General features: G+C 45.3%; 1 protein-coding gene across 1 annotated transcript; it reads left to right on the top strand.

Annotated features, from left to right (window-relative positions):
• Window positions 1-8,608: 8,608 nt before the first annotated feature.
• On the top strand, window positions 8,609-51,928 carry LOC308155400 (retinol dehydrogenase 12). Its single transcript, XM_080528718.1, has 6 exons — window positions 8,609-8,964; window positions 14,678-14,917; window positions 42,484-42,573; window positions 48,693-48,881; window positions 50,095-50,204; window positions 51,665-51,928. Exons 1-6 carry the CDS (start codon window positions 8,802-8,804, stop codon window positions 51,842-51,844), a joined length of 972 nt encoding a protein of 323 aa, XP_080384844.1. The 5' UTR covers window positions 8,609-8,801; the 3' UTR covers window positions 51,845-51,928.
• Window positions 51,929-62,015: the final 10,087 nt, after the last annotated feature.

Raw genomic sequence — 62,015 nt, forward strand, 5'->3', positions numbered from 1 at the left:
AGAATAAACCTACTCTAACGGGGCCTAAGTGGGGGGAATGTGTGGATGCCAGAGAACTGGATAATGTAAATGAGGTGTGAGTGGGACTGTACTCTATGTGTCTGGGTGTGAGTGTCTAGCGTGCAAAACTAGTGTGGTGTAGATATGTAGATGAGTGAAGTGTTGAAATATGTACGTGTACTAACCAGTCCAGAGCAGAGAGGGGGAATAGTCGGCAGGCAGGCAGACGGGGGGGTTAGGCAGGAGGAGTAGGCGGCAGGCAGGCAGGGGGTTAGGCAGGAGGAGTAGGCGGCAGGCAGGCAGGGGCATAGGCAGGAGGGGTGGTCGTTAGGCAGGCAGGGACATAGGCAGGAGACGTAGTCGATAGGCAGGCAGGGGGTCTAGGCAGGGGGAGGCAGGTTCCTTTGGGGAGCGAGGATCAACAAAGAAAACAACTAAGGTTAGCAAAATAACAAACAAACAAAACTCTGAAGTGAAACTACTTGAACGAGAATAGACAACAGGGAGAGCCAAACAACTAACCACATGGGTCAAAATAATCAAGCGTCGGAGGAAGGTTTCTGGGGCTTCTTATAGGGCTGCCTCCTCCTGAGTTGATAGCTGGACCCAGCTGTCTCCACTTGAGCCTGATGAGGCTCAACGAGCGCCAACGAGGCAGGAGGGGGCGGAGCCGATGAGGGATTCACAACAGTACCCCCCCCCTTAGGGGAGGCACCTGACGACCGTCCTGGAGCGTCCGGGTGGGCCTGATAGAAATCCTCCAGGAGTGTGGGGTCGGCGAGGTAGGACGGGGGCACCCAGCTCCGGTCTTCGGGGCCGTAACCCACCCAGTCCACCAGATACTGGAACCCCCGTCCCCTACGGCGGACAGCCAGTAGGCGGTCAACCGTCCACACCTGGTCGCCATCCTTCAGGACCCGGGGAGGTGGGGGGGCTGGAACGGGGGGGGACAGGGGGCTAGTGGAAACAGGCTTGAGGAGGGACACGTGAAATACTGGGTGGACCTTGAGAGCAGGGGGAAGGTTTAATCGAACCGCTGCAGGGTTAATAATCCGGTCAATAGTGTAGGGCCCAACATAATGGGGATTTAGCTTACGGGAGGAGGTCTGGGCGGTCTGGAGGGGCAGGTCCCGGGCCAACAGCCAGACCTTCTGGCCGGGACGATAGGCCGGGGCTGGCACCCTCCGCCGGTCGGCACAGCGACGGGACCGCTCAGTGGCCCGCAGCAGAGCGGTCCGGGTGGTCCTCCAGATGCGCCGACACCGGCGGAGGTGGACCCTGGTGGACGGGACTGCCACCTCCAGCTCCTGTTGGGGAAAGAGAGGAGGTTGATAGCCCAAGGAGCATTCAAAAGGGGACATACCCGTGGCGGAGCTCTCCATGGTGTTGATGGCATACTCCACCCATGGTAGGTACTTGGCCCAGGAGGCGGGGTTGCTGGTGGTGACACAACGCAGGGCTGCCTCCAGGGCCTGGTTGGTCCGCTCGGCCTGTCCGTTGGACTGCGGATGGTATCCAGAGGTGAGGCTGACCGAGGCCCCAATTCCCTTACAGAAGGCCTGCCACACCTTGGAGATGAACTGGGGGCCCCGGTCGGACACAATATTGTGGGGAATGCCGTGAAGCCTCACCACATGGAGCGTGAGGAGGTCAGCAGTCTCGGCCGCGGAGGGGAGCTTGGGAAGGGCGACAAAGTGGACAGCCTTGGAAAACCTGTCCACAATGGTTAGGATGGTGTCCTTACCCTTGGATAAGGGGAGTCCCGTAACGAAGTCTAAAGCGATGTGGGACCAAGGACGACCGGGGATAGGGAGGGGACATAGGAGGCCCGAAGGAGGACGATGGGAGGCCTTACTCCGGGAGCAGATGGTGCAGGCACCCACAAACTCCTTAACGTCCCCCCGGAGTGTGGGCCACCAAAAACGTCGGCTGATAAACTCCGCTGTCCGGTGGGAGCCAGGGTGGCAGGCAAAGTGACTAGAGTGCCCCCACTCTAGCACTTGCGGCCGGACAGTGGAGGGAACAAAAAGTCTGTGCCGGGGTCCGGTACCTGGGTCCGGCTCGGCACGCTGGGCCTGTCTGACCACCGACTCGATGGCCCAGGTGACGACACCTACCACCCGGGTAGGGGGGAGGATGGTGTCTTGGGTCACCGGCATATCCGGGGACTCCCCCGGGAACAGCCGGGAGAGGGCGTCCGCCCTGACGTTCTTTGACCCCGGGCGGTAGGTGAGGGTGAAGTCGAATCGGCTGAAGAACAGGGCCCAGCGTGCCTGTCTAGGGTTAAGCCTTTTTGCCGTCCTCATATAGGTCAAGTTCTTGTGGTCAGACCACACAAGGAACGGCAGCTTAGCCCCCTCCAGCCAGTGCCTCCACTCTCCGAGGGCAGCGTGGATGGCCAGCAACTCCTTGTTGCCCACATCGTAGTTCCTCTCGGCAGGGTCAAACCGGCGAGAGTAGTAGGCACACGGGTGGACCTTCTGGTCCTCCTCCGACCGCTGGGTGAGAACGGCCCCGACGCCCGTGTCTGAAGCGTCTACCTCCACGATGAACTGCCTGGCTGGATCCGGGTGGGCCAACACCGGCGCGGTCGTAAAGAGGCCCTTCAGGGTGGAGAAGGCCGCCTCAGCCTCAGGGGTCCAAGAGAACGGGCGAACAGTGGAGGTACAAGCAGTGAGAGGGGCCGCCACCTGGCTAAACCCCTTGATGAACCGCCGGGTAAACCCGGCGAACCCGAGGAAGCGCCGGAGTTGTGTTCGGTCGGTGGGTCGTGGCCACTCTGCCACCGCCTTAATCTTAGCCGGGTCGGCGCGCATTTGCCCTTCTTCCACGACGTTACCCAGGTACGTCACAGAGGAGGAGTGGAAGACGCATTTCTCCGCCTTGACGAAGAGACGATTCTCCAGGAGCCGTTGTAGGACCAGGCGCACGTGTTGGTGGTGTTCCTCCATGGTCGGGGAAAAGATCAGGATATCATCCAGGTAAACAACCACGAAAACATTTATCATGTCCCTCAGCACGTCATTGACCAGCTCCTGGAAGACTCCGGGGGCATTGGACAGGCCAAAGGGCATGACCAGGTACTCGAAGTGACCGAGGTGGGTGTTGAACCCGGTCTTCCACTCGTCCCCCTCCTTGACCCTAACCAGATGGTAGGCGTTGCGGAGGTCAAGTTTAGTGAACACCCGGGCGTGAGTGAGTGGCTCGAAAGTGGAACTCATAAGGGGGAGTGGGTATTTATTCTTAACAGTGATGGTGTTTAAACTACGAAAATCTATACAGGGCCTCAGGCCACCATCCTTCTTCGCCACAAAGAAGAAGCCCGCCGCGAGGGGGGAAGACGATGGTCGAATTACACCCGAGGCTAGGGACTCGGCTATATAATTGCGCATTGCCTCCTTCTCCGGGACCGAGAGGTTGTAGAGACGACCCTTGGGAAGGGCTGCCCCGGGAAGGAGGTTGATGGGACAATCATACGGCCGGTGAGGAGGAAGTGAAAGGGCGCGGTCCTTACTAAACACCATGGCCAGGTCAAGATACGTAGAGGGGACACCAGTGAGGTCCGGGGGAGAGACTAAGGGCCTGGGACCGCTGGACGGAGAGAGGGCGGAGCGTAGGCAGTTGGCATGACAGGGGATGCTCCAGCCCAAAATCCGTCCAGTGGTCCAGGAGATGTGGGGATCGTGTCTCTCCAACCACGGCCTACCTAATACTAGGGGTGCAGTGGGGGCGTGGAGGACAAGAAAACGTGCCGTCTCGACGTGATTACCGGACATGGTGAGGGTGAGGGATTCAGTGCTATGCGTGATCCTACCTAAGGGCCTCCCATCGATGGCTTGGGGGAACAAGGCATGGTCGAGGGGAACGAGCGGGATGCCGGCCTGACGAGCGAGGGTGATGTCCATCAAGCACTCGTCGGCCCCGGAGTCAATGAGGGCGCCGGCAGAAATGGACTCCTCACCCCAGGAGAGGGTGGCTGGGAACAGCCGGTTGTGGTTCTTGATGGGTTGGGGGATCGAGGCACGGCTCACCAAAAACCCCTCCTTTAGCGAGCCGGGTCTTTTGGCCGCGCCGGGCAGGTTCGGAGGACGTGTCCGGGTCTTCCGCAATACAGGCACAGCCCGCCCCGCATTCTCTGCTCTCTCTCTTCCTGAGAGAGGCGGGACCGGCCGACCTGCATGGGCTCCTCCGCTGACTCAGAGGTGGACGGGGCTGGGGAGAGCATGGGAACCCGAGGGGGCAGGGCCGAGTGGGCGGCCGCAAAACGGGGGAGAGAGGACGTGCGGCTGGGGACCGAGTGAGGGGGCCCCACGGCGCGTTGGCTGCGCTCCTGGCGGCGCTCCCGCAGGCGCTCATCCATTTGTAGGGACAAGGTGACCAGTTCTTGAAGGGAGCCTGGGCGGTCCCGGACGATAAGGTCCTTCACCGCCTCACTCAGACCCCGCCGGTAGGCGCAAAGGAGCGCTATGTCTCCCCACCCGCTGTCGGCGGCGAGGATCCGGAACTCTAGGGTGTAGTCCGCGACGGTCCTGGAGCCTTGCCGGAGTTCCAGCATCCTGGAGGCGGCGTCCGCGCCGTCAGAGGGGTGGTCAAACAAAAAGGAAAACTCCCGGCGGAACGCCTCGTAGTCCTGGGCAAGATGTGGGTCTCTGCCCACCACGGCTATGGCCCAGTCTAGAGCCTTGTCCACCAGGAGGGACATAACGAAGGCTACTTTAGCCTCTTCTGACCCATACTTGGACGGTTGGAAAGCAAAAAAAAGTTCACACTGGGTCAGGAACCCTCTGCCCAGATCAAAGTTCCCTCCAAAGGGTCGAGGGGTAACCAGGTTGGGCTCGGGTTGGGCGGGAGCTCGCCCTGGGGGGGCTGGAACCCCCGGTGACTCAGCAGGGGGAGCAGGGACTGCAGCTCCTCCAGGGAGCGTGTTCAGCCTCAGCTGGACGGAAGCCACCGCAGAGGCAAGAGTGCCCATCTGGACAGCAAGGGAGGCGAGAGCAGCTGAGGCGGAGGTGGACGACTTCTGGAGCTCAGCGATGTTACCCTGAACGGAGGGGAAAGCCTTACTCAACTCCGCCTGGAGGGACGCGAGCTCGGCCGCGTGGGCGGAAACAAGCTCGTCAACTGAATGGGCAACTGGGTTGGGCTTAACTGCGGGCGTCTGCCCCGAGGTGCTGCCTTGACTCATAATGGCTTGATTATTCTGTTATGGTAGCACTTGCAAAAGAGTCAAGTGTGGCAGAACCCCAGAACAGACGGACACAAGAGGCAAACTAACAATAAAAGGATTTATTAAAATGATGGACAAAAGAATAAACCTACTCTAACGGGGCCTAAGTGGGGGGAATGTGTGGATGCCAGAGAACTGGATAATGTAAATGAGGTGTGAGTGGGACTGTACTCTATGTGTCTGGGTGTGAGTGTCTAGCGTGCAAAACTAGTGTGGTGTAGATATGTAGATGAGTGAAGTGTTGAAATATGTACGTGTACTAACCAGTCCAGAGCAGAGAGGGGGAATAGTCGGCAGGCAGGCAGACGGGGGGGTTAGGCAGGAGGAGTAGGCGGCAGGCAGGCAGGGGGTTAGGCAGGAGGAGTAGGCGGCAGGCAGGCAGGGGCATAGGCAGGAGGGGTGGTCGTTAGGCAGGCAGGGACATAGGCAGGAGACGTAGTCGATAGGCAGGCAGGGGGTCTAGGCAGGGGGAGGCAGGTTCCTTTGGGGAGCGAGGATCAACAAAGAAAACAACTAAGGTTAGCAAAATAACAAACAAACAAAACTCTGAAGTGAAACTACTTGAACGAGAATAGACAACAGGGAGAGCCAAACAACTAACCACATGGGTCAAAATAATCAAGCGTCGGAGGAAGGTTTCTGGGGCTTCTTATAGGGCTGCCTCCTCCTGAGTTGATAGCTGGACCCAGCTGTCTCCACTTGAGCCTGATGAGGCTCAACGAGCGCCAACGAGGCAGGAGGGGGCGGAGCCGATGAGGGATTCACAACATACAGAGCTAACAGGTCCACGGAGGAAGCCATCGCCACAACTCTCCACTCTACCCTGTCCCACCTGGAGAGAGGGGGGGGGGGGGCTAAGCACGGCTGCTCTTCATGGACTTCAGTTCGGCATTTAACACCATCCTACCCGACAGATCGGTGCCCAAACTCCTAGACCTCGGACTAGACCACCTCCTCTGCCGGTGGTCCAAGGACTTCCTGTCTGACCGCCCCCAGAGGGTCAGGATAGGCCCCCACACCTCCACAGCCATCAGCCTCAGCACCGGATCCCCCCAGGGCTGCATGCTGAGTCCCCTATTCTATTCCATCTACACCCACGACTTCATCGCCGTCCACCCCAGCAACGCCATCATCAAGTTTGCTGACGACACCACTGTGGTGGGCTGCATCTCCGAAGGTGACGAGGCCGCGTACCACGACGAGGTGAAGCAGCTGTCAGTCCTGTGTAAAACCAACAACCTGCAGCTGAACAAGCTAAAGACCCAGGAGATGATTGTGGACTACAGGAGGAAGAATACCGTCATACAGCCCCTGTACATCGATGGTCTCAGTCTTCAGATTCCTGGGCGTCCACCTGGAGGATGACCTGACCTGGAGAACCAACACCACGGCGATCGTCAAGAAGGCACAGCAGAGACTCTACTTCCTGAGAATACTCAGAAACTACCACCTCAGACAAGACCTGCTTGTGTCCTTCTACCGCTGCTCCGTGGAAAGCATCCTCACGTACTGCATCTGCGTGTGGTTCCTCAGCTGCACAGCCACAGAGAGGAAAGCGCTCCAGAGGGTCTTCAACTCGGCCCAGAAGATCATCGGATGCCCTCTCCCCTCCCTGGAAGAACTGTACAACTCCCGATGTCTCAACAAGGCAGTCAAAATCCTCAAGGACCCACACCACCCTGGCTACAAACACTTCATACGGCTGCGCTCAGGCAGGCGCTTCAGTATCATGCCTCATGTCTATTTATGTCTCATTCTTGTTTTTTATTATCTTAGGACTGTGTTTGATTGTTAGAACCTAGGGCTTGCATTGTTACAATGACAATAAAGATCATTCATTCATTCATTCACTCTATAATCGCACCAACAGCCAACTCAACATCGATGAAGCCCGTCTTGAGTTATTCACCAAGAAAGGAAGGGGAAAAGAGTAGTGTACCAAGGACGACATGGTTGGGGACAAGCTCTTGTGGTTGCACCTAAGATGCCATCACCAACAGACTGGGGTTGGATGGATCCAAGTGACTGGAAACCTTTGTGGTCAACTCTTCCACAGGCAAGCCAGTCCATCCTTGAACTTTTGAGTTGTGGCTGCAAGAAAGGCTGCCGGGGGCATTGCAAGTGCAGAAAAGCCTCCTTAAAGTGCACTGCTCTGTGTCAGTGTGGAGGAGACTGTGGAGACAGTGAAGAATAGGTGTCAGGGTAGTGTGTGGTGGCACCTTTGTTTTTATTAAACTTCCTTAAACTTGTTCCCTTGTCCCAATGTATCTGCTTCGGTGATCCCTGGCACATTATGAGGTCTGAGGTCACCACTTAACTATTCACCAGAACACATTATGATGTTGTATATGGTATCATTGTAATCCTTGACCTTCAAAACATAGGGGTAGACAGCATCTGTTTGGTGTTATCATGTTTGGTTCAGGAGATATGAAGCAAAATACACAATTCGGCTATGGCGGAAAGGAAGATGGCCGCCACGGCCACTAGGAGGAGTTTTTCCGAGGGCTCCACGTCTGAAAATGTTCAGGACAACAAACTGTACAAGTGTACCAAGTTTCGTGCTTTTATGAAAAAGTGAACGATTACCCTAAAATGTTGCACATATTACCCCCACTAATAATAATAATAATAATAATAATAATAATAATGATGATAATAATACATACAACTTATATAGCGCTTTTCTAGACACTCAAAGACGCTGAAGGAGGTTGACCACCAGTACACCCAGATGCCACTCTGCCCCCACCATGGAATGTAGATTTCAATGGGCATGTCTGTGTTACTGACTCTAGTTCTCTGGTTAACACTACTGTATAATTTTGGTCAGTCCTTGCAGGCATATAGCTCTGTCTATAACATTGAGAGTGGTTACTTTTCTCCAGCCCTAACCCTAACCCAGTGTGTACCAAAAAAGTGGTGAGGTGCCCTGTTTGTTGTTGTTTTGACATACATATTGCACCTTTGAGTCCTTTTATTTCTGAATAGTAAAAAGGACACATCATTTACATCATTTGATGTAAACCACCAATTTGTGTTTTATATTTTGAGTATTAAAGCCAAAACAAATACTGTAGGCTAACTATTTAAACACATGGAGGTGACTGCATTGCGGGTATTTTTCCATGACAAGGTTTGGGACCATTTTGCCCTCTCTATTGATCCAATTTGATCTCTATTGATGACCAATTCAGCTTTTTTTATCTTATTGAATGATTAGAAAAGTAAACACTTTTGAATAGCAGCTGTGTGCGCTCTACCTGTCCCTATGAGCTTTCTGATAAAGCACAGGCATCCAGAGAATCCAGATCAATGCATCACTTGACACATCAACGCATCACCGACGTCATCGGTGTTGCATGACTGAACAGACTGACACCCAGAGCAGGTCATGGAGTATGAAAGTGTGTAATCTATATACTCTTCAGACGTTAAGACCCAGCGGAGAAGAGCAATATCAATATAGCCTTGAATTTTGAACGGATCGTAAAGTAGTCTTTTGTCAGTTAATTTAGGTACATTTCCCCTTTGCATTCAAACGGCTTGGGATTTGGGCTCGGTGGTCTTCGAAATGTCTTTTGTCTGGACTGATGTGTTTTCTCACCCGTTCTGGGCGGTGTCCACGCTGCTGCTGGGACTGGTCGCGCGGTCACAGCGGAGAGGGACGTGGGACCCGCGCGCCTGTCGTGTCCAGCTGAGGGGCAAGACCGCAGTAGTAACGGGAGCTAACACAGGTACACGTTACAGTGTCATTCAACTTGGATACTTGTTTAGAAACGGTTAGCTCAAGTGCATCCAACAAAAAACACCCATCACATGCTGGGTAAAACTATAAGTACACAACGGTTTAATATGTGGAGATCTTTGTGTTGAAACTCACTGAAATAGTAACAAAATATATCAAAGAAAGTCTTCACAGGCTTGACATGCCCACTAATCAATTGAAAACTGAACTGAACTCCCTCACAGTATCTTAGCAGTGTAAATACAGCTTTAGACCTCAACGTTTAGTTACTAATTAGACCTCAAAGTTTAGATAATAACCAGTTGTTGTTTCTAAACATTTTTTTTCTTTTATGTGAACACCACAGTTCTGGGAGGGAGGGAGAGAGAGAGAGAGAGAGAGAGAGAGAGAGAGAGAGAGAGAGAGAGAGAGAGAGAGAGAGAGAGAGAGAGAGAGAGAGAGAGAGAGAGAGAGAGAGAGAGAGAGAGAGAGAGAGAGAGAGAGAGAGAGAGAGAGAGAGAGAGGGTTTGTGTGTGAGGAGGCCACAGATGTGTGAGGAGGCCACAGATGTGTACTTCTCTCTCAATTTTCTCCGGAATAGATTATTCTTTCCTGGAAAAGGGCAAGGAATGCAACTAGAAGAATAAGCGAAAGAGTTCCTGAATAAACTTTGTGGGCTTGCTAAGTCTTATTTCAGTAGTTGATCAAATTAAAAGATGGTTTGGACTATAAATAATCAGATAGATTAATACATAGAGAGAGAGAGTGTAAATGTGCTTCATGTTTAAAAAGTGTAAATAGTAGAGTTGGTTGTTTTAGTGGTTGAGAGTGGTTTCAGTGGGGTAGAACTGGTAGCCAAGAGAGTGCATTCTAAAGGCTGTTGCACACCGAGTCTGTTTTATTCATCCACATTATGAAGGGAATTCAAACTCCTGCTTAAACATATACACCACTGTGAGAATTCATGCTGCGAAAAGTGTTTCTTGAATGTGCACATTTTAACATGTAGAGCTATGAAAACCAACAGATGCCAGTTTTGGACCGCCGCTGATAAAGGATGATAACTGATAAAGGCTCTATGATACATATTAAGCTTTTTGAACTAATGGTGGAATGGTGATTTGGAATGGTGGTTTGGAATGGTGATTTGGAATGGTGATTTTAGGCCAACTGTGAGCCAACTGAGCTCCTTTGTTGCTGCAACTGCCATGGGCCTTTCAGGACTCTACTGAAACTACTACTAGGCCTGGACTACACGTATATGCAGGGGTGCACATAACTGGTGCGCCAGTGCGCATGCGTCGCCAAAATGCATGCTGCGCGGCAGATCAGCCGCATGAGGGCGCTTTTGCTCACCAAAAAAAAAAAAAAAAAAAATTGATCACAAAAAAAACATCCTCTACCATGGTTGAAATTGAGGACAGTGATAATTTACAGCAGTCAAGAGAGCAGTGATGATGACGATTAAGCTTGTAGCATAAATAAATGCTAAGGCTGTAACTTTTTGTTGAAAAGTTGATTTCAGTGTTTACAGAACAGAGCAGTGCTTAAAGAGATCAGTTGATTTCATTGTGTTTAAAGGAGTCTGACAGACTTTCATGCTTAAAGAGCAGTCATTTGATTTTGCATTTGTTTCTTTTGTTTTGCACACAATCATTTGTTCGTTCATCTTTATTCATGAATAAATGTCGTTTTGCTAATATAAGTTATCCATGTATCCCTTTTTCATCCATCCTGTGGGACGGGTCGTGACTCGCGAGCTCGGGGAGCACCAAGCAGCATCCCTAGGTGCTCCTCTGAGCACTGGCCCCAAAAAGTTATGTGCACCCCTGCGTATATGGATATTTTTCTAAACGCAATTTTTTTTGTACAATTGGGCCTCTCAACCATACGAACACAGCGTTTTCACTCACATAAACAGAGATTTCTCTAAACGGATAAAAAAGTGAAGAAATAAAAAAATATCAGATTGAGTGGATCAGTGTGGTTATGTTAAACGTGGTTATGTTGATGCAATGACGTCAAGCGTCAAGCCGTTCACACATGCGCATTGAAGCAAAACGGTTGTCAACAGCAACAATGGCGGACATGTACCGGGTTTCATTGTCGGTCCACACAAAATAATAAGTTTTTGCTTTCTTCTTGGTCGCCATAACTTGCTTTTCTGTCTGTTTCAAAGAGTTTGGTCTGTTTACGCTTTGAGTCACTGCCGCCGTTTGATTACAACTGACTGCGCATGCCCATAACGTTCTTCTTTGCTGTAGGGGCGATCGTTTTCAGTTTTGGCTTTTGTATGGACAGAGACGAAAATATCTGCTTAAAAAAATATCCATAGTGTAGTCCAGGCCTTAAACAGCACAGTGTTTCCTCTATATGCATTTATTCTTGGCGGGCCGCCACGAATCAATTTCCTCCGCCACTAATGCTGCGCAACGATTATTAGTTATTATGACCGGAGAACAGAAAAAAAGCAGATTGAAGCTAGATTTAGACCGCTTTCAGACCTACATTTCGTTACGATTTAGGGTGTAGTAAATTACAATATGTTACAATGTTGCAATTAACCTCGTCGTTTGTGTTCGCACTGCAATCGAGACTGAATCGCTGTCAACAGGCTCGCGGCGCGAGGCGAAACAGTTTTGTGATTGGTCCGAATTTCGCGGGACATTTGGATTTCAGGAAATCACTCCTCTCTCTCTCTTCGCCCGGCGCGCGTCCCTTTAATCCCGTATCCTAATCGAAAATGTAACATCATCAGCGACGACTGTGGGTTATTGCATTTACTGCTGTTCTCTGGTTCATGTTCTTATACCAGTGCTCAGTATACGAGTATTTTAAATGAACATTCGTAATATAGTCGGATGTTCATGGTCAACTAAATCAGCCTATTTTGTGAAACAAATAATGTTGCCGCTAATGGGTTAACCGAGCAGCCTAGCACCTAACGCTAGCTTCGAACTATTCATAGCAATATGCGCGGGGCAAAAAGAATCTATTGCCTCTAAAATCATCACGAACAGAACGGCGGAGGTACGGGTAAGCAGGGCTCATGTTGGTGTCATGAAAGGTAAGAGTTGGTTTTCTTTAACTCAACTGATAGCATTACCTTGCTGTTGTTGTTTACCGAATGCTCCATCTGACTGTCACACTGTGATTTTACTTGTGTAAACAGTAATGTTAGCCGGTTTTGTGCGTGGTTTTGGTGAAATTATGTCTTTGTTTTGAGCGCCAGTGCGCGTTTTATGCGCGTGCACGCGGAACAAAATCTGCGCGCGCTACGCGCACGAAAAAGTAACACCCAGCCACTAATGTGGGAAATCCTGGAGGAAACACTGCAGCATGAGACCTGCCAAAGTCTTTTTTAGAATGTTTACACAACAATGCACACATGTGTCAACCAGGGCCCTATTCCACGAAGCTCGATAAAGTTCTAAGCCTCGATAAAGTTCTAAGCCTCGAAAATGTTAGCTTGCGTTTGGTGCCATCAATGTGGCTCAAATAATTCGCTGCTTGGTTGAGCTCCTTCTGAGTCAGATATAATTAGCCTGGTCCAGACCAGGCTAAAACACAGGCTATAGTCATCTGTGCGTCAAAAAAGGCTCACAGGCGGAAACTAAACCCCGAACGATAGTTCCTCATTGTGTCTTTTAGGAAATATTAGTTCCCACTTCACACGAGATAGATAGATTAGATAGTTTGACTGTGTGATAGATAGATAATTTGATATTTTGAAAGTGTGATCGATCGATAGATAGTTTGATTGTGTGATAGATAACTTGATATTTTGAAAGTGTGATAGATAGATCGATAGATCAATAAAGAAAAGAGTGTAAAAAAAAAGTAATTGTCTCAACTTGCATTGCTGTCATCACAGCGGTCTGGCTGGTGTAGTGGTTAAGGCAGCCGACTCGAGTTCCAAAGGTTGCGAGTTCGAGACTTGACTAAGTCATTCCTTTTTCTTTTTTTTTTACATTTAACCGAAGATTTCATGCAAAGGCTTCAAACACCATTGTAATCGTGTCAATTCTTGTAAATTAGCCTGCACCATAATTTTATAGCCTACATACTTTTTTAAATGAGATTTTAGATTAGATTCAGACAACGAAATGCAGTAAAAAGTGCGTCTGAAGCGGGATTCGAACCACGTCTAAAAATGACGAATAAATCCTGTGGCAGCGGTCGGTACCACTAGGCCATTGTGGCGATATGACAGATTGTAGCCTGCTGCTGATATCACCACAGTAGTAATATTCATTTATTAAAATATGAACATATAACAATAACTGGGGCTAGTATGACCTACGCATTTAATCGGTCAGCAATTTCTTGCCAAACCATTTCCCTCGCCTTGTTAATTGCGGCAGTATTGCACTATTTTACATCTTATTTCTCCGTCTTCATAAAAATCAATAATTCGGAATGCTGCGCAAATGTAGTACCCCTGCAGAGTGGAGTATCTTCATTTCGACAGATCGACTCTTCTGGGCTGCGTATGTCTGCGTGCACGCGCCCATATCGATGATTTGTAAGCCTGTCTTCTGTGAACACTGATGACACAAGGCTGATCCTCATTCGAGGAATCACCTGAGGCTTGAATTCCAATCTCGAGTTCCCTGAGCGCCGCATTTATTTATAGCGCAGCTAAACTGATCCACCTTTAGTGGAATGACCCCCAGCTCTACCCCAATACAATTGGAAGTATCACAACAACAGACACGGCAAGGAGGCTGCAGTTGGCCCTAAAGGACTATAACCCCGTCCTCACGTCTGCTGATCATGTCACATGTTCATGGGACAGGCTATAAGAGCCAGCTCATGTTGGTTCCACCATAGCTTGAGCAGTCGCTCACGCTGCACATTTAATGTCTTCCCTATTGTTTAATTCAAGTGGGTGAAAAGAAGTTCATGGGCTCCCCGATATGTACATTATTTATATTATAATGTTGTTTACTTCAAGCAGGAGCTATATCAGAGCGGAACTATATCTATTATAATTATATCTACTATGTATCTATGTATCTATCTTCCAACCTTCTCTCATCTATCTGCCTATATGTTACCCTCTGACCATCTTTTATCCATTGGTCCACCCTACTATCTCATTTTCTTTCAGCTACCCAGCTAATGTATCTATCGTCCATAATTAACCTTCTTTAAACTGTTCTGCTACCAAAATCAGACTTTACAAGCCCACAGAGTTTCTTCTGGAACTTTTGTAGTTACCTACATTCCTTGGAAACGGGGTTCCACTTCATAAACATCTGCTCCATCTGTTCCAGATGTCGGTTTCTCATGCAGCCAGAGCTAAACATTGCACAGTGAGCCTCAATGTGAGAGAAACTCTTGGATGCTTAGTTTAGAGCAGGCACAGCCAGCTTCTCAGAATCTAGTCCTCAAATAGGATAAGGGATGACCTTTGACCCTAATGAACGTGAACCATGTGGCAGCATTTGTGGTTAGATGTAGTGTTTATACTGTTGTCTCACACTACAATGGTCTTTTGGCCTCTCAGACACACTTAGACTCTAACCCAGCTCCTCCCCATCTGTTTCCAGTGCCACTGCTCCTGTTTTGTGTCAACACAAGCTAACCCCCTTCCCCCTACCTCTCTCTCCCTTTATCTCTCTTTCCCACTCTCCCTCGCTCCCTTCCCTCTTTCTCAATCTCCTCCTACCCCTGTCTTTTCCCTTTCGTTCTCTCCCGACCTTCCGTCCCACCCTCAGGGATAGGAAAGTTCATTGCCCTGGACTTCGCCCAGCGCGGGGCTCGCGTTATCCTGGCGTGCCGTAGCGAGGTGCGCGGCAACGCCGCCCTGCGGGAGATCCGGGAGCGGAGCGGAAACCCCGACATTCACCTACGCCTGGTGGACACCTCGTCACTGGACTCGGTGAGGGAGTTTGCAGAGGGGGTCCTGAGGGAGGAGAAGGAGCTCCACATCCTGGTGAACAACGCGGGGGCCTCAGGTCAGCTGACAGCTGACATCACACTGACACATGTTTGGGTCTCCTGCCATGGGTTAGGGTTACCCTAACCTAACCTACCCTAACCCTATGCCACAAAACTGTGTTAGCCCACTGAGCTTAAGACTAGGGGTGATCTCTTCAGGTCTATGTTCCTCCTCTAATTCCAACCCTAGAGTTGATATCCAGTGGTATACAGTCAGGTCCATATATATTTGGACACAGACAGAATTGTTGTTATTTTAGCTGTTTACCAAAACATCTTCAAGTTACTTACCGAAGACAATCACAGCTGTGCTGATATTCAGTATAACAGCACAACCTCGAGTGTGATATTGCTTTTATACAACGATTCTACAGCGCCATTTATTAGCTAACAGTAATAAGCGACAACAGATTATGATTTGTTTGTTTATTGAATCATTTATTTTGGCTCCGCCAACAAACAAAAAAATCTGCAACTGAACTTCAACTGTACTGTTGCCTAGTAACCTGAACACAAACATCCGCAGCCTAGCTACTTTGTATTGTGTACATTTATCTGTACGTTTCCATTTATTGTGCAACCAGTGAAATATGACTCGGTTGACAGTCGCTTTGGTGGTGAATGTGTGAATGCGATTCAGACGAGTTGACATCAGATGGTATATGGTAAATGGACTGCACTTATATTGCGCCTTTTTTGCTGCTCCAAAGCGCTTTGCAATGGCCTCTCATACACCCATTCACAAATTCACCCATTCACACACACCAATGGCGGTAAGCTGCCATGCGCTGGCCTGCTCACTGGGAGCAATTTTGAGTTCAGTGTCTTGCCCAAGGACACTTCAACATCGAACCGCCGATCTGCCAACCTTGTGATCATTAGGCGGCGACTCTTTTTTTAAATTATCTTTTATTCTAAAAATATTATTTTAAATACAATCATAGCTATACATATTCACACATGTTAATTTTATAGCCTTCATTGTATTATAATTCAAATTAAATAAATTAAAAAACCAATAAATAAAACAAAACACACCCATACCATTTTGGTATGAGATAAATCCATCTACTATTCAGTCAGTCCTTCATAACCAAAATAACCCTTTAATATAAATCAATAACAAAAGAATGCAACAATAAAAACAAAACAATCTTCAAAAATCTAAATCAAACTCCAACCCTCCATCCACCCCCACCCCTATAAACCCCCAATCCCTAATAAACAACTTCTCAAAATCTTTTTGCCCTGTCTTGTGCATCAGTCCCACATTCTTCCTGACCAATCCCTCAAAAACATTCCACACCGTTATCCACTTTCCCTCAAATCTTGCTACATTTCTCCTCAAATAAATTGCATACCTAGCCTGTGATAATACATAATTTAAACACCATATATTCACTCCCCTCCTCTTTTCCTCCACCCCAAAAACCACCAACCTCCTCCACTCCTGCATCCCCACCACCTCCACCCCCCAGTGCTTCTTCACTAGTCCTTTCAACCTTTCTTCAAATCCCTTCATTTCTCTACATTCAAAAAGCATATGCATTAAGTTCTCATCCTGTATCCCACACACATCACACTCCCTCGAAACTGTTCTGTCTACCTGATGCAACACCACCTTAGTATAAACCCTGTTATGCCTGAGCATGAAATCAAAATGTGTACATTCTAAACTATTACAGGTGCAACTCAAAAAAATTGAATATCGTGCAAAAGTTCATTTATTTCAGTAATTCAACTTAAAGGGTTACACTTAGATATTATATAGACTCATTACATGCAAAGCGAGATATTTAAAGCCTTTATTTGTTATAAATTTGATGATTATGGCTTACAGCTTATGAAAACCCCAAATTAAATATCTCAGAAATGTTTCATATTACATGAAATCAATAAGAAAAGGATTTTAAATACAGAAATGTCAGCCCTCTGAAAAGTATAATCATGCATATGTACAATGCAATGAGTCTATATAATATTTAAGTTTAACCCTTTAAGTTGAATTACTGAAATGAATGAACTTTTGCACGATATTCTAATTTTTTGAGTTGCACCTGTATATTTCAAAAATAAATTCCTCCATATATTCTTCACCTCCAATCCTGGGAACACCTGCCTCCACACCTTCTCTGCCGCAGGCTCCTTCACTCTGCTCTCCAGCAGTGCCCAGTAGCACTCCTTCACCTTAACAGCTGAGAAGTCCCGCACTGTTTCCCCTTTCCCTAGTCTTAACCTTGGTAACTCTGTTTTCTCCTTCCCTCTTAACTCCCTATCTAACCTCCTCACCCACTCCCCTGGTATACTCTGCTTTATTTTATTATACATGCTCACTATTTCTCCCCTTCTCATCTCCTCATCTGTTTCCCTAACAACTTCAATAATTGCCTGCTCTGATAGGAACCCTGGCACTACCTCATACCTAAAATCCCTTACTCTAATCAGTCCTGCCCTCCAAAAACTCTGGACTCTAAAATGTTTCCCTCTCTTCTTATTAACGGGTTCAATAAAACTGGAACATTTAGTATCTCCCCTCTCTTCTCACACTCATATTTTACCTAGGGATGCACCGAACATTCGGCCACTGAATGTATTCGTCCGAATATCGCAAAATAAAGCACATTCGGTATTCGGCCGAATGTGTGAAAACACCGAATGTTTACCACCGAATAGTGGGCGTGTTTTGATGATACTTGCCAGGTCATTCTTAGGGAAGAACTGACGATGAGCGAAGGGAAGTCCAGGGTAGATGTAGACAGAGGGTTGATTGGGAGTGGAGACAGAGGGTTGATTGGGAGTGGAGACAGGTGTGCAGGTTTGGCTGAAGATCTAATTAGTGGGGACAAGCCTCAGCTGCGGCGGAGAGCACGCTGTGCTCGAGCTGTGGGGGCGGGGGAGGGTGTGTGAAGGCCCAGCCGTAACACTATGTCATTGAACCATACGGACATCAATACTTAAGCCACAACATACAGAATTATCAAAATCCTGTAGCATCTCTTTAAAGAGAGTTCACCTAATTAGTTAACTTGCAATCTTCCAAAGTATTTTGTAATAATATTATCATGGCACATCATTCTTGTTAACACAAGTCATGAATAAAGCTTCGGCCTACATTGATGAAAGATTTTCTTTCAGCAGCTATTCAGGGAAAACAAAAACATTTAATTTGACTGATTTATTTTATTTATTGTGCTTTGTTGGTATAGACTGATGTCTGCTGGAATGTTCAATAAAAGTTTTTTTTTTTTCAATCTCAATTTCTTTCTTTGAGAAGCATGAATAAAAAGCAAAATGTATTTAGTTTATGCAATGATAAAAATTAAAAACTGCCGATACACATTCGGTATTCGGTATTCGGTATTCGGCCAAGTGTTTCCTTAAATTCGGCTTCGGCCTCGGCCAAGAATTTTCATTTCGGTGCATCCCTAATTTTACCCCAGGCAAAAAACTACCCCAGGCTTTAAACACCTCTTTATAGAATTCCGGCACCCTATCATACATCCGTGCTTTAAAGCACATCAACAAACCATAATCCCCACACCTCCCACATCTATGTACCCATTCCCTAAAGTATCCTTTCCATCCATGTCCTTCCTCCCCATACAAAAACCTTTTGACTGTTCTGACTCTCATTGCCCTCATCTTTACCTCCAGATCTACCAGCTTCAACCCTCCTTTATCATAATCTGATACTAGTACATCATACGCTATTTTAACCCCCTTTCCTCTCCACAAAAAATCTGACACTAACATCCTGGTTTCTTTTAGAACCCACTCTGGTACATTCAATACACCTAATACATAAACATATTTTGACATTAACAGTGCATTAACAATTACAACTTTTCCCTTCAGTTTCATGTTCCTTTGCTTCCAATAATTCAATGTTGTTCTTATTTTATTCAAAAACTCCTGTCCATGTGTAATCAACAGCCTCCCTGTCATCCTCTCCAAGATATATCCCCAACACTTTTATCATCCCCTTTACAATTTTCTAATCAAAAACACAATTGTCTGTATTCACTCCACCTATACACAACATTTCAGACTTGTCAACATTCACTTTTGCACCTGAAGCCTTTCCATATATGCAGGGACGCTTTAAGGGGGGGCTAGCTGGGGCGGTGGCACAGGGCCTCGCGCTTTGGAGGGCCTCGCGTGAGGCAGGGTAAAAAAACAAAAAACTCCTTACTCCTGCGCCACCTGCAGGAGTAAGCACTCCCTACTCTGCTTGCTTCCATTGCGTTCTCTCTCTGCTTTCCCTCGCGTACATTCGAATGCGTGAACATTTATTTTGTATTTTTTCCGATGCCTCAGCCCGCTGTTTAATGTGGCCAGGGTAAGCATGCTTACCAGCCAATCAGTAGTTCTTTCATTCCGATAAGAGCTACTGATTGGCTCTTATCACTTTCAAGTTCACTTAACATTTCACCTTACTTTCTCTCGCCCGGCAGAATAGCTTATGTTAGCTAGCTCAAACGATCTAAATAATAATAATCAATAAGGATAACTTGCTTGATTTTGTGAATATGGACATTACTGTCAGCGACATAAAGGGAGACTGGACTGGACTGGAAAAACAGAACTACTGGCTAAAGGCCGCCCGATGCCACCGCTCACCGATCTTCACACCCAGAAAGGGAGAGTCGCTAGGGGGTAAGCCTGGTATGAGCGGTTTATATGATTTATATGATTTGCGAGGCTGGTGGCGATCTGTGCTTGTTTATATCAAATCAAATCATCAAATCAAATTTTATTTGTATAGCGCATTTCTTACAAGATGCAACTCAATGCGCTTCACACAATGAAAATGTTCAGTCAATCAGTCAATCAATCAATTAATACTGACAGAGCCACGAGCAGGCAAAAGTAAAAACCTGTACACTATGTAGCCAGGAAAATTCCCTTGCAGCCCTCTACACATAGAGCGACTACTAGCCAGTTTGCCTACCAGCATCCAGCGGTGGGCCCCCACACCCCCCCCCGGGGAGCCCCCGCCGCCCCACACACCCGGCCCGCCCCACCACCAGCACACCCGGCCCAGCCAAGCAAGCACAGGCCAAAGAGGACGGCCAAAGAGCACAAGGACGGCCAAGTAGGTGTCCCGGCGGCGGAACAGACCAGGCACATGGGGCAGCCGGGGGGCCCCAAGGGGAGGGGTACTGCTGTGCTGCTGGTTATGGTTTGAGTACTGCTGTGCTGCTGGTTATGGCTTCTTATTTAAGACTTCCTCTGCTTTTACCTTTGAATGTAGGCCTGTGCCGTTGTGTTTGGAGAGAGAGCTGCTTAATCAATCGCTGAGATAGGCCTAATGTCGCTGTCCGTGCCAGTGGTTCTGGACCAAAAGTGTTTGAGAGAGATAGAGAGGGAGGGTTTGTGATGTGATGTCAAGTGCCTGTGTGACAAAGTGTGAAAAGAAAGTGTGTTGTGAGTTTACTATGGAGGATGGAAACGGTGTGTGTCTGTGTTGTGCGTGTGTGCGTTTGCGATGTTGAAACTGGACTTTTTTTTTTTTTTTTTTTTTCAGCAGGCTGGCTACTTGAAAAGATCTTGGTTCAAAAAAGATTGAACAATGAGCACCCCTGATATAGTCGAAACTGGCAACAGTTTTGTTTTGTTTTTGGTAATCTGATCACAAAGTGACATTACAGTTTATTAGCGGGTTCTAGGGCATCAAAATTGCATTTCCTTGAAACTGCGTTCACTGATAGCGTGTATTATTATTATATGTGTATTTCTATATCTTATGCTTACCCAATCTAAAAGCTCACGGCACGTGCCTGGTGTCGCGCGGTTATAATGGTAGCCTACATCATTATAAAAGGCCTCGCAGGTGTGCCCCGCGGTGGTGTAGCGGTCTAAGCACTAGCCACTAGTGCAAGCTGCCCACCGGGGACTGGGATCGAATCCCAGCTCGCCAGATCCGGATATGGCCGAGGCACACACAGGGAGCGGCATATTGAGCGGCCGCTCCCGAGGGCGGTATAGGAATATTTCCGGACAAGGATCCGTCGCGCAACACCGCCCCCTGGGTGCCGGAATAACGGTGCTGGGCTCGAGGAGCCAGTCAGCTAGTCTGCCTGGCGGCCTCCTCTGGGTCTGCCGGCCACGGGGTCGTGCGGCGGATCCTACGCAATAGGCAGGGGATAATTGGATGCTAGGTTGGGTTCAATTGGCTACCAAATTGGGTGAAAAAGGGATAAAATCGGAAAAACTAATTTAAAAATTAATTTAAAAAAGAGGCCTCGCAAATCTGACTTCGCACAGGGCCTCGCATATCTCCCATATATATCCCATATTTATTCCCTTAATTTCCTTCTCCTGCTTAATATAAGCTGCCAATGGCTCCACAGATATGCTATATAGCAATGCTGACAGTGGACACCCTTGTCTTATTGATCTACCCAAAGGGAAGGAGTCAGTCAATAATCCATCTATCTTTACTTTACTTCTAGCATTCTTATATAATAATTCAATGCAATCCCTCATAACAGTCCCAATCCCAAAATGTTCCATTGTTTTCAATAAAAATACATGTTCCACCCTGTCAAAAGCCTTATTTAAATCCAAAGATAACAATAAACCCCCTCCCTCCCTCATGTCCTTCACAACATCCCTTAATGTGCACATATTCTCTGCCACATCCCTCCCTGGGACTCCATAGGCCTGGGTAGGTGCAATCATGTTTTTCATTACTTCATTCAATCTATTAGCTAATACTTTTGCTATAATTTTATAATCACAATTAAGTAATGATAATGCTCTATAATTCTGTAATTTGTTCCTGTCCCCTTTACCCTTATACAATAAAGTGAGCACCCCCAAGCCCATAGAGTCCGGAACCACCCTTTTATTCCCCATACACATATATGCCGTATTTTCCGCACTATAAGGCGCACCGGATTATAAGGCGCACCTTCAATGAATGGCCTATTTTTGAACTGTTTTCATATACAGTACAGGGCGCATAGAATATTATAAGGCGCATAGAATAGAAGATACTGCAGTCAAACGTTTGACTGGGGTTGCGTTTCGCCCAAGCTCCACCTACTGCGTTGCGTCACCTCTCCATCGGTGTTGTGTCAACTTCCCGTTGTCCATGCTCCACCTGAGCGTTGTCACCGTCAACGTTCTACCTGCCCCACTGTCAAAAATATATATTTTTCCACCTCAAGTATCAGCCGTTCGTCATCCATTTTTGCAACAAGCGTCAAGGACCTGCGGTGATTCACAGCTGACTCACGTGATAATTCGCAATAGCTGCGACCACGAGATAAGGGGCCGGTTTCACAGACAAGGCTTAAGCCTAGTCCTGGACTAAATCACACTTTCAATGTAAAATCTCCATTGAAGATGTTTTTTAGTCTAGGATTAGGCTTAAGCCTTGTCTGTGAAACCGGCCCATAGAGTAGTTAGCAGTGGTGTGCCGTCAGGGCCAGCAAGGCCTTCTCTGCTGGCCTAAACATCATCAGAATATACATTTTATTTTAATATATTTTTTCCACAAATATGTATTAATGATTCCCCATAGTCTATTCTCTTCATTTCATAGCTTTCCTCTTGGTTGCGCTGCTTCCAGTCTCCGATTGAGATTTGGAGGGCTGGCCTTTATGTTAGAGCTTTTATCCAATCAAAATGTGTTGCTAGGGGGCTCCAAAATCTGCCTGCCTTCACAAAAAACGGTGCCGCGAATTCGACCTGTAACTTAACGTTGGAACGAGAAAACCTGTGGCGTTCCTAGTAAACCTACGTAGATGCGAGCAAAAGCAACAACGGCGCCTGCTGGAAGGCTCAATGATGTCAGCACCCAGCACGTCTTTTGATTGGATACGCACTATTGCTACGCACTATTGATACGCACTATTGATATTCACTATTGAGATGCGTAACTGCCGGTAGATGTGAAAGTGCGCAGGGAAACGGAGCATCACAACGAAAGCTTTCGTTGACTGATCGATAATACTGATCGATTGTGTCCTGTTTTTGGGTAAACAATAACTTTCATTTAGGGGACACGATGAAAGCACCGAGTCCACAAACAGAGGAAACTACGTTGAGCTTCTTTCTTTTCTGGCTGAAAACAACCCAGATTTACATTACCACCTGTCCACAAGAAAGTGTTTACTGGGACGTCAGGCAAAATACAAAACGACCAGATTTTTGCTATTGCTTAAGTGATGGGAGAAGAGATCAAAATGGAGATTAAAAAGGCACCCTTTGTCGCTATTATGGTGGACGAGACGACAGACGTGGGTAATGTAGCGATCTTAAAGATGTTAGTTTAACACTCTTCATTGTAAATGCGGATTTATTGATTAAAAATGCTTCGGAAATATTAATATAACTCTGTTGTACTTGTCTGACTATGTTAAGGTGATGCAACGCCCGGTTATACTGTGTTTCTGTCTAGTTTCTAGAGCCATGGCGTCATAATGATGGTATTAAGAGGTAGAATAATTCAGGTAGGAATGTGTCGGACATCACTGAAGGCCTAGGTGTGAAATGCACCGCCCGCCACTGGTAGTTAGCTACAAGCATTTTCAATCTGGTATTATCTCTATTAGTGGATTAACCGCTGTGGTGATTTAACAGCTGATAAAAATACATCAAGTAGACTACAAACAGAGCAAAACAATAAAACAACACCAGAAAACAACCAATAGGCTATACAATTATAACCAGGGGTGCACATAACTGGTGCGCCAGTGCGCATGCGTCGCCAAAATGCATTCTGCGCGGCAGATCAGACGCATGAACGCGCTCTTACGCACCAACAGCTGGAAGCGCTGGGAGAGGAATTTACTTCCTCAAAATCCAACTGCTGACTGCTGACTGCTGCATCACTGAAGCCCCACTAAGTAACTATTTGCCGTCCCCTCAGCCGAAGGCCCGACGAGTAATCCATCACAACAGTCGACCGACGACGACCACGGTGACTCCCCTCACGAAAACATTCGGAAAGTATCGTAACTCGTACTTTCATTCCGCGTATCGCGTATCGCACGGTTATCACGGTTATCACGCCGACACGTGAAAATTCTGTCCCGAACGACTCGTCGCTAAAAGGAAAAACAACACCAAGGGACTTCACATTTCTTTTATCTGAAGCTTTCAAACGTTCAGACGTTTGTTTTACAGCTTCATTATCGCACCTAGACCCCTGACCCAGGGAATATGGTTGGGAATTCTATTAGAAGAAAAAAAATAAGACTTTGTTGCACAATCAAAATAATGAGCTATTTAAAGTGATAGCCTACAACATCCTCTACCATGGTTGAAATTGAGGACAGTAATAACAGCAGTCAAGAGAGCAGTGATGATGATGATTAAGCTTGTAGCATAAATAAATGCTTAGGCTGTAACTTTTTGTTGAAAAGTTGATTTCAGTGTTTACAGAACAGAGCAGTGCTTAAAGAGATGTCAGTTGATTTCATTGTGTTTAAAGAACAGACATTCAGTTAGTGCTTAAAGAGATGTCAGTTGATTTCATTGTGTTTAAAGGAGTCTGACAGACTTTCATGCTTAAAGAGCAGTCATTTGATTTTGCATTTGTTTCTTTTGTTTTGCACACAATAATTAGTTCGTTCATCTTTATTTATGAATAAATGTCGTTTTGCTAATATAAGTTATCCATGTATCCCTTTTTTATCCATCCCATGGGACGGGTCGTGACTCGCGAGCTCGGGGAGCACCAAGCAGCATCCCTAGGTGCTCCTCTGAGCACTGGCCCCAAAAAGTTATGTGCACCCCTGATTATAACCAACAACCAATATGTGACAGCTCCTGGTGAAATGTGCAACGTAATTTTTCAGTTTTTACACATGCTTAAACTACAGATTGTAAGCTTTCAAATGATGTGTCATACATTCAAATCAGAGAAAGATTGAACACGACAGGCGTATTTGAATGTTGGTTCACCTCAAACACTGAATGGGAGAAAAGTGACTCTAAACGCAGCCACAGCTGAATGAATGAATGGTCTTTATTGTCATTGCTATAGTACAGGTACCAAACAACGAAATTTGGGAGGGGTGGCTCCCCTGGTGCTAGGAAAGAGAAAAAAAAACTAAAAAAACAAGAAGGGAAAGGAGCTAGTTTACATAAATAAAGGCTATGTACACTATCCACTATACTATACTAGCTACGAACGCTGCTAACAAAACACATCGCTACGAAGGTCTAAACTGCATTTTAATAACATGACAACATGCTGTGAGAACATCGACATGCTAAAAACACATAACTACAGATAACAAGATGAACACACAGTTCTTACTTTTGAACACAAGCTAAAACGAAAGTATGTTTACAAGTCAACCCTCCCTTACTGGTAGCCTCCGGCAAACGAGAATAATGAATCCAATACACACATTAAGTGTTTAGTGATCGTTAAACTGTTGTTTATTATATCGAGTGGGTACTTTAAAACTTCAAGTTGAAAGCACCAAGAAGGACCGCCTCGAAATTCATCGATGTTCATGTCCCGTGCTAGCGCTGTTGCCTTCATTCGAATAGTGACTGTAGAGACGCTTCTACTTGCTGCTCTCTGTTCAACAACCCACTGTTCGAGTTTGTCCTCTAAGTAACTGTGGCCATCTCGCTTTGTTCCCTCGGAAACTCTGTTTAGTCTTCTTTACTTGGGGTCTTCATCCACACACAAGTGGTGTGGGACTGTGAGTAAGCACAGTACCGGTGTTTACTGATTACCGTAATGCTGCAAGCGGTGCGGCTTTGTAGTTTACCAGTCGTACTGAAACATTTTGACAAAGCGCCTTGAGCGCCGTGTACAACCAGTATGGATCAACCAATTAACCAATTGATCCATATATAAGGCGCTCCGGATTATAAGGCGCACTGTCGTTGAAAATTAAAGGCTTTTAAGTGCGCCTTATAGTGCGGAAAATACGGTACTCTGCACAATATAGGGGCCAGGATGTCAACAAATGCTTTAGAAAATTCAGCCGTCAACCCGACCGAACCCGGACTCTTATTTAGGTTTAACCCCGTGATGGCTGTCTTAACCTCCTCCACCCTTAGATCTGCATCACACATTTTTCCTTCTTCTGTCACCCTAGCTTCCACTGCTTCTAATACTTTATTCATACATTCCTCATTGACACCCCTAGATGTATATAGGTATGTATAAAATGACTGCACAGTATCCATTATTCCCACTAAGTCTGTTATTATTTCACCTATATCATTCTCTAATTCCTTAATTTTCCCCTTCTCTTACCACATACCTTGCTCTACTCCTTACTAAAGCACCTTCACACTTTCTCTTCTCTAACTCCCTCAAATCTTCCCTCACCCTCAAATACTCTGTTAAATCATGCCCTGGAATATTATCAACTCTCTCCTGTTCTATTGATAACCTTTTCTGCAAATCCCTTTCCTCCCTCACCCTCTCTTTCCCTCTCCGTTTTGCAAATGCTATTATTACAGCTTTTAATTTATCCTTCATCCCTTCCCACCACACACACACATCACTCTCATACATCTGGTCTTCCATAGCCACACTCACACACTCTCTTACTATCACCCCAAAATGTATATCTTTAAGCAAACTTGCATTAAAGCACCATGTCCCTCCTCTTCCCCCTACGTTCCCCCCACCTAGCTGGAAAGACTGAGCATCGTGGTCACTAAAAGCCATAAACCGATACTCAACCTTTCCAACCAGGTGCCTCACCTCCCTCTTCACTAAACACAAATCGATCCTTGATTGTCTCAAAACCCCCATCACCATTTGACTCCTTGAAAAAACCTGTGCTTTAGGGTGCCCCTTCCTCCATATATCCACCATTCCTCTTGTGCGCATCATTTCTAGCAGTACTGGGCGTGACGGATCATTCCTAAATGTTACCCCCCTTGTTACATCTAACCTATCCACCACCACATTATAATCCCCAACCATAATACAATTCCCAACACATTTCTCTTTCAAAGATTCAAAAAAAAAAGTTATATATTTATCCACATTTGGTGCATATATACAATACAGTGCATACTCAATCCCTTGATATTCAAACCCCACTCCCACCACTCTTCCCTCATTGTCATTCATTATGTTCCTTACATTGTTCACCACCCCATTCTTTACCAAAATAGCCACCCCACAAGCATACACTGTTCCATTGCTTACATACACTTGTCCATTCCACCTCCTTCTTACCTCTTCCATTATGTCCTCTGTCCAATGCTTCTCTTGGAGGCATATGATCTCTTCTTTGTATGCTGCCAACACAAGCTCCATCTTCTTCCTATCTCTGAGTCCATTTGTGTTGACAGCAACAACCCTGACCATAGTAAAGATACAAAAAAGGAACACATGCACCCCCATGTCATTTTCCCATAGCCACCTTTGTCTTCTTCCCTCGTGCTATTGCACCCCTTCCCGATCTTGTCCTCACCCTCTGTACATCCGCATATAGTTCTTCATCGGAACCTTTTCTTTTTCCCACGCCCTCTATTGAAGGCCCTGCCTCATCCATTTCTCCATCTCTTACTGCATTATCGAAGCTGGCTCCAATCTCCTCTCTCTCTTTATCCCCTACTTCCACCGAACCAGGCCCCTCCGCTCCTCCCTCCACTTCCGGCTCCAACTGCGTCTCCTCCACCACCTCAGCTTGTCCTCCTCCCTCCGTCACGTCTTCATGGCTCCTTTCCCCACCTTCTCCTTGTGTCTCCACCTCTTCCTCCTCCACCACCTCCTCTTTGAGATTGAGATTGATTGAGATTGAGATAACGTTTATTGCCACTATGCATTACACATATAGGAATTTGCTTCGTCACCACAGCAAGTGCGTTTATACTTTTTTCACATATCAAAAAACAGGACAACACAACAACAACACAGGACAGACAACAGTGCATTGGATAGTGCGGTATAAAGTAAAGTGCAGTGCAGAGTTTTTTACAGTGAGTCCAGTTCAGTCCTGGGCAGACTTGGGGGCGGGGGGGGGGGGGAAGCCAGAGTCATTTAACAGCCTGGCGGCTGAGGGGTAGAAGCTGAGCCTGTGGCGGGCCTTTAGTGCCTTAGGCAGCCGCAACCTTCTTCCAGAGGGAAGCAGGGTGAGGAGGCCGTGGCCGGGGTGGAAGGGGTCTGCCATGATCTTCCTTGCCCTCCTCAGAGCCCTGGTAACATCACTGTCACGCCCTCTACCTCTAGGTATCCCCTCCTCTCCTTCCAATGCATTCACGTGCATAATGTCCTTGTTTATTACACTTAAAACACATGAACTCCGGGCATTCTCGCAATACATGTCCTGGCTTAATACACAGCCTACATACCCTTACCTGCTTGTCATGAATCACCCTAAAGTGATCCACTCCAACCAGGGTCTCAAACTTTGTAGAGTACGGCAAAGACCTCACCTCTTCTGTGAATTTCACCTTCATGTACCGAGTCCCGTCTGCTATGTCCGTTCCCGGCCATGCCCTTCTTTTGATCGGTGACACCGCTTTCACCCCCCACGACTCCAGCCTCTGCCTGATCACGTCGTCTTTCAAGTATACCGGGAGATTCAAAAACGAGACCACCATCTCATCCACTGCCAAGTCCTTTCCCATTATTCTTACATCTTTAATCAGGAATCCGTCTGTGAGCTTGTCCTTCCCTCCTCTTGATGACAGGGTAATCTCATATTTCCGGTCTCCTTTCGGCCGACAGCCCTCCACATTTCCACACACCTCCTTTATTCCTCGTAACATTTCCATCACAGTAATATTACTTCCCCGCTCCAGTCCCACCTCTACCGTCAGGCTCGCGTCGTACCGCTTATCCGTATTCCATTTCGTTCGTTGTATTTGTTGCCATGTGGTCCGTCCTAGAAGCCTGCGATCAGCACGAAGCTGTCGGGGTACTCAAAACCAAAACCCACTTAAACTTAAATGTCATAAAGTTCGATTGATTTGCCAAAATGTCTTGAAAACTTTCTCAGACCAAACGCAAGTTTGTATCCGTTCACCTCTCGCTCATGCGCAGACGGCAGCTCTAGCTCCTGCGCCACAGCCGCCCGATAGATAGATAGATAGATAGATAGATAGTACATTGCTCCATCGTTTCCTGTTCTCGGTGGATGGTCTCCAGTAACTTTTTAGCTTACAGACCTGCAAAACACATTCGTCCTCTTCTGATGACCATTCATAATTTAACTCAAATGTTATATTTGAAACCAACACACTGATAGATAATCTGATAGATAACGACTGTTAATGTAGTCTAATTAACGGTCATTTAATAGAACACCTGTGCGGCGGAGTGATAGATATAGTTAAAAGTCCCAGTGCTGTTATACTGTATATCGGCACTCATGGAATGTCTCTTGTCCAATCAAATTACTTGGTCGGAACTAACTGTTGTATAAAGTTATATAATGAATATGGGCTTAAAGTGCAGACTCTCAGCTTTAGGGTAAGGGTATTCACATCCAAATTGAAGGAAGGGTTTAGGAATTACAGCTCTTGACCCAGTGTGGGCTATTCCTTCATTATTTCTTTATCAATTAAGCAGGTAAAAGGTCTGAGTTGATTCCAAGTGTGGCATTTGCATTTGGAAGCTGTTGCTGTGTACGCACAACATGCGGACAACGGAGCTCTCAATGCAAGTGAAACAAAAATCCATCAGAGAGATAGCGGGAACATTAATAGTGGCCAAATTAACAGTTTGGATACATTCTGAGAAAAAAAGAACACGCTGGTGAGCTCGGCACCACAAAAAGGTCTGGACGTCCATGGAAGACAACAGTGGTGGATGATCACAGGATCCTTTACATGGTAAGAAAAACCCCTTCACAACATCCAGCCAAGTGAAGAACAGTCTCCAGGAGGTAGGCATATCATTATCCAAGTCTAAAGATCCTCTTGTCCCTGATGCGGTCTCTCTTCACACGGTAGAGGAGTCCACTACGCACTCTCAGCTTCTTCCAGTGTTTCAACAGCCTGAGCACACAGCTAGACTCAGCTGCTCTCTCGTGTGCATTTAGTTTCCTATGTCGCTGCATATAAAAGAGAACCCTGCTCACTACAGCATCTTGTTGCTGGAGATTGTGTAATTGACTCTGTGGGATGGCGATGGAAGGGTCTTCCTCGGGCAATTGCAAATACTCCGGATTAATGTAGGGCAGCTGAGAAACACCCCCAGTGCGATGGACATCCATGACAGCAGACACCTCCTCAGCACTAATGGCACCTCCAGAAGACTCAGGACTCAGGACCTCATCTGTGTCGACATTAGTGTGCTGAACACCTTGACAGTTCGTAGTCAGCCGGAAAGCGTCCTGCACCGTACCAGCCACTACTCCATTCACCTGATCCAGCAAGGACAGGTAAGGCTCCCTCACCAGGCGATGGCTCACACAGGACTTAACAAATGGCTCACGGCTCAGCGCATCAGCGACTATGTTCCTAGGCCCTGGGATATAATTCAGATCGAAATCATATGCAGCAAGTTTGGCCACCCACCTCTGTTCGCATGCATCTAACTTGGGCTTCGTTAGGATGTAGGTCAAGGGGTTGTTATCCGACCACGCTGTGAAATGCACTCCCTTCAGCCAGTGGGAAAACTTCTCGCATACAGCCCACTTCAATGCCAGGAACTCAAGTCGGTGAGCTGGATAGTTCAACTGAGCATGTGACAGCGTCCTACTAGCGAAGGCAACTGGTCGTGCAACTTTATCACCAGGCTGGAGCTGAGAGATGACGGCGCCAATCCCATCGAATGAAGCATCCACTGCTAGGATAAATGGCTTTGCGAAATCAGGATGGGCCAGGGTTACAGAATGCAGGAGATCGCGCTTCAATGTCTCGAAAGCATCCCTACACTCGGGCGTCCAGTCAGCTGGTTTGAGCTTTACAAGATTGTGACATTTCTTCACTGGTTTTCTCCCTCTGCGTGCCTTTTCTCCAGCGTTCTGTCCAGAGAGAAGCTTGAATAGGGGTCTGGCCTTAGAGGAACAATCTTCAATGAAGTGCTGATAGTAAAGCATCATGCCCAAGAAGGACCTAATCTTCTTCTGTGAAGGAGACACCCCATCACTGTCCATCAGATCGGATACCTGTACTTGGCTAATGGCTTCAACCTTTCCAGGGTCCGTCTGCACTCCTGACTCATTGATGATATGGCCGAGAAACCGTATTGATTTCCGCAGAAGATAGCACTTCTTTGGAGCCAATTTGAGATTGTTTGTACAACCATCTCTAGACGCTCGAGTGCCAGCTGTTCTGTAGGAGCGAAGACCATAACATCGTCTAGGTAGCACAATAGACTGGTGAAATTCTGATCCCCAAAGATCGAGAGCATCATCCGCATGAATGTAGCCGGGCTGTTGGACAACCCTTGAGGCATCCGGTTATATTCATGCAGGCCAAAGGGAGAGGAGAACGCAGTGTATTTCTTGTGGTCCTCATGTAAAGGCACGTTGTAGAAACCAGAGGTAAGGTCCATTGTGGAGAAGTAGGCATTACCACCTAGTGCAGCCAGCGCGTCAGCCTGATGAGGCAGCGGATGTGCGTCTTTCGTTGTCCTCGCATTAAGCCATCTGAAGTCCGTACAGATGCGCAACCCTCCATCCTTCTTCCACACAAGAACCAAGGGCGAGGAATATTCGCTGTTGGACTTACGAATTATGCCCTTCTCCTCCATGTCGTTGATGGCAGACCTCAGCTTCTCGTAGTGGTTCGGTGGCACTCTGCGGTAGGGCAGGCGAAATGGCCTCTCGTCCACCAGATGTATCTTGTGCACGAAGTCAGACGCCTCACCACAGTCCAACTTGTGGCGTGAAAAGATTGACTCGTATTTCACAACAAGCTGACAAAGCCTCTCTCTCCACAGGTCAGAGACTTCACACGCGTCCAAGTCTAGGTCGCGTAGACCAAGTTCCTCCAGTGCCTTTCTGATGTCTTCTTTGGGCCTTGCTACAGACTCATCAGTCACGGATTGTGGGGAAGACTGAATGTGGTCGGGCGGGGACAGATCTTCATGCAGGGAAACACGTCCGCCAATTTGGTGTTTCGCTTCAGCACTACCGGCTTACCGGTGGGATTCACAACCTTCATAGGCAGCCATCGGTCGCCCCACATCGGCGTAACAACTCTGCCAACCAGAACTTTATTCGGTCTGCGTCTGGACTGAGTTGGTTCCACAACCACCGTACTGCCCTCTGATATAGGTGCCGACACAGGGAGTCTGCCCCATACAAGATGCTCACTATTTGGCTGTAGCATCACACACTGTTGTAGCTTCAGTGTGCCAACCTTCTCAGGCACTGTCTCACCCCTCCATCTCTCTGTATTGGAAAGGAGAGACAAGAAGTGATGACAGTCCCCATCACTGCCACCACCATGTTCAGATATCCGCCGCCAATAGCTGTCAGTCTTCCTCATCAACTCTAGGATTTTCTTGATGGCATTACTGCCTAGTATCATGTCATTGGTCTGTCCAGGCACCACAAGCATTGGGATGACCATCTTGCAGTCATACACCACCACATCGACATTGTATATTGCCTTAGGTACAACTCGGTGACCACCACATCCTATGATGATGACATCATCAGCGGGGCATCCTCTCAGATCAGGGTTACGCTGCAAGAGACGCGCCTCCGCAGCCTCGCTAAGCGTGCATGCCATAGAACCACTGTCTATCATCGCTCTAAGAGAGACATCTGCAGCGGAGACAGTGGATGACTTGTACGTTGACTCACAATCAGCCATTTCATCATTGGGAGAGATATCAACAGGATCTGCACAGTCCTCCCTTGAATGCAGATCTATAGGTTTCCCTGCTGCGCCGACTGGGCACGCCCCTGCATCGGACACTTGGATCTGGGGTGTCCAGGCGAATGGCACTGGAAGCAGAGCCTCTGGTCACGGCAGTGAGTCCAAGCAGAGTGTCTAGCGTCGCCACACACAGCACACGGCAGATTATTCAGACCCTCAATCCTGGGGGGGCTGGGTCTATACTGCTTGTTTGACATGTCCTTAGCAGGAGCAGACTTCTCCAATAGGACTTTCTCTAGCATTGAGATGATACGTTCAAAGGCCTCTGCCCCCTTGTCTGGGCGAGTATCCTGCTTTTCAGGTGAACACATATCAGTGCCTGACATCTCAACTCTGTTCACTAGCACACCCTCACTGGGCTTTTTACTCACGGCTGCGGCAGCACCGTTCGAGCACACCTGAGTGTGGAACTCGTCAAGTACATCTTGGACCTCTTCAGCAGTCCACTTATCGATCGTCTTTGATCTGAAAGTCATGGCAAGCTCTTTGGATGGACAGTTCCTGATGAACATACGTGTCACCTCCAGGAGAGGGCACTCAAGTGTTTTACCTTGTTCTTTGAGGCGATCAGTGGCAACATCTGCAGCTTGATTGAGGCGTAGCCAGTAGTCATACGCACCTCACCACTCTTCGGCAGCGTGGTGTAGAAGTCGGCTAGGGGGATAGGTGAACAGGGAACAGCAGCAAAATGCTTACGTAGAAGACCATAGATGGCCTCTGGGTTTTCAGCGACATTAATGCCACTGCTCCTCGTCCCATACTTCACTACATCCTTAGCCCTGCCCCTGAGATGGGTGAATATTTCTTCCGCCTGCTGATCTGCTCTGATGTTCGCCTTCTTCACATAACTCCTCATTATGTCTTCCCACTCACGCACATTCACTGCGTCCTTATCATCCCCTCTGAACGTTGAGACTCTGGGTGGATGTATCAGTGGGCTCGGTCTGTGCATGTGCAGTGCTAAGAGGGGGTAGCGTTGAGTCAAGGCGTGCAAGTATGCTATCTGCCAGCTGTAGATAGGGTTGGGTACCGTTTGGGTTTTATCCGGTACCGGTACCTAACCGATACTTTAAAAACGGTACCGGTACCAAAACGGTACTTAATTCGGTACTTTTGATTTTTAAAATGACATATATATATATATAATAATAACACGGTCGACAACATTAAACAATTTTTCACTTTTTTATTGCTGAGGCACAATATATATTAGTTAAATATACACTCAAATTAAAATAAATGAAAATAAAACTCCTGAGCCTTGGGGACTCCATTAAGCTGGGGGTGCCTATCGTTGGTACTGATGTCGAATACGAGTACACACTTGTTCGGCAGCCCCTCAAAGACATCAGAATATTCTTAGAAAAGGGATCTAGTGAAGAGGCCTGCATAGCCCCCAGAACCAAGAAGACCGAGAGGAAATATAACTCTGATGAACTGGAGCCCTCCACCTCGTCAAAATCCAAACTCTGTTGCCGCTCAGCTACTACTACTACTAATGTAATATCTACATGATATATACATGATCTGACACAGTACCCGAATATCAGGAGATCCCCGATCATGTTGTCCACCTAGCAGAGACGCAGCCACACATCCGCACTACGTCATCAACAGACGCATCGAATCCTGGAGTGCACTGTCCAATCAAAGGCTTGCGTTCGTAAACTCGCTCTGAGAGCGTCGCAGCGCACACTGGGCCCGACGTCATAAGGGGAGCAAGTCATTTGATTGGACAGAAGGCATTCCACGAGTGGTGATCAGAATTCCAGAACGAGTTTACGGAACGCACCCATAAGTGGAGCGTCGCGTTATGCTAACCCGCTAGCGGAAGTTGCTATTAGCAACCTTCTCGTTATCCTTCCGTACTCGCTGCTTTCACTGAGTGGAAATTTAACAGGCGATGTGACGTCAAGAGTCACCAGTTGACACCGGAGCGAGATAGAAAAGTACCGAAACGAGGAACCGAAATCTCCTTTGCGATTCGGTACGGGTACATACCGAATGTAAAGTAACCGGTACTTACCGGTACCGATTTTCGGTACCCAACCCTAGCTGTAGACCAACATCTCTAATTATGTCACTCATCTGGCTCACTACATCAGGTAACTGGAAAGCAGAGATTGGGGATGGGGTATCACTGACCTGTGTGCTCGGTGCATGATCAATGTCGTGGCTCTGAGAAGGAACTGTGTCCCCACTAACTGAAAGGGCCCCAGCAGCATCCTGCCTACCCACAACATGAACATCACCCCCCTGAACAGGACTATCATAACTCAACACTGGAATCCCCCTACCTCCACTGAGGAGCATCGCTCTACCCCTCCCAATGCTACTGCTTAGTGGCGTACTGAAACATCCTGGTCTGTAGCTCATGTTGAATTACAATTCAATAAAACAGTACTATACAGACTAATCAGATAAAAGACCAGTAAAGAAAAATGTCACCAAAACAGCAATAAAACTAAAATAAATCACAGATCACATGTGTGATCACATTCATTAATTCAACAATCCACTTGTGCATAACATCACCGAATGAACTGAGTGAAACCATACGCCGCCCACCAGACAGCACGCAGGAGCGGTCCAGCAGAGTGATCCAGCAGAGTGGTCCCGGGTCAAGGTGAAGAGTTGACTTCAGGTCCACAGGTCACGGCACCAATGTGACGGGGTGTATCTTTGAATGAATCACTCTCAGCTGGATGGCTCACGTTCATTTATTCTGTAGAAAACATACAGTGCATCAATTTGTGGACACGGTTGCAGGGTCATCAGGCTAGATTCCAGTCAGTGTTTTCAGATGAACTGACCATACAGTAGTCACTCATACTACACAAATTATAACAATAATATGAAACAAAAATACAAAATGTGTAGACTACATAAATCCTCACTTGTGTGATCGTATAGTGGTATTTGAACAGTCAAGTCAAACAATCAATTATATATATTAACAATAACAATACAATGCATAGAAAAACAGCGCAACTGGAATACACGCATGCACACCACGTGCAACACATGGCTGCAACCTGACTGCTAGGTTAGCTGGTGCAAACTAGCGAGGTGGAAAACCCAACCTCATACAATACGGTCTACTAACTTTGGCAGAACAACAGACATACAATAGCACAACAATAATAATATTACCTGTAGAAAACATGTACAGTGCATCAATTTGTGGACACGGTTGCAGGGTCATCAGGCTAGATTCTAAAATGATGTTACACACGGACATTCACGTTAGCGCCATCATTGTTAACAACAGAATACTCACATTAACAACTTGTGATATGTTCCAAACTAAAATACTATAAATGGGGAAACTCAAAACAGCTATCTTACTTATCAAACATTAAAATAAAACATAGGTACATTGATAATCTCTCAAACGATATTCGATCTCAGACCCTGTAGAAAACGTGACCTACCCAATCAGTGTTTTCAGATGAACTGAGCAGGATCACGTTGCGTCCCGCGCTATGCACTGTACAGCTGCATTTACACAGCATCCGGGTCACGGATACACCCCGGATATACCACGTCATTAAACCCCTAGAGGGTGCAGTTTAGCTCTATTTTAGCTATAATTGAACTTGAACTTTCTACTCCGTTACAGAGGCTTGGATCGGCTCATGACCCGACGCATACCACATCATCTGTAAAAAAAAAAAAACAGTGGAGGTAGTGTGAAGGCATGGGCATGCATGGCTTCCAATGGCACTGGGTCACTAGTGTTTATTGATGATGTGACAGAAGACCAGGGCTGGACTGGGACAAAAATTAGGCCCTGGCATTTTTGGCCCAGACAGGCCCACCCCAATCGGTCGGACCACACCCACCAGCACAAAAATACTTGCCTTATATACTCGTCTTATATAATGTGCTGTACAGTCATATGACAAACTGTAGTATTCCCCCAAACCACTACAAAGACGACGCTGCTCATTTTTTGAGCCTTGATTGGCTACGAGTAGTTGACAGAGTGCAGCAGCTTGCACTGGGCCTGGTCTTCAAGATACGCTACACCACAAAGACACCCAAGTACCTGTCAACATACTTCCAAAAAGTGAACAACGTCCACACATACAACACCAGAGGAAGCTCCACGAACCACGTTCAACCGCGTTGCACCACAAACAAGGGGTTAAACTCGTTTGCAAACTATGCAGTAAAAATGTGGAACGCCCTTCCTATAATCTTAAAGGAGTGCAAAACACTGCCCACCTTCAAAACCACTCTCAAAAAACATTTACAGGAGGCTGCAATCCGTAACTGGACCCTCTAAATCAAAAATCAGATTAAAAGACCCGAACTACCCACTGTACATACTTTGTGTTTTGTCCCCCGCCCCCACCTGTGGTGTATGTCCCCACCTGTCCTACCCGCTGTACATACCTTATGTTTTGTTGTATTGTTCTTCCCATGATGGATGTGTGTTTATCTTGTAGATAGTAATAGTTATTTGTCTGTATTATCTTGTAGATAGTACTAGCTTTTTTGTCTGTCTTACATGTAACGATGAATTGAGAATCAAGGACCCCAATTGAAATAAGCCAGTGGCTTTCTTGGGTTTTTATCCTGTTAGTTGACCTTGTATGTAATATGTACTTTCATGTACCTACTTCTGCAAATCTTCTAATAAAGTTTTCAATCAAAAAAAATCAAAAACATACAGTAAGCAATGGTACCAGTGCAAGTAGACCAGTGTACTCAGTGATCAGATTCCAGAGCGAATTTACGAACGCAGCCTTGTTGTTCTAGATTTATTTTTCCATTATCAACCTATCATTGCGCTTTAGAGTAAAACAAAGCACGCAACTGTCGCGTCTATCTTTTCATGGCAACTCTACATTGTGATTTACAAGGGATATTAACTAATATGAAGTAATATTATTACTTGGTTACATTTTGCAATTGATCCGCAGTACACATGCGTGCCGAACCGTGGGGGGCGATCCGTTACACCCCTACACAGCTACCTATATTTTCCTTACCGGGTCAACGGTTACAGGCTGACTCGGCCCCGCTTCTTCTGTATCCTCTCTATCCTCTGTATCTGTACCCTGCTCCCGCTCCTCCCTGCTAGCCTCCTCTTCAACCTGTTGCTGTTGCTGCTGTGGTAAACTTGAGGGTGCAGCAAACATGTCCCTAATGTTTACACATTTGGCAGGATCTGCCTCGAGTTTCTTCTTGTTTTTCTCCCTATGTTTTTCCCAGCCTCCCTTCCGTTTTAGTGTGCTTTTGCGCTCCATCTCTCTCAGTATCTATCTAGTAACTATCCAGGCTAACTAAATGTATTTTGCTGGCCGGCTCGGCCCAAAACTACCGCGAAACTGAGACGCGGTCTGGTGCTGCGTGCGTGCGTGACCCCTGACCCCCCCCCCCCCCCCCTTCTCTCTGTTGATTGGGCCAGCCCAGTGTCTGTATAGAAAATTAACCAACGGGCCGCTGTCCCTGATTTATGGGCCGTTCAATGGTAGCTTTCGATTTATGGGCCGTTCGATGGTAGCTTTCGGCCGGGCCGGCTGGTAAAAAAAAAAAAAAAACTTATTTTTTTTTTTTTTTTTTGCCGGTCGGCTCGGCCCAAAACTACCGCGGCCCACCGGGCAAATGCCCGGTATGCCAGATGGCCAGTCCAGCCCTGCAGAAGACAGAAGCAGACAGATGAATTCTGAAGTGTTTAGGGATATACTGTCTGCTCAGATTCAGACAAAAATACTGTGTAAGCAACCCAGGAGTTTTTTAAGGCAAAGAAGTAGAATATTCTACAATGGCTGAATCAATCACCTGATCTCAACCCGATCAAGCATGTATTTCACTTGCTGAAGACAAAACTAACGCCAGAAAGACCCACGAACAAACAACAACTGAAGACAGCTGCAGTAAAGACCTGGCAAAGCATCACAAAAGATTCACTACAAAGTTATAAAAATGAACATTTTATGTATGATTATCTTAATTTGTCCAATTACTTTTGAGCTCCTGAAAATAAGGGACTGTGTATAAAAAAAAATGTTCAACCCCTTGAATTAAAGCCGTAAGCCTGCACTTCAATTGCATCTCGATTGTTTAATTTCAAATCCATTGTGGTGGCATACAGACAAAATTATGAAAATTGTGTCACTGTCCAAATATTTCCAGACCTAACTGTATATATAAAAAACATCCTGTGCTTCCCTATGATGTTTTTATGACTATGTTAGACTGAAAATGATCCTTTTAGTGGAATTATGTTTTTTTGAATTGCTCCTAAAACTAAAAGTCACGTGCCATGACGTAATCTCATGAAATTAGACATGTTGTCCTTATCATCATCAGTTGGAATGAGGTGATAAACTAAAAGATTCCCTGGCTGGAGCTAATGGCAAATTGTTGCTCTCCCACATACTTTTGCTTAGGTTAAGAAACAAAACCAGAGGAGACGTTCACCTTTAATCATTAGGTTGTGTGTGTCAACAGCTTCCAAACCCTCCTCACTGAATAGGCCAAAATTATAATTCTGATGAAGACACAACCATTTATCATTTATTTGGTCATTTAGTTGGAGTAGCAGTTGGAATGGGCTGACAAGCCGATGATTCCCTTGCTGGAGCTAATCGCTAATTGTTGCGCTCACATACTTTCACTATTAGGAACGGAAACTACACCAGAAGTTCCCAGTGAATGTGTCCTTGATACTACTGTTAGGAGCTTGTGTTTGTGACCATGCCAAAAATGATTGAGTCAAGGGAAGTGCAGGTTTGTGTGTGTGTGTGTGTGTGTGTGTGTATGTGTGTGTCTGTGTGTGTGTCTGTGTGTGTGTGTGTGTGTGTGTGTGTGTGTGTGTGTGTGTGCATGCATGCATGCGTGTGTGAGAACTCAAACACTTGTTCATCTTACACGCAGTGGTTGAACCGGTCCTCCTGAGTAATTCACCTGTGTCACTTGATACAGTGTCGCACGCAGACGCACTCCCAGTGTTCTCTGGCTCATAGAGGGTGAGGACCATAGTGACAGGGTTTGATTAATAGGTCCCCATCTCGGCAATTGTAAAAGCTCACAATCGAGCCAAACAAGTCTTGTTGTGAACAAATGTGTTTTCCGGTTTTTGGCATAGGACGACAAACGAAGCGATGAAGAACCCACTCGATATCATATCCAACAATTTTACATTCACTAAATACCTACATTTAGTTAGCAAAGTTGGGTGGGGGGTATTATTCGTATTAGTGTGTCAGTGTGTGTAGCCACGCCCACTCCAGCTGTATTTAAGTTGCCATGTGTGTGCGTCTGGATCTGTTGACAAATTTACAAGATGGATGCGGACGCTCTAGCTAATGCTATAAACCGAATTTCTGAAGCCGGTAGAAATATCGACAGTGGGCAATTAATGAACTCCTTCATATTGGACTATACAGGATTTCAGACATTGATCTCCACATCAGTTCACTTTCATGGGACAGTCGTCTGCAGAGAGACCTTCTGCTGTGTTCTTGGGTAAGTTTTAGTGAGTTACATGTGTTGTATACTAGAATTTTGTGTTGTTTACTTAGGATAGCCAAACAGTTATTTGTCGTTTTGTGAGTAAGGTAGATAGCGCCGTTGTTAGCATCAGTTATCAGACCACTGAAACTGCTCACCACAATTATGCCACCCCTCTACAAAACTAATGAGATGGTGGGAGGAAGAAATACGTTGTCAAAGACAAAACATAATGAATAAATACATTTGTTGCAGACCTACTAATATACTAAACATGCAACAACTGTACAGTATGTTTCATGCACCATTTTAGTGTGTTTGTGTGTACCAGCTAGCCAAACAAGTGTTAGCTTGTTAGCTAGCTAGCTAGCTTTGTTAGAGATGTAATAGATTATAGAAAAAGTAAATGCTTTTGTAATGAACGGTAATCAGGGGTTTTCCTGCATAGAGAATTTTGAGGCGGCCGCCTCCGTCATATTTCTAGCCGCCTCCAGCTCTCGACAAAACTCTGACAGTCGTATTTTCTACGGTGGATTTCTGTCATTTCTAACTGCAATTGCGGCACTGCGCCGACGTGGTGGCGGGGGCGCTGTTTCGCAAATAAGTTAGCTTTCGTGTTTGCTAGCGAAATAGCTGATAGTTGATATTGACTGCTCAAGGAGAATACATATTAAGTACAGAATGCCTGAGAGCCTTATATTGCATTATATTACATTATATTTTGATTGGTCATCTGGTGCCTGAATATTGTGTTTTCCTTAACATAAATAATGACATTTCCACCATAAGTTGATGCAGAAAGGTCACAAATTGGTGCATATCAATTCACCAGAATCAAGAAATTAAGTGTTTGATGCTCGTGGACCCCCAGACAGCCCCGCTTCATGGGTCCCCCCCGATGTCAAACACCACTGGTACCACCTCCGCCTCATTTTGAGCCAGGAAAAACCCTGGTAATGTTATGTGGAATCAAAAATAATGATTAATTCATTGATATGTAGATTTGCTGTAGAATAATACTGTGAATTGAAATGATTTCACTAGCCTACTTCAGTACAAGTACAGTACACTGAGTCTATGGAAAACCTACACTTTTTGATGCCCAGATGGGATGGGAAGGAACTACGCCGAAGTCCCACTAGATGCTTTATGGACTATAATGATAAATGCATATGCACACGGACAACATTATAATTTTTTACCATTCTATTATTGTATTGCTCAATTGTATCTTGCCAAATGTTTTCCATTGCCATGAATTTTACTCTCTTGTACTTGTAATGGGACGTAATAAACTTTTGGCACACAGGGCAATAAAAAATCATGAATCTTGAATTATTATTATTATTATTATTATTATTATTTAGCTATTTAAACGTGTCAGCCCTGCAATTTTGGTTAGCTGACAACCCCACTGACAGATGACAGGTAGGTAATGACAGGTAGTGTAATGGGGAAGTGGTTGTCTTGAGGGTGTGGTTGTCTTGAGGGAGTGATTAGGGTGGAGTTAACCAGCTGTTTCAGATTTCAATGTATGACACATCATTTTAAAGCTTACAATCTACCCTTTCATAATCCGGAGAAAACAGAAAAAAGATTTTGCCCTAGTTGAGGACTTTTTAACCATGCCCTGTCACATATTATTGGATTCATCTTGGCCGTTTGCCTATAATGGAGTTGACAGGGTGGTGGTATTCTGCAGGGTTGCAGGTGTGGTGCACGGTGTAACAACTTTGGCTGGCCAGCAACCGGCTCAAAATACCTTCTACCGCAGCGAAGAATCAGTCCAAATATAATAATAATACCTGTAACATCCTGCTAGCAAGTTCTACAATGGCGCTAGTAGGGAAGACTGGGTTGATCATATATGAGAGTGTGGTAGACACACAAATAAAACGTTGATTTTGAAATAAGATGATCTAAATCAGTGCATAGCCAAGAATCAGTCATCAGCTGGTTACAAAAACCACCAGAGTTTTAGTTTCTAGGCTTGGTGAGTCAATGTGTGTGTGTGTGTGTGTGTGTGTGTGTGTGTGTGTGTGTGTGTGTGTGTGTGTGTGTGTGTGTGTGTGTGTGAGTGTGTGTGTGTGTGTGTGTGTGTGTGTGTGTGTGTGTGTGTGTCTTATAGTATTGATCAACCCACTGGTCTTGTGCGAATAACATCCTGTGTGTGGCAGAACTGGTTGTTGGCTCAGCATTATTGTAACAAATTGTTTCCAGGATGTCAAAATGCACTGTTAGTATTTATGTCCTTTAGAATTGTACTTTGTATGTGGACATAAATAAAGAATTTAAAATGTTCCCTCACCATGGTAATGTTTTATTGTGTCATCAGGCCTGCCTAGAGGGATAACCAAAGACGGACTGGAGGTGTCCTTCGCCACCAACCATGTTGGGCCCTTTCTCCTCACCAACCTCCTTCTCGGTAGGTCACACAAGAATAATTTCCCTGCCTTACTTTGCTGCTCCGCCCCTTCAGCTGTAATACTATTGTTCCGACTGAAAGTATCCCAAGAAAACAAAAAGGGACTAAACCAAAGTGCTGCTCAAAAAGCCGTCCACATAAAGCCAGCCACAACATAAGAAGTCACTGAAATGGCATATAAAAGGTTAATCATTTAATAGTAAGCCCTCATACCTACACCAAAAAGTATTATTAATTAAAATTAATATTAAAATTATTACACGCAACACAGAAGAAAAAAAAACATCCACTAATAATGGTAAACAAAACAGGCATCTCCCCACTACCTTAAGTTGTCAAGTCTGTGGCAGCGTCGAAGGGGGAAAGTAAACAAAGGAAATATACTCACCACCCTGCCAGACAAGGTCAACAGAAGTTACATATTTCAAAGGGGAGAAAGCAAACACAAATGAACCCCATAACCCTTGTTTTAACCAAAACAAGCAGACAAGCTCATATAACTCCTATTTTAGAAACTCTACACTGGCTTCCTGTTAAGTTCAGAATAGATTTCAAGATCCTTCTGCTTGTTTATAAAGCTCTCACTGGCATAGCACCAGAATATCTGAAAGACCTTTTACTAGCATATCAGCCCAATAGAGCTCTCAGGTCTTCTGACGCTGGTTTTCTCTGTGTACCACATGTACAAAAGAAGAGATTTGGTGAGGCTGCATTCTCATTTTATGCACCCAAAGTGTGCAATGCACTGCCAGTTTATATTAGGGATGCAACCTCAGCAAATATGTTCAAGTCAAGACTAAAAACCCATTTTTAATATTGCCTTTAAATGACTAAATAATTAAATTAAGGTTATAAAAACCCATCCTTTTAATATTGCATTTAAATTACAAAATAATTAAATTAAGATTATATAATGATTAAAGCACTTTGAGCTGCAACGTTTGCAGGAAAAGTGCTATACAAATAAAGTTATTATTATTATTATTATTATTATTATTATTATTATTATTATTATTATTATTATTATTATTATTATTATTATTATTATTATAACAAAACAGAGACAAGATACAGAAACAAAAGGTATGCAGTGTCGAGAGAGCAACCCCAAACATTCCCACAGGCTGCAGTCTTTGGAAGGGCTTGGAACTCAGCCACAGCTGCAGCACATCAGCATGATCAGCATCCCATGGCCCCATCTCCTCATGCACACCGGCTTTCACACCGGCAAAGAACCGTGCCGGTTCGCGTTCGCGTTCGGAAACCTCTGAACCTTGGTGCTGTCTGGCGAACGAGCCCGCGTTCATACCAGTGTAACCTGAACCATCCGCGTCATCAACGCTGGGTGATGAAGGGGCGGGATAAACAAAACAATTCACAACTAGATGGCAGCTACTTCACTGGAAAAGAGGATAATATCTTCCACTACTACAGTATCTGAAATAAACACAATTTTCTGTGAAACAAAACAAAAGACACTTTCTATATGCGCTCTTTTACTAATCAGCTGCTCCATTACTGGAATAGAAATGGCTTACGAAATTCGCTGCGCGCGTGTGCGTGTGTGTGTTTGCTGAGCATGTGAGGAAGATAGAGAGAATAATGACACTTTTGATATTGTTTTTGATCACTAATGATTAGATTTAGATTAGATTACATTTTGTCTACTTCCTCCTTGCTGGTCTCTGCAGCCTAGAATAGGACGCACCCACTGACGACGTGACTGTTCTACGTTTTGGTTCGCGCTTGAGAACCACTATTTTTTGGTGCCCGCTGCGAACCAACTTTTTAGGTTCCGAACCAATTGAGCTTCGGTCTGAACGCGCCGGCCGGTTCCAGACTTGGTTCGCGAACGCGAACCGGCACGGTTCTTTGCCGGTGTCAACTGTTCCGGTTCGCATTCCAAGAACCAAGTCTGGAACCGGCCGGCGCGTTCAGACCGAAACTCCGAATTGGTTCGGAGACTGAAAAGTTGGTTCGCAAGCGGGAACCAAAACGTAGAACAGTCACGTCGTCAGTGGGTGTGTCATATTCTAGGCTGCAAGACCAGCAAGAAGGAAGGAGACAAAATGTAATTTAATCGAAATCTAATTATTAGTGATCAAAACAATTATCAAAAGTTTAATAATTCTCTCTAGAATGAACGCATGTAGAAAGTGTCTTTTGTTTTGTTTCATAGAAAATAGTGTTTATTTCAGATACTGTAGTGGAAGATATTATCCTAATTTCCAGTGAAGTAGCTGCCATCTAGTTGTGAGATTTCTGTTCATCCCGCCCCTTCATCACCCATAGTTGATGACGCAGATGGTTCTGGTTACACTGGTATGAACGCGGGCTGGTTCGCCAGACAGCACCAAGGTTCGGACGTTCCCGAACGCGAACTGGAATGGTTCTTTGCTGGTGTGAAAGCCCTACCAGTGGAGGAAATTGGACAGGACCATAACACTATCACCACCAATTCTATACCCTATCATGTATGTCCTGGGGGGTATTCCATGTATGTTGATAACTACATCAGCGATTAGTTGAAAAGCCTGGTTCAAGCTAATCTCGATTGTGATTTAAGACTCAAGTCATTCCAATAATCCAATTCAGGTTTGTCTGAATGATAACTCAGTTGGGGGCGCTTAGGTGGCGTAGCGGGTTAAGCGTTGACCATGAAACCGCAGGGTCCCCGGTTCGATTCTGGCCGGGGGCATATCCTGCATGTCATCCCTCCTCTCTCTCTCACCCATCCTTCCTGTCTAAATCTCTACTGTATCTGTCAATAAAATGAAAAAATATGAGTGGGACTGCCCCACTCAGAAAAAATAAGTTAGAGAACTCAGTTCAGGCTTGGAAATGCTGCCTTTTGGCACACACAGAGTAATAAGCAGGCCAGAACAGCCGTTTGTCAAAAAGAAGATTCTATGACTGTAAAATGACAGCGCAGCGCTCTGCTTATGAAGACGAAAAATAAGAAGTAAAAAAGGGCAATACTGCCGCAATTAACAAGCGAGGGAAATTACTTAAATTGCTGACAGATTAAATGCATACATCATACTAGCCCCTACTTATTATTTTTAAATAAATTAACATTCACTACTGTGGTTATATTAGCAGCAGGCTACACAATGTTGAATCATCAGGATGGCAGAGTGGTATTAGCCACTGGTGTCAAATTTTTGGGTTTTGAGGTTCAAATCCCGCTTCTGACAAATACTTTTTACTGCATTCCGTTGACTGATACTTGTACTCTGCAATAACAATAAAGTTGAATCTAATCTAAAAATGTATGTTTAAAATTATGGTGGAGGCTAATTTACGAGACCTGACATAACTGCAATGGTGTTTGCAGGGCCGGCCCAAGCCATAAATGGCCTAAGCGGTCACTTAGGGCCACAACCACTAGAGGGGGCCACACTCACACAACAAATATGTTGTAGTTTTTTAGTTTTTTTTTAGGACTGATGTTGGATGGTCTTTTGAGTCCATCTTAATGCAAGGATAATAGTTAATGTAATTTTGGAATCAATATCTTTGTTTTTATAGGGTCTCTGATTTGCATAGGAATCAATGTGGATCCGTTTGGCATTATAAATTGAGCAAATGGAGAGGAACAAAACTGCTCAGGAATGTGACCCTGAGGCCTAAGGAGACTACACAAATGTACAAAGTTGAATGGTGGAGAGGAAAAAGCACAGTCAATGGGACAACATCATCTCAGTCACTCAGTGTGTACAAAATTGGTCTATATCCAAGTGACCAAAAAAACTACTTTGATGCTCCAAGTTTCTGCACCATCTCTCGTGTGAAGAATAGTGGTAGCTGTATCAATTTATGGGTATATTTGTCACTGGCAGGGACTGAGGAGTTTGTCAGGATCAAGAGAGAATTATCCAATTTGCTGAGTTGGTAGTGACATCCTAATCTACACAGTGTGTAATTGATTCCTATGCAAATCAGAGGCCCTATAAAAACAAAAATATTGATTCCAAAATTACATTAACTATTATCCTTGCATCAAGACTCAATTGAACTTACTGAGTGATTTGTTGATGACATTTTTGTCACTATGTTTAGCTAATTCTATGCACATTAAGTATTTCTGTGTTGCAGAAATTTCTAAAAACCTGTTTTCACTTTGTCATTATGGGGTATTGTGTGTGGATTGATGCCCCCCCTTGTCGATTAAACACCCGTCTATCAAAAACGCCCATCAATCGAAAACTCCAACCCAGTGACAAAACGTGTGTGTTTGTGGGGGGGCACATAAAAAATCTGGCTTAGGTGTTTGAAGTCTTTCTGACTAGTAAATGATGTTCTTCTAGAATTGTAACTGGCCCATGGATTTGGCATAGATTACTATTTCTTATGATTACTGATGGATAGATGATTCACTTACTTAGACAGATGTATTTATTGTAAAGAAGACACTATTTGCATGAAGGCTGATTACCATTATGATAAATGCCCAAAAATTTAAACATTAAATTAAACTCCACCACTCAGGCAAGGATCGAACCAGCAACCTTCTGATTGCTTGCCAGCTGCTTCAACCCCTGCACCAGACGCACTGCTCTGCTGTAAATGATGCAAGCTGAGACACATACCTATCTGTTTACACCTTTTTCTCTATCTATCCGTCTATCTATCACACTATCAAACGATATATCTATATTACCGATTGAGTCAGTTTTGGAGTGCTGGCATTATCCTGGTTGGGCAGACTCTGTGCTATGTCTATCTTATCTATCTCGAAAGAGGTCGGACCTAATGTTTCCAAAAAGACACTTGACGGAACTGTCTTTCGGGATTTAGTTTCCACCTGTTAGACATTTTTGACACGCATCTAACTTAATATTGATAGTTAACCTGGTAGGTACCAGGTTAGTTCTGAGACATAAGTTGTCAATGTATCGATTGTAAGTCGCTTTGGAACAAGGTGTCTGTTAAATGTCAAAAATGGCAAATGTAAATGGTAACTCAGAAGAGATTTCTTTCAGCCACATTCAGGGAACGGAACTCGCACTGAAATTATCGCGGTTTATCAAAATAGGAGGAGGAGGAAAGGTGCTGCTAATGTCATCAACCTTTTTTTCAAAGTAAGTGACAAAGTCATCAGCAGACAGGGAGGAAGGAGGAGGGGGAGGAGGTGGGTTGAGGAGTGTGGAGAATGTGGAGAACCGTTTCCTAGGATTAGAGGCAGAAGAATGTATTTTGGAATGATAGTAGGATGCTTTAGCAGCTGATGCAGAGGAGGCGTAGTTGGAAAGGAGAGAGTGATAAAGGTTAAGGTCATCAGGGAGGCCGGTTCTTCTCCATCTCCTCTCAGCTGCCCTGAGCTCTATTCTACAAGCAGGTAGGGTTACAGAAAGCCAGGGAGCACGTGGAGAGGACCGTGCTGGCTTTAAGGTAAATGGAGAGAGGGCGTCAAAGGATGACGAGAGAGCGGATAGGAGGGTGGAGGATGCTGAATCAGGATAATGCCAGCACTCCAAAACTGACTCAACCGGTAATCAATCAGCCAAACAGCAGTGAATATGCAACAGAATCATTGAACAAACCAAATCATCTAACCTTTTTTTTCAATTTCTGAAAAGTTAGAGATACAGTTTTTCCAAGACACAGCTAGTTACAGTTCATGTTACTGTCTCAATTGTCACATTGACTTTTTGTATTCCATGCTATGTGTTTATGTTTACCTGTGTGCTATGTTATGTGCTGTATGTATTGTTATTTGGCTTCATGATATGTTGCATTATAATGAGTGACCCCGATAATCTTTTGACCTCTTTCTCTCTCTCTCTCTTCTCACCCTCCCTTGTTTCTCCCCCTCTTCCTCTCTCTCTCTCCTCACCTCCCTCTTTTCTTCCCCCCTCTTTCTCTCTCTCTCCTCTCCTCCCTCATTTCTCCCCCCCTCTCTCTCCTCATCTCCCTCATTTCTCCCCCCTCTCTCTCTCTCCCTCCTCACCCTCCCTCATTCCTACCCCTCTTCCTCTCTCTCTCTCTCCTCACCCTCCCTCATTCCTCCCCTTCTTCCTCTCTCTCTCTCCTCACCCTCCCTAATTTCTCCCCCTCTCTCTCTCTTTCTCCTCACCTTCCCTCGTTTCGACCCCTCCATCCATCCATCCATCCAGACCTGATGAAGCGTTCGGCACCAGCCCGCATCGTCAACGTGTCATCCGTCAACCACTGGAGGGGCGCGGTCGACTTGTCACACTTCCACGGCAACAACCTTTCTTACCATATGGACCACGTGTACAACCACACCAAGCTGCACAACGTCATCTGCACCAATGAGTTAGCACGCAGACTGCAAGGCACTGGTAGGCACTAAAGGCCCAGTTCCATTTCCACTGGTAGGCACTAAAGGCCCAGTTCCATTTCCACCTGTTGGCACTAAAGGCCCAGTTCCATTTCCACTGGTAGGCACTAACTGGCATCTACAGCCCAAACACCCCATACAAAAACAATCAAGGCTTCGTTCATTAGGCCGACTCCAATGAAATGTCAATTCACAGTGAGCATCATATGAGAGGGACCTACTGTAGCAGAGTAGGGATGGACGGTTTACAATTTTTGAAACCGTTAACGAAAATAACCACTTTTTTTGTATTCTAGATTTTTTGGCCCGAAAAACAAGCTTGTTTACCTTTTCAGTCTTCAGAGGGGCACGTAAACTTTATCTGCTGTGCTGATTAATTAATTAATTGACAAATTACATTGTTTACAAAAATCACTTTCATAGCATCTTCAACCCCGCACTCTTAAGGCGTTTATTATATATAGCAATTTATGATGATGTGATTAAATGTTAAAAATAATAATTTAAAAAATAAAAAAAAGTCACAAAACACCATGTGTGCAGCCAGGATCTGGACATGGAGTTTCCCCATGCTGGTCATAAGGATGGGTTGGTAGTTTCACTATACATCTGTGTAAAAAGAGAAGCAGTAATTCATACAAAATGTGATAGGGTATTGCAGCTTTCCTGAGTTTGTATCTTTGTGTGTGTGTGTCTTTCTCTCTCTCTCTCTCTCTCTCTCTCTCTCTCTCTCTCTCTCTCTCTCTCTCTCTCTCTCTCTCTCTCTCTCTCTCTCTCCCACTTTCTTACTCACTTTGTCTCTCTCTCTCTCTCCCACTTTCTTACTCTCTTTGTCTCTCTCTCTCCCACTTTCTTACTCACGTTGTCTCTCTCTCTCTCTCCCACTTTCTTACTCTCTTTGTCTCTCTCTCTCTCCCACTTTCTTACTCTCTTTGTCTCTCTCTCTCCCACTTTCTTACTCTCTTTGTCTCTCTCTCTCCCACTTTCTTACTCACTTTGTCTCTCTCTCTCTCTCTCTCTCTCCCACTTTCTTACTCTCTTTGTCTCTCTCTCTCTCCCACTTTCTTACTCTCTTTGTCTCTCTCTCTCTCTCCCACTTTCTTACTCTCTTTGTCTCTCTCTCTCTCTCCCACTTTCTTACTCACTTTGTCTCTCTCTCTCTCTCCCACTTTCTTACTGACTTTGTCTCTCTCTCTCTCTCTCTCTCTCTCCAGGGGTGACAGCGAACTCCCTCCACCCCGGTGTGGTGATGACGGAGGTGATGAGGCATTATAACTTCCTGGTCAGATTCCTCTTCAACCTTGTGGGAATCTTCTTTTTTAAGGTAACTACTTTTTCCACATAATGCCCTTGGTACACTAGCAGCGCGGAGGCTTATTCTCCTACTTTCAGTGCACCCGACCTAGTAGTCTTTACGACGGGCATCTGTTACTGAGAGTAGCGATCGCTAGAGGACGCCTCCTGTACATTAGCCCGCCTCCGCTGCTCCTAGCTGAGATAGAAAATGCAGTTAATGAATGTGTGTTTCATTATCAATGACATCAGTGACACACTCAATAGTCAAGACAAAACATTGCAATGCAATGGGTGAGTAATCCACTACTACCTAGTTACCACTACCACCTAGTTACTACTACTACCCAGTTAGTGTAGAGTACGGAACATTGCATTGCAATGTTTTGGCTTGATTTTCAACAACATTGACATTTATTTACATTTTTCAGAATAAAAGTCTGAACATTTGATCGGTTGTCGACTTGTTCCCGCTTTCACCAGCTGCTGTCACATAAGCAGCATGGACAGCAGTCATGAACGATTGATTGATTGATGATTGACAAAACAATACTTTTTCAAGCATATATATCTTTTTGTGCCTGTGTTTTAGATAATATCATCGAATTCAGAATCAGAATGAAGTTTGTTACATCCCATTATACAGTCTAAGAGAGTGAAATTAGGCTTCAGTTCCTCAGCATGGCAGCATCAGAGAAAAAAGGCAATAGTTCTAAAAAGACGAATAAGACGAGGCATTTGAGATTCCAGTTTTTATATTTGACTACCCAGAAGGACTGCCTTCAGAATGCCTTCAGAATAACATTTTTTTAATAGCCGTAGGACACAGATTTGTCTGAGGAATTCCTATCTTGAATTGAACTCATTATGATTCCTCTTGGCCACCAGAGGGTGGGATTTTCCAAGTGTGTAAAGTCTGGAACGCCTATTTGGCAAGATACACACACATCTTTTCAAAATGGGAATCTTTCAGATCCAGAAGTGCGTATAAGGCGCAGAGCCTAAAGACATTAGAATAGACCACCAATAGAACTAAATAGCAACACCTCAAACCATGTGATGTCACATGTCCTGTATGCATACTGTACACTTGGAGGATTTGAACTACATGTTGATAATGTGATAGGTCAGGTGGTCAAGAATTTCTCAGGTTCCTAGTCATAAGCACATATGACTGCTGCATGCTATCATCATGATGCTACATTATTGTTAGACATTGTGCTTCTGTTGAACATTTGGCACAAATAACAACATACCATACCCTGAGATAATTATACAATATAAGTGTTCATTCATACTTATAACCGGCTTGAAAGTATCTTCCCATTGTTCAGAATTTGGAGTCTCTGATGTGTATGATACATAAACACAGGTAAAGGGTGCTTGCGCGCACACAAACGTGTGTGTACATGTTTACGTCTGTGTGTGTGTGTGTGTGTGAGCTGCCTATGACGACCCTCACCCTGCTCTCCCACCCGTGTCTCCATGCAGTCTTCCCAGCAAGGAGCAGTCAGCAGCATCTACTGTGCCGTTGCCGAGGAGACGGAGGGCATCACAGGGAAGTACTTTGACAGCGACTGCTCTCTGGTCCTCCCTGCCCCGCTCGCCAGAGACCCCGCTCTCGCCACCAAGGACTTTGACTTCTGTGAGAGATTGACATCTAAGCTCTGAATGGCCCGATCCCCAATTCACCTCTACGCCTCCGTTTTGCGTGTTCACGTTTAGGGTAGGGGTGTCCCAATTCATGTTTTCATCAAGGCCTAGGGGGAAGGGGGAGGGCTAGGGGGAAGGGAGAGGGCTAGGGGGAAGGGGGAGGGCTATCCACGGCTCCGTTTGGAGATTTTCCGGGACCACATTCGATTCGGAGCCATAACCCTACCTCCCAGGATGCATTGCGAATCATCTACAGAAATTGTAGAAATTACTGATTTCGCTCTAGACAATGCAGAAGACAACCACAAATGTAATTTACTTTTTCTGTAATTACTTGTTAATAAAGATTTGAAGAATTATGATAACCATCTTATTATCTTAGTTTAATGTAATTTCAATGCATTATAGACCTTTATAACAAGCATAACAAAAAAATGCTATTATGCCGATAATATGCTCAAGAAATACACCGTTCCACCGTTCCAAAGTCCAGCAAGCTTCAGCCAAGTTTAAGATCCGAGGGTTTTGGTGCTCAGCAGTAGAAGACGATATAATAGCAGAACTATTACCTCAGCCCTTCCATTAGACTACTCAAAGCAAGATGGATCACTCATATCTGCGCGTTTGTCACAGGGTGATAGTCACCCTGTTCCTCTGCAACAAACGCAGAGATTGTATAAGCGCCCCGGCGTCCCAGTCCAATGGAAGCCTCAAGCACAGCCTTCCCATAGAAATACACCATGTCATCACCACAGCCTTCCCATAGAAATACACCATGTCATCACCACAGCCTCCCCATAGAAATACACCATGTCATCACCACAGCCTCCCCATAGAAATACACCATGTCATCACCACAGCCTCCCCATAGAAATACACCATGTCATCGGAGCGCGATTCACATTTCCGAGATGTAGAATCCTGTTTATTTAGAAATAAATTCTTACATGTGGCGTTTGACAGCGGATGATGGTAGACATATTTAATGTTAAGTTATCTATCTAACATTAGGTTGATTTGTACATGATAGTTTCATGATAGTCACATGATAGTCACATGATAGTCACACATTTTGACCTATTTCCATGTTGCATTTTCCCCCTTTGATGGCATATGACGCTATAGCTGTAGCACTTAATAAACCAAAACACGCAATCTAATCCGAGCAGTTGTTATTATGTAATATATTATTGATGGGTTATATCATGTAGCTGACTAACGCTGCGTTCCTGTCACATTGGATTTCGGAACGCCATAAAAATCAATCTGCGCTCCGTGTCTAATGTTCTATCTAACGTTCTATCTATCTATCTAACGTTACATGTTTTAAGGCTGATCTGTGCATGATACTGGCGCATTTTTACATATTTCATGCATATGACGCCCGATATCAGTGCAGACTGACAGTGTAGGAGCACAGGTTGATAGCCTACAGAGCACCGTTATTCTGTCATGGTCTGATAATGAAGCGTTGTTCTTTTTTATTTGATGACTTGTTTGATCGATTGATTAGTGTAAAACCTAAGTTGTGAATGAATTGCGAGTGTCAATGCTTTTCTATGATACTACTGATGACGTATCAGGGTCTTGAAGGGTTGTCCCATTTCATAGGGAAAGATTTCAACCACTACGCCTTGTGGCTCTGTTCCGAGGCTTTGGCTCAAAAGTGAGTGGCACTCCAAAACGAGCCTTAGGGGGAGGAAAGGGAACCGCGATCGGGCCTATGTCCCCAGGAAGGGAGAGAGTTTTGCCAACAGCCTTGGGGTCAAATTCCATTTAAACTCCAGTCCATCTTGAAAGTCATTTCAGTAATGGGATGAAATCTAACTATGTGTGACTAGAACTTAGTCCATAAACATCTCTTTCCAGTGGCGGCTGGTGCTAAAACTTTTGGGTGTGGCACAGCAGTGTTTCCTCCAGGATTTTTCACATTAGTGGCGGGGGGGTCCTCTTTCGCGCGCGCAGGGCGCGCGTTTTTTTTTGCCGCGTGCACGCGCATAAAACGCGCACTGTCGCTCAAAACAAAGACGTAATTTCACTTTACCCACGCAATACCCACTTAAACATGTGTGAGGATACGTAACGGCGTTTTGTGACAGAACTTTCACTTTCATTCATGAAATTCACCCCGTCTGTGTTACGAAGCACTTGAATTTTGGACCTTTGCGACTGACTATAGCTCATATATTATTACTAACACCAGAAGACAAGACATACAAACTGTGGTGAGCTACATTGCTTGTGTAACATTAGCTAGTAGCTATCCATTTTTCACTCATACACGGCCGGAAAAGTGAACAGAAATACAACGCTGACTTACGGTGGTATCTTGCAGCTGTCTTCACAAAGAGCTCCAGGATGCTTTCGCTTGAGGTGCTCGTTCATTGCAGATGTACTCCTGTGATAGGCCATTTCATTTCTGCACAGTTTACAGACCACCACATTGTTTTGTTTTTTTGTAAAAGCCGGAAATTGCAAAATGTCATGTTTGACGTCAGACTTAACAACCGGATATTCAGGACGCAAATTTTTGCGCCCCGGCCTAGAAATAGACACAGCCAATTGGAGCGCTGCTACAGCTCACGTGTAAGCGAAAAGTATTCGGCCTGCCATAGACTGGCATTGACCGGCGCCCCGACGCCTCCCCCTATGTATTTTAACAGTGAATTTTACACACACACAGATAAAATGTTTATTGTATTGGAGGATTTTTAATGAATGCTGATAGGCGCCGACAGAATATCAGCCGCATTTTGTGAATAAACAATGTTTATTTATTTTTTTAACTTTTACAAATCGCAACTAGGAAGTGAAGGTGGGGAACTAGGAAGTGAAGGTGGGGGCGGCGCCCCAGCGCCCTCTATCGGCCAGCCGCCACTGTCTCTTTCCCACTTGTAGGTGGTAATTTTCCCCATCTTGCTTCTACCTATTCCATCCTTTTAAATCTACAGTTAACAAGTGTGTAGGTCATTTATCAATACATGGTTCGTGTAAAATGCCAGCTTGCCGTTCATCTTGCAAATCTCAAAAATTGATTGCCAAGTGGCCACTCATATTCAGTCAGGATTTTTCAACTCACATTTTTAAACATTGCAAGCCAAATGTACCTCTATTCCCTCTATTAACCTTACTGTGTTGGAGCCATTTTCCTTGTTTATTGAATTTAGAGGTTTGGCCTGGGTTTTGTCTTTGCTTGCATTTCTGTTTTGTTTGTTATAGTTATTTTGGTGACAGGCGTGGTTCATGGGGTGGTTTGATCTGCATTGTGGGGGGTGCCCGGTGTTGGTTGCCACGCCCATTCTCTAGCCAGCTGATTGGAACTGGTATCTGTCTGGTTAAAAGAGTGGGCAGTGAGCCAGACAAGGAAATGTTAGGCACAGGGTAGCCGTATGGTTTTTAACCACACACACACTGTATGGAAAGTTTGATAGCATTGTGCTTTACAGAAGACGCTTTGTATTGGAGGAATAGAAAAAATGAAATAAAATTCGAAGCTACAAAGTAAATCGTAAATCGTGTCATCAATAAAAATGTGCGTTAGAACCTATCCCTGTGTTCTAAAAGACACGGCTTTAGCCAGGAAGCTTAGCCGTGACAAAGTAAAAAACCTGGCTTGAATATTATCGCCGGGCGCACTGTTCGTCACAATTTGTTTGAGACGCGCGCCACTGCATCGGAGGAGCAGTCTACAACAGAGCTCGGAGATCCAGAGAGGACGCGACATTACAGCAGTAGAGGGGAGAAGTCACGACTTCCCCCTCTTTAAGCTAAGTATTGTTCGTTTACCGGAGTTTTATTTACATAGCACGTGAACCAACGACATACAACACAACAGAGGAAACCGGAAGTACTACTTCACTGTTTACAACACAGGTGGTATACGACAAATAGCGCCATCCATGGTAAAAGTACTGTATTACAACACTCCCACTTAATTTTACAATGGCATTAAGTCCCCTTAAATAATATTACAGAGCCGTGCTCTCCTTCACAAAAATGTCAAGAAAAAAATATCTTTAAACAACAACAACAACAAAACTTTACATTGCTTTTACTGGAACTCTTTTTCACATGTTTTTCAAACTTGCTTCCTTTATACATTGCTTTAACTGGAACTCTTTTTCACATGTTTTCAAACTTGCTTTGACTAGGCAGCGTTCGGCGTTCACCTGTCAAGCACAAACAACCACTCTACCTAAACAAAGAAAAGTCCAATCTCTCTCCTAAGATACTCAAACTTCTGTTTCGTCAGTGGCTTGGTAAAGATGTCCGCTTTCATGTCATTTGTTGGACAATATTGCAGTTCTATTTGTCCATTCTGCACACATTCACGGATGTAGTGGTAGCGAATGTCTATGTGTTTAGTCCTGGAGTGGTTCACGGGATTCTTCGCGATTGCGATGGCTCCTTGGTTGTCTTCCAGGATCACTGTGGACGTAGCCTCCACTCCGAGATCACTCAGTAATCGTCTCAGCCAGACACTTTCTTGAGCCGCTTGACTGAGTGCGATGTACTCAGCTTCTGCTGTTGACAGTGCAACTGTTGCCTGTTTCTTGCTGAGCCAGCTCAGTGCTCCTCCACCCAGTAGGAATATGTTGCCTGTTGTTGAGCGGCGGTCATCCTGATCACCAGCCCAGTCAGCATCTGAGAATCCGATCAAAGCTCCAGAGTCTGACTGCTCATACTTGAGAGCAAGGTTCACTGTCCCTTTCAAGTATCGAAGTATCCTCTTCACAGCAGTCAGATGTGCAGCATCGGGATTTGCATTGAACTTTGACACAGCACTCACTGCTTGAGCTATGTCTGGTCGTGTGGCCATTGCAGCATACAGCAGACTTCCTACCATTGACTGATAGGTATGTTGGTGCACTGGCTTACTGACACCATCACTTTTCCTCAATTTGACATTGACATCGGCAGGAGTTGCTACAGGATTTGCATTATCCATTCCATATTTCTGAAGTATGGCTTCAATGTAATGCTTCTGATGAAGGACGACACACTTCTTTTCTTTGTCTTGGATCACAGAGATGCCCAGGATATAGGACAGCTCACCCATGTCTTTCATCTTGTAGCGCTCCTTGAGAGCAGTTTTCAGCTCGTTCATGCTCTCAGTCGACTCTGTTATCAGAATGAGATCATCCACGTAAACTGCGAGTATCTCAAGTTCTTGCCTTGATCTCACAAACACACAGGGGTCTGATGTGCTCTGTTTGAATCCAATTTCCATCATGAACCCTGTGAAAGCCTTGCTCCAGCAGCGAGGAGACTGCTTCAGTCCATAGATAGATTTCTTCAGTTTGCACACCAGGTGTTCCTGCCCTGGTTTGATGTAGCCCTCTGGTTGCTCCATGTAGATTTCTTCTTCCAGGTGTCCATTAACTCATTGACTGCCAAAGACTTATAGAATAGTAACGTTGACTGCCAAAGACGCCAATTGGCGTCTTATAGAAAAAAGAAAAAAGAATCGCGGGGATCGCGTTATTGACATGTTCTACACCTAGCAAGTGAATTTCAGACTTGGGTGTAATGTATTTCGGTCCCAGATGTAGGCAGTAGTTCGATAAAAGCCTGGAGAAGGAAGTGGCTTGCTGTGGGTTGTAGTAATGGCGAAACGGATCAGGGTATGTGCCAAACGCGGCGCGGAGCATTGCGGCGCGGAGCATTGCGGAGCATCGCGGCCATCGCGGCCATCGCACGACTCTTCAAACAGTTCAGAGTCGGATGATACAGAAAAAGTGCAGAAAAAAAAAAAAAAAAAAAAGTTCTGCAGAAAAAGCTCGTTTTCTCTGTTTATTGGTCAAAATCAGGTGTTTTTGCTGAAACCACCCTATGTTCTACGGCCGATTTCTAAACACTCAAAGAGGCTAGAAACAAACTTTCTTTTTCTGATGAAAGAAGAGAGTCTAAAGTTTTGGTAGATATGTTCAATGTTTATGTAGTCCGAAAAGTCAATATTTGGTGGGTCTTCAAAGTTCAGCGAAAATGCCCCAAAAGTCTGGCAGTGTGGAGCTCTCCGCTCTGAACATGGCTGGCAGTCAAAGAGTTAAGGAATGCAGTTACGACATCCATCTGGTGCACATGTAGATTGTTTTGAATAGCAAAGGACAGTAATGTACGAATGGAGGTGAATCGTACCACTGGTGAAAACGTTTCGTCATAGTCAGCACCATACAGTTGTGAGTAGCCCTTGGCGACGAGTCTGCATTTGTATCTCTCCACTCGTCCATCACTATGATGCTTGACTTTGAACACCCATCTTGATCCTACTGCCTTTCTCTCTCTTGGTAAATCCACTAAGTCCCATGTCTCATTTTCCAGCAGCGACTCATATTCCAAATCAGCCGCCTGCTGCCATTCCTTTGCATTAGGACTCACCATTGCTTCTTTCAGTGTGATTGGCTCTGTCACACGACACATATTGGCATGATGATCAACAGTCACTGTATCAGCAAACTCATCATATCCATATCTCCTTGGAGCATTTCTGATTCTGCCGCTTGTTCTGACAGTGCTATCGACAACGACCTCATCATCTTGTGTTTCAATGGTTGTCTCGTTCTCTGAGCAGGGTAATTTTGCTTCCTGTTTCCAGTTGTAGTTTGATTCATCAAAGATGACATCACGACGGATTAGAATCCTCCTTTTCTCTTCATCATACAGGCGATAGCCCTTGGCATTGTTTGCATATCCCACGAAACGAAGCTTCACAGCCTTTTTGTCCAGCTTCCTTCTCTCTTCATCTGGGATATGTGCATAAGCAACACAGCCAAACACCTTCATGTGGCTCATGTCAGGTTTCTTTCCACACCATCTCTTGTAGGGTGTCTCTTGCTTCAGGACAGACGTAGGCAGCTTGTTCTGTATGTAAGCTGCGGTGGCTACAGCCTCTGCCCAGTACATCTTTGGCAACTTAGCATGTGACAGCATGCTTCTAGCTGCTTCAACTAATGTCCTATTCTTCCTTTCTGCAACACCATTTTGCTGTGGTGATTGAGGTACAGTCATTTCATGGTGGATGCCTTGAGTCTTCAAATATTTTTGAAACTCCTTTGATGTGTACTCACCACCATTGTCTGTTCTCAGTCTTGTGACGCTCTGCCCACACTCATTTGAGAATGTTTTCTCAAATTCCTTGAATTTGTTTAAGACCTCATTCTTCTGTTTCAGAAAGTATACCTTGCAGCATCTTGAATAATCATCAATGAAAGTCACAAAATATTTTGCTCCACTTATAGATTCAGTCTGCATGGGACCACAGACGTCACTATGAATCAGCTGCATCTTGCGTTTGGACCGGATTCCTCCAATCGACTTGTATGGCTTTTTAGCCAGCTTGCCTTCCACACATCCTTCACAGAAGGGAACCTCTTTCTCTGCAGAGAAGTCCACTCCGTTCACCAGATCTTTTAGTTCCTTCAGCTTGGTGGTGTGACCAATGCGCTGGTGCCACAGGCTGGCTGCTACTGACGCACTATGACAGACAGATGAACTTCCTTCAACATCCAGCTGATATAGCCCGTCAACTCTTTGTGTTCCCATTCCTCGAAGAGTACCATCTTTTCCACGTATGTAACAGCGAGACTTCCTGAACTGTACTGTATTTCCCTTTTTGGTAGCTGCTCCCACTGAGAATAGATTCCCAGATAGCTTCGGAACATACAGCACGTCGTACATTGTGACATTCTTTACTTTACTTAACTTGAAAGTCATTTTCATGTTGACATTTCCAATTCCCAGGGCGTCCACTACCCTGCCGTCACCAAGTTTCACAGACTGTGCTTTTGAGAATTGCTGGTAGTCTTGAAGCACTTCTTTATCACATGTCATGTGCTTTGATGCTCCAGAATCAATTAACCATTCCACCTGTTGTGGTCTGTCGGTCAGGTTTGTCTCTCTGGCTACAAAGGCACTTTCAGATGAATCCTCATCATAGTCACACATCATGCTTTTGGCCTTGTGGGTTTTCTTAAAAGTTTTACTTTTTAAGCTTGGACAGTCACGCTTAATATGGCCTTCTTTCCCACATTTGTAACATCTCCACGTGCTTGGCCTTTCTGCTCCCACTAACTTGGAGTTATCCTGCACATTTCCCCGACATTGTGATGACATGGCTGATGCACCACCTGATGTACCACTGGAGTTAACATTTGCATTCACTCGCTTTTGCTCTTCATTTATTAATGCTTGCTGAACAAACTGCAGTGTCAGATTGTCAATCTTTGTTTCTAGTGCAGTGACAATTGTAGCATAACTTGGTGGCAAGCTACCCAAAAGTGTTACAATTTTGTCTTCTTCTTCAATCACAGCTCCTATTGCTGATAGCTGATCAGTCAACTCCTTCATTTGTTTTAAATGCTCAGTTAAACGGTCTCCTTCCTTCATTTCACATCGGAAATATTTTTTCTTAAGGAACAGTTTGTTTGCCAAAGTGTCTCTCTCAAAATGACCTTTCAGCGTGGTCCACGCCTCTTTGGGAGTCTGACAGCTTGTTATCAGGTATAACTGGGTTGTACTCACATTTAGCGCCACCATAGAGAATGCCTTCTCTTTTCGTTTTGCGAACTCAGCTTGTACTTGTGCGTTAGCATCCGCGGCTAGCGTATCTGTCTCCGTTAGCATACCCCATAGTCCTTTAGCTTTTAGCAAGTGTTCCAACTGAAACTTCCATGTTGCCCAGTTCTCTGGTCCGCTCAGCCTCTCAATAAACAGCTTATCTTCCATTGTGTAATCCCACAACACTGTTTATATCACACAAATCTCTGTGTAAAAAACAGCTTTTAGCGTCGACCTGGGCCCATAACCTATTGTTCGTTTACCGGAGTTTTATTTACATAGCACGTGAACCAACGACATACAACACAACAGAGGAAACCGGAAGTACTACTTCACTGTTTACAACACAGGTGGTATACGACAAATAGCGCCATCCATGGTAAAAGTACTGTATTACAACACTAAGTACCTCTCTTTGGCATTCAGGACTGCTTGGTGCGCAATTTATATAGATATCCGATCATTTGATGTAAGGCTTGTGGTTGATCATTTGAGTGTTTGGTCTTCTCAAGGAAAACCTGGACAGCGACGCCCAGGAGTGGACGGAGTAATCTAAACAACGCCGCCTGGTCTTCTACAGCCTATTGAATACCGCTTGGACTTATACGTCTGGATTTGGTGACCAGCGCCAGTTAATCACCCATGACGGGTACCGTGAGTAAGACCAGCAACCTGGGCTCATGTTACATGTAAAATAATCACAACACACTCAAAGTCGCAAAAGCATAATTAAATTAACGAAATGGCAGAAAAGAACGATGATGCGATTGCAAACCAGGATGAAGCCACAGCTGAAAGGGAGTTTCTCAAACAGATTCGTACTCGCCGTGGTAAACTTGGTGCGCTCACACGGAAGAGCAATGAAATGCAAGCAATAATGAATAAAAGCACTTATGACAATTATGAAAAGGAAACAGTTATAAGTCACCTTAGTGTGTTTAATGGCTTGTTGTCGGACTTTATGGAATATCACGTGACTGTGCAGTCATTTTTGTCTCTTGAAGACCAAGAGGCAGATCATATTGACTGGTATGAGCCTAAACTATTGCGCTTCAAGGACTTTATAACTAGCGTGAATGAGTGGTTGAATGATGATGCGTCTGCAGACAAACAATCACCCGATGTTGGTAATAAAATTGTGCCTACAGAACAGGCACTCACTGGTGATGATGAGGATGAGGATGATGTTGGGCCAGGGGACAGTGCGTCTCAGACGGGTTCAAGTGGAACGAACAGCTCAACCACGTCCAGCGCTCTGAGGAGAGCGACAGCTGAACACGCTGCTCTTAAAGCTAAAGCTGCTGTTTTGAGCCACAAGCATGAAGTGGACATGGAATTTGCAAAGCTCGAGGCAAGGAGAGAGAGGTTGGAACTTGAAAGTGAATTGGCAGCCGCTAATGCAAGAATTCAAGTGCTGGCGGAGGGCAGCATCTCATCTTCCACAAGGAGGAAGAAAAGCGTCCCGACGTTTACAGCATCTACACCAGAGTACAACCCAATAACTCCAGTCCATAGCCGTGCAACCAACGTGCGCACAGCGCTACAGTCTCAGCAAACGAGACAAATGGCAAATTCGGCCTTAAGTACAAATGAACAGACCCTGGTCAGTGTTATGGAAAAACAACATAGCATA

Source organism: Nansenia antarctica (assembly GCF_963989245.1).
Source record: "Nansenia antarctica genome assembly, chromosome: 4".
Lineage (NCBI taxonomy): Eukaryota > Metazoa > Chordata > Actinopteri > Argentiniformes > Microstomatidae > Nansenia > Nansenia antarctica.

Excerpts from the sequence above, each read along its gene's own strand:
- LOC308155400 (XM_080528718.1), top strand. The coding sequence starts at position 8,802 with ATGTCTTTTGTCTGGACTGATGTGTTTTCTCACCCGTTCTGGGCGGTG. Across the intron at positions 42,574-48,692 it reads CCTCACCAACCTCCTTCTCG|ACCTGATGAAGCGTTCGGCA; the intron begins GTAGGTCACACA and ends CCATCCATCCAG. Across the intron at positions 50,205-51,664 it reads TGGGAATCTTCTTTTTTAAG|TCTTCCCAGCAAGGAGCAGT; the intron begins GTAACTACTTTT and ends GTCTCCATGCAG.